A 72,089-nucleotide genomic window follows, 5' to 3' on the forward strand; every position below is an offset into this window, starting at 1 on the left:
CTCTTTTTCCACTGCTACTGCCAATATCTAACGCATTAGCAACTCCTTTTGTTCCCGCTCCACATACAATAGTGCCATCCGCATACAATCCTACCACCAATCCGTGCTAAAAATGGACATCCTTTCCCATGCACCTACATATTGAGATGCTAGCTCAAGAGAGTGTAGAGACAAAGGCAAGGAGAATTAGGTGAACTAGTGCCAACCACCATAGCAATGCTTGCCATGTCTTAGCATCATCATTGAAAACAACATCTTGTCCACATGGTGAGTGATAAAGAGCTGCAACAAAGTATCTAGATACGTACTACTCACACCAAGCACTCACAACCATGCATGGATTCCCGGTATGAAGCTCATCAAGAACTTGTTGTGCGAGGGTGATGAGGGCTAAAGAGAGAGAGAAGGGACCACTTACCTGTACAATACGTGTGAGAGAGAGAGTCAACTTCCAAGGAAATGGGAAATGTGTGTGTCTATGAGAGAGAGACACACTTCATGAGTTGAATGAGCAATGGAGGTCATAACCCCAACACTATGTGTAGGCTACATACCTGGTTCAATTTGGCATCTCCTACTATTCTTCCACCATTGTTCGTTGGCATAGATAGAAATTTCTAAGTTGTATGGAATCTCTCTCTCTCTCTCTCTCTCTCTCTCTCTCTCTCTCTCTCTCTCTCTTTGTGTGTGTTCATGTGCACACGTGCACACGGATGCTCCCAATAGCCCCAAAGAGATTCTACTTGTAGCCCCTGACCACTACCTCTTTCCTATCCCACCGCTCTTCAAGTGCCACACACCCAAGAGACCACAACTCTTCAACTTGTTGCAGGTAGTGCAGATAGGCCTTTGACTGATGGCCACTTTCACCTACACAAATTGCATTGCTTAATTACTATTTTATTTGCTTCATTTTTTGTTTAGTGCTCTGTAAGTACTTGACCACCCCTCTGCCTACTTCGTTCAAATTTGGCCTCGGTAGTCCCTTTCACCACTGTCATTGACACTGCAGGTCGCGTGTTTTTCAAGAAGAGGTGTGAGACTATTTTTTTTTACTAAGCAGATGGAAGTTGTTGAGGTACCATCTCAGCTTGGTACTCCCGTTGATACCTTGATGAGATATGTAAGTATTTTTTATGCTAAAACAAGTAGCTACCAACAAACGGCACCTGATTTTTTGATTTTTTTGCGAATGCATAACTAGGTAATTAAAAGATGGCCTAAAATACATGATGATCATATTGTGTATTATATGGTTTCTTAACCATGGAAGGGGATTTAGTTTCTGCCGTTGTATAAGCGCCTGTAGATCATTTTTTTGATAAGGGTCTTTGTTTAAACCATATAAATGCTACTTTATATGGCAATTTTTGGATACAGAAATGAGGTACCTTATACGAGATACTATCATATCGAGGCTATTTGTCACTTTATCAGATTTATGCAAATTTGCAATATTATTGCGCAGTAAGAAAGGGCTTGGTTCCTTTTGAGCAAAAAGTTGGTTTTTTCTGCTTAATCAAACACCAATAACTCTTTTTAGATGGTATGGTAACCAATGACCTACCAATATAGTGGTGCTTTAATGTGGCAGTACTCAGGCATTAAAAAATGGGGGACCTTATACTTGAAACTATTTTTTTGGCCTAGAGTCGGGGCTAGTAAAGACTTTCTATCAAATACATGGAAAGTTCTGCATACTACTGGGTAGTGCGAAGGGGTTTGGTTTATTTTGAGCAAAAGGATGGTGTTGATTCAGCTTCAACAACACTTGTAACTCGTCTTAGATGATATGGTAACCAATGCACAACCAGTATAGTGGTGCTTCAATGTGGTAGTACTCGAACAATGAAAAATGGGGGATCTTCTACTTGATACTATTTGTTTTTTGGCCTGAAGTTAGGACTGTTGAGACTTTGTATCAGATACATGGAAATTTTTGCATACTATTACAAAGTGTAAAGGGGTTTCTTTCCCTTAGGCCACGTTTGGGTCTGCTACACTTACAAAGGATCCCATGTAGTAAGTTATATCGCTTAAAGTTGACTGTAATTGTAACATATATGGGTTTTTTCTCCTTGGGCTACACTTACACAGGATCTCGTATAGTAAGTTATATAGCATGAAGTTGACAATAGTGGTAACATATATGGGTTTTTTCTCCTTACTAATCCTTTTAACTTGGGTTCTTTTAGTGGGGTTATTTATGATAAAAACTCTGGTAGGTTGACAATCTAAAATGAATATGTGATTGTTAAGAAGGCTTGACAAAAGCTAAAAGGTTTTTTTGAAGATATCCAAAGTTGGTTTTAAGAAACACTTTATGGCTTCATGGTAATTAGCTAAGCCAGTATAATCAAAACCTGATAGAATTGGCAAAGGATGTTTTGGAATTGGTACATATCTAAAGTTGATAATTAGGTTACTTTATGCTTTATGATACATGGGAATTTTGGGCCTAAAAACAAACTGGCATAACAATTTTCTAAAAACAAACTAACTTATGGGGTCGTTTTTGAAACATTGGGATATAAAGAGAACATACAATTACTGAAAATTGTTTCTGAAAATAACTAAAAAAACATGAACATTTTTTAATAGTGGTTCTATGTTAAAAAGGGTTGTAAGTTGGACATGGATAATAATTGATATAGTCCATTGACACTTGTAATACACATCCAAGGCTAACAAATCTGTTGTCTTGTTTGGATGAATGAGGAGTCTATCCTTTCTTGGATCTTTTTTGGCTTAAAGCTATTGGCAGTCAAGATAATACACCTGCTCTTACCACTTGGGAAAAGTAATTCTAGATTAGATCACTATCATTGTATACCAGAATGAGGCTTCATTCTCATATGCCATGTACAAAGATAATTCTAAGACTGAGTTATTTTTGTACTATTTTTTTCTTTTTCTCTAAAGCCAACTGTTTTTTGAATGTAAAAGTTCAATTATGTCTTATTATATAAGTTAAAACAGCTACACACACGTCCTATATATAAGTTTTTTTTTTCAAAAACCGGGATGCTGGCTTTAGAGACTATCTTGAATCTTGGTTCTCTGCTTGGACCCACTGCTGTTAATCCTTGATTGGTTGGATGGTGTTAGGTGGTCCTACATAAGCTAAGATTTTGGTTTCCTGCTCACCACTTTCATGGTCTCTGACCTTGCCAGTTTACAGATTGAAGGCCCAAAATACTAGACTAATCATATATATACTTTCTTTCAGGATCACAAACACTTTAAGCTGACAGCTCGTATGAGGGTAAACCACAACCCGGAGGAGTTTAGAACAAACTAGATTTTACCTAGAGAACCAGACTCCTAAAATGCCCTAGCTGTTAAAACTAGACCTTTTTTGGCTAGACGGGCCAAACATTGTATTAGATACTACCACAAGTAATCCATGACTTACTAACTAATTTTGTCTATTGTTGCAGACCTTGCTCTCTCGCAAGGCTTGGAACTTTCTTCTGAACCCCTTTCTGTGGCCACTTCTCTTGTCCTTAGATGTATTGATATCTTGGATGCTTCTCAATTAATATATGACTCAACTCTATCTTCTGGCAAAAAATTGTCTATCTTACACATGCTGTCCTTTAATGATTGGGTCAAAATTCTAGCTACCTTGGACAAGGACTCCAGAGATGGGGTGAATATGATTGCTCCATACATAGCCCAATTGCCTATTCTTTCTTTGCAATATCAGCAAGAGCTCGCCTTATTTTTTTCTTCTAGAGTTGATTTATCTAACTTTTTGAAAAAACTTATGTGGGCTAAATCCATCTTTTATTAGTGCCCCTGCTACCCCTTCTATTCCTCAAACCGGTGGAATATTTTGCATAGATAGCACATCTCTTGAGGATGTCAAGAATTTCCAAAACAATCTTTGTTCCCTAAGTGACTCTAACCTTTTAGAGATGGTTCCCAAGGTTTCCAAGGTTTCCAAGGTTTTTCCTTTCCTCCCTGTTAGTCAGATTGAAATTGAATCCTTTGGTGTGGATCATCAGCTTTGGGTTCTTACTAAAAATGCTTTTTTGGCACCTATTCTTAGCGAGACTTGGGTTTATTTGGCTAACCTTCCAGCTGCCACCATTGAGGACTATAGAATCAAAATTCTGAATGGTGGCTTGTACTTAGACATAGGAGAAATCATTAAAGCCCCCTTCAACCTCAACCTGATAGACCACTCCAAGTGCTCTTCTAATACAAGTCTTTACATAATACAAACAAAAGGGAACATGGAGTTTGCTAAAAGTAATCTTGATTTCTACACAAAATCCATTTGGAATGTCTTTTGATCTTATATCAAATGTGCTTGTAAATTTCTAGATCCTAAAACCCCATGTGAATCAAGCATTATGTGGTTTGACCATGCTATTTGGTTTATCCTCAATCTTTTGGACCAGCTCTTTTTAAAAAACCAGTGGATTTTCATTTGTCTCTCATCTGCTCTTGGCTTGGTGGCCAAGCCAAACAATTGGTTATTGCTCAAATTGCTTTCAACATTTTTTGTGGGCTTATGCTTGATATCCTCAAGGAATTGAAGGCTGAGAAACCTGGGACCTATCTAACTACCTATGCAAATTACAAGGGTGTTAAGTTTATCACGAGTCTTCTTAAACCTTGTATCAATGATGATGATTCTCCCTCACTGAAAATACCCAACTCTCTTGCCACTCCCAATTCTTTCACTTCATTCCTGGCTCCCAGCTCTTCCTCTAATCTTACAAGAGGAAAATCTCATAGCTTTACTAGGGGAAGATGAAGGAATACCCCCATGATCAGACACCTTCTTGAATTATGATCACTTATGATTGTGCAGGTTGCCGTTGGCCCTTGTGGAAGGTTATCCCTCACAAAAAAGGCATTTGACAAAAAGTTTATCTACAAACATTGTCTTTTTCAAAATGTACTTCTGGATTGGGTACACCCTAAAACACTTTTTTGTGAATGTTTTGACTTATTATTTGGAAACCATGAGTTACTTGATGATGTTCTTATTGGCTGGAAGTATCAACAACCTATTAAGAATGTGGTCTACATTAATGATTTCTTAAGACATAACATTATGCCTGTTTGTGATTGCGCTAAGCAAAGATTTTGAAACTTATGGCCTACATGTTTACACTTATAATATGGATCTCATTGAAAATACCAAAATCAAGAAAGTCCTTTCAAAAGGACTTAACCACATACCCACTTTTCCGAAAAACCCATATCTTGCTCTAGCAACTTTACTTAGCTGTTTAACAGACCTTGTTAGTGTTATCGAGTTGATATTTTGATATTTTATGCAGCTGACAGGTGGAAAAGGCCAAGGGTTATGCAAAAGGATAATATAATTTATCCTTTTAGTGCTCTTTATGAGCCATGGACAATTATTGCCTGGCCTGTCAATATGTTATTATTTGAGCATTCACTAATTTATAAATAAATACGTGCAAAAGGAAAATGCTCACTCTTGCACGGGGGGAGATTACACCCAGTGTTTGCGTTGCTCTTCTCTCCTCTTCTCTCTTCTCTCTGGCCGTGCCAGGCGTAGCACTCCGCTCTCGGAGGTGCACTTGCGCATGTTCTCTTCCTCTCTCTCGCACTCTGTCTCTCTCTGTTTGTGTATCTCACGATTATGCGTCTATGTGGTTGCCAGGTATGTCGATTAGTCTGTTCTATGGTTTGTAGTATGCTATTTCAGGTATTTTGCAGGGAACTCCATGCCTTTGGCTGTAGCAGTGGTATCAGAGCCCAACGCTACGCTCTTGGTAACAAACAATGAGAGAGGTCTACAACTTGGCATCCGAGAAAGATTAGATCTTTACAATTCTGCACTAAGATAAGTGCAACTACAAAATTCTTTTCTAGTTCATATAATTTTCTCTCTCTTTCTAGAACTCTTTGTTGAGACCTCAATATTATTTTTCATTAATTTGTGATTAGTATAAGAGATTTTTAATAGAGTACAAATCACAATATTTAATAGAGTACAAATCACAATATTCTATATTGTAATATTAACAGTGCTAATATAATAGTTAGCACTCTTAATAATAATAATCATAATAATATCACTCTCCCCTACGGCTGCTATCGGCTGAAAACAAATCAACCACATGATGTTGGCCATCTCTTGCTGCCATTGTGCTTTAGTGGATGCAGCGAGGGATCCTCTACACACAATCATCAAGAATGAGAAACAAGCAGCGATATTAGACAGCTCACAACTGCGTGCAGCAGATCAAAGCTAGAAATTAAGAATGAAAAAAAAGAAACATTTTTGCTGCGTGCATGAGACTAGGTTACAATTTGCCTGTCTATGGAGCTTCCATGTAGTTAGGGTGAGGCTTTCGAAAGGGAAAAATGAAGGATTTCCGCAAAACAGCCTTAAAAGATTTTACAACTAGATCTCTCCCTCTCTCTCTAGCCAACAAACGCCCAACACACTCTCTCCCCCTCTACACTTCGCATGTAGCTGGAGTCCTCCAGCACTACATGCACAGGCCAACTAACCCTACTCCACACCTGGTAGGTCCTCGCATGCAGCCTACCTTCTTGTTTGCTTCCCCTCACGCCCACCCTTTTTTTGTGTGGTGTGCATGGCGTCGCCAACCACCCAACCTCATCTCTCTTTCTATCTAAACCAATGACTTGAATTCTCTCTCTTTCCCTCTCTCTCTCTCTCTCTACCTATTCATCAACCCCAACAATCTTCTCCTTCTCTCACACTCTCTTTCTTGAATAGAAAGCCGCCATGCAAAACTGCACAAGGGACGGCCTCATCTGCAGTCTGACTAGCGATTTTCCTCTCGCAATTGCACACACACACACACCCAGTCTCAAGTTGTCAACCATGTAGACTCGCTCTCTGCCACTACTGTTTACCAGTGTTGAACTATTTCTCTCTCTTTCTATCTCTCTCTCTCAACCTCTCCCTCATAAAATCTCTCTCTCTCTCTCAAAAAACACAGCCGTTTTTTTGACCTAGTAGATAGCAGTCCACTCTTTTGATCATAACTTCTTCATCCGAACTCCGATTTGGGTGATCTATAGCCTCAATCGAAGAGCATGAAGCCCTCTACGCATTGATGTAAAGGAAAAATAATTTCAGAGTTATGTAAAGTGTTTTTGTAGCAGCATTTCCGAAGTGAACAGGTTCAAAAAAATTGACTCTCATCTCTTATTTTACATACAATGTCTTCCGGCACTCGCAAGGGTTCTTCTTCTTCAACAAGGTCCACAACCATTGTGGAAAATTATCCAAAATCTCCTAAGTGTGGAGATAACAACACAACCACCCAACCAACGACATCGAAAACCATGATCATGACGTACTTGGTATCATTGCAAGAGACTGTAAAGAAACAAGGCGAAGACTTACGAGCACTTGCAATGGAGAATGGCACACTAAGGGTACTTGTGGTTGAGAATGAGAATCTCAAGAGGAAACTTGAGATGCAAACAACACGTTTGATGCAACTTGAAGAGGAAGTCAAGGAATGTAAACGCTCTCTTGTGGACTTGAATGCTTTGAAGGAGCGGATGAGCAAAGTAGAGCATGACCATGTATTGAAAGAGGAGAAATTTCAGACTATGAGCCGGGATGTATGCGACATGAAAAATGTATGCACAAACAAGTCTTGGGATGATGTATGTGGTAGCAATGTGGTTTCTAATTCCTCACTCATGCAAGCTATGGTTCAAACAAAGAATGTTGAGGATGTGGATGTGGAGGAGTTGAAGGAACGGGAGCAACGTTCCAAGAACATTGTTATTCGTGGAATTCCCGAAGAGAAGTTAGAGACACCTCCTTCTCTTGCCATTGTTATTGAATATTCTTCAAAACCCACTTTGGCATGTCCGGAGTTATGGTCTATGGAGCACATAGAGTGGGGAAGCAAGGAGCTCCTCGCTCGGGAGAACGGCCAATTGTATGCACCATGCCGGATGAGACCAAGTGAAAGATTATCCTTGATAATAGTTGGATCTATTTGAGGGATACAAAATGTTTTGTATGTAAAGATTGCACTATTAAGCAACAAAATATGTGTCGCAAGGCATATGAGGAAAAGAATAATAAAAACAAGGAGATCTCTCATGAAGAAAATGTGCCCAAGGAGGAGGAAAGTCCCTCAAGCAAATAGGGATGCGTGACCTATGAGACCGAGTTACAATTGAAAATATGCTTTTGAAATTGTAATGGATACCCATGGAATGCGGGGGTTGGCATTGATGAACTAACAAGCAAAGCCGATGTTGTACTTCTTGTTGAAACTTGGGAGCATGATACACAAAGGATTAACGGCTTGGAGGATTACAATGTACATTCATTGATGTGGTCAAAGAATCTCAAGCAACGAAGAGGACAAGGAGGGGTAGCATGTATGGTTAAGAAAGGATTGGAAGATTTTGTATCAACTGTGAAAGATGACAAGTACAAACGTTATGTATGGCTGAAAATTATGACACCAAAAAGAGCACCCATTTTTGTAGCCGGTTGCTACATTCCTCATCATGATTCTCCCTTTTATGCTTGCATGGATAGAGATCAGCCATTTTTTGATTTAGAAGAGGACATTGCTTATTTTAAAGGTGAAGGTGATGTTATTGTATTTGGGGATATGAATGCTCGCACAAAAACATTGCAACATGATACTCAACAATTTGATATGCCATACATTTCAAGGGAGTTGGAGGAAGTTCACTTGTATGATCGTACTTAAATGGATGAGAAAGAGCCGGATCACTATGGAAAGTTACTTTTACACATGTGTAATAGCACGGGTATGCTCATTGCCAATGGTGTATCTTTGTGGAGTGGAACCAATGGATTTGCATGTAGGAGACATAATGGGGATAGTGTGATTGACTATATGCTACTCTCTGAAGCCATCATGTATTGCATAAAGAGTTTTATGTTTGGTCAATGGACCCCAGAATCGGACCATCGCACCTTATGTATTGACCTTTCATGTGGAGAAGCAACTAAGCATGATAATCTCAGCCAAAGGAAAGAGAAGTTATCACTATGTATGGATTTCAAACGCGCACCAATGTACATTGAAATGGTTGAGAAAACATTATGGATGACAAAGATTCAATGTGATGCACCATTGGAAACTAAATGGGAATCTTTCAAGAAAGCTATTTGTTCTTGTGCGGAAGAATGCTTTGCCATAAAGCATCTCCATGGTATCAACAAAGATATATCATGCAAAAGGTGGTTTGATAAAGATTGTCAAGATGCTTGAAAGTCCGTGATAAAGCTTGATGCAAGTATGGACAAAGACAATTATCAAAGTCATTTGCATACATACAAGGCATTGATTCAAAAGAAGAGAAGAAGATGGGAAGTAAAGCAACAAGAATTTCAAGTCCAAGAAAAGGCACATGCATGTGGAAGATTTTGGAGAAACTTGAGGGGCAAGCGGGTTGAGAATTTTGGAAACTTGAGTCTCGTGGATATGTACACACATTGTAGGCAATTATATGAGCAAGCAAATGCTGAAAAAATATCATTTTATGGTTCACTCCCATGTATGCCCTCTTTTTTTACTATTGAGGATGTATGCGGTGGGCTTGAAAGGTTGGCCACTCGCAAAGCGGGAGATCTTCAAGGTATCAAGCCGGAGATGATCAAATGGACGGGAGATTTTACCCATGAGTGGATGTGTGATATGTTCAACCTTGCACTTCAACATGGTATGCCTTATGATTGGAGTACTAATTGGGTTAAGCCTTTGCATAAAGGAGGGGATGTAAAGAATGTAAGAAACTACCGGACTATAATGATTGGGTCTCTTATGGCAAAGTTGTTTGGGTGCATAATGGAGATGAAATTGAGTGATTGGGCTAAAGAGAATGACAAACGTGCAAAGGGACAAGCGGGTTTTCGTCGATGCCATAGCACCATTGATCATCTTGTCACTCTTCGTGTTCTCATGGAGGAAAGTCGGTTGAAAGGCAAGCGATTGTATTGTTGTTTTGTGGACTTTAAGAAAGCCTTTGATATGATTCCACGTAACAATTTGTGGAGAAGGATGGAAGAACTCCAAGTGCCAAGTGAGTTTATGCTTGCGGTTTCTCGAATCTATGAGAAGGTGATTTGTCAATTGCGCATGGGAAGAGAAATTTCAGAAATTTTTGTAAGCACTATTGGGGTTAAACAAGGATGTCCATTGTCACCAACTCTCTTTGGTCTATGCATCAATCAATTGGAACAAATGGTACTTGACTTTATGCAAGAAGAAGGCATTGAAGAGGTCACTATTTGCAATGCGGTAATCATGCTTTTGTTGTATGCGGATGATGTAGTGCTTCTAGCACACACTTTAGAAGATGCACAAAAGCTTATGGTTGTCCTTGAGAATTTTTGCTTGCATAGTGGGCTGATTGTAAATGAATCCAAAAAAAAGGTTATGCTTGTGAAAACCAACCATAAGGAGAAGCCATGCATTGTGTACAACAATGAGACACTTGAAGTTGTTGAGAGCTTTAAGTACCTTGGCCTTGAAGTTCCATCCAATCACAAGTGGCATGAATGTGCTATGCATCGTTTGGAAGCGGGAAAGAGAGCATATTATGCATTTGAGAACATGTCTAATGCAGGAAACATCAAGTGTTGGGTTCTCAAGAAGTATCTTTTTGATGCATTGGTGACACCGGTTCTTCTTTATGGAGTTGAAGTGTGGGGCGGGAGCATCTCAAAGTCTACTTGGAAAGAGTTTGAGAATGTCCAAAAGTGCTTTCTTACAAACTTTCTCCAAGTTAAGACACAAACACCATATATGCTCCTACTTCTTGAGTCAGGATCTCTTCCAATTGAGGTTATGGGCATGGAAAGGGTTGTGGAGTACATGATAAAGATGCGTCAAAACCCCTCACATCGACTTCCTACAATTGCATGGGAAGCAATCAAAAAAGTTCAAAAGACACATAAAAGCAAGATCTTGAGCACAAGATGGATGCAAGACACAAAGAAGTGGTTTGGGAGATGGGATGCATTACACTTGCTACATGATGCTTCAATTGACTCTCAAGTGAATGAAGCTTTTCTACAACGTCAATGTATTACGGCTTGGGAGAAATCCGGTGGGTCAAGCTTCATACATTACACCACCCATATTGCCCCCAACTACAAAACCATGTTCTTCGCTGAGAGAGGAAACCGTACTCACACTTACATGCTTGAGCATATTCCTTTGTCCGCGATACGCACTATTGCAGCGATTCGGCTTAGCTCCCATTTCCTTCGATGCGAGATAGGGCGTTGGGGCAATGGAGAAGAGTCAAATCGACTGTGCACACTATGCTCACTACAAGTTCGAGAGTTTGAGTACCACACACTACTAGAGTGCTCAGTTTTTGGTCACATCCGAACTTGCTTCTCTCACATTTTCAGCCATAACTTAGACCTACACACTTTTCTCTCCTAGCCAAAGTGTGGGCTCTCCATTGTGACTCTCATCACTACAATTTTCGAGCATCGAGAGTCACTCATCAGCCATACACATACTACATCACATGTAACTTTGGTCCCATAGGTCATATTTGACCTCCGAGGACGATAATAAAATCTATCTCTCTCTCTCTCTCTCTCTCTCTCTCTCTCTCTCTCTCTCTCTCTCTCTCTCTCTCTCTCTCTCTCTCTCCGTCCTAAGGTAGCTCAAAGTGCACCCACCCGAGAGATGGCGTCTGACATCCTGACCATGATGCCTGCGGGAGTGGGGAGGTACCTAGCATCGCCCGCCATGTCCAACACAACACCTATCTGTAGCGCCTCCTTTTGCAGCCTCTTCTCAGACCCTGATGAAGCCGGGTTGAATGCGATGAAGCCCAGCTCAATAAATCTCACGAGCTTGTTGCCCTCATCATTGGCGCATCCCGTGGACTTGGTCTTGAGTTTGGACAATATGTACTCTTCAACTCATAAGATTTAGCAGCCCACCAACTCACTACAATCGGCATCATACTCCTTGGTGTATGCCACAAGCTGCAACCTCTCATGCAGATGACCTTCCTCATCACCTGCCTCCACTAGCTCCCTGCCAATGGCTACCCCATCCTCGGCTTCGGGTGATCTCGCCATGGCCAACAACCAGCCCTATTTGCAGGAACCATCAGCCCTCTCTCTCTCTTTCTCTCTCTCCCCCTCCCAGTACACCTACTTACAGAGGCGGGCATTGACGATGGTGACAACGATTTTTTTATTTAAAAACTTTACTTCATTTTCATTTGTACCAAGGCATTGGAATAGATTATTAGATTCACATGGATTGTAGCAGTTTGGCCTCATCTTTAATTTTGGCCTTTTGAAGATGTTCAATACAACATTTCATTTCATTTCTCTATCTGTCTTCCCCCTTCCAAATGACTCCTTCGCAATGGACATTGCGGAAGCTCTTCAGTCGACCCTTGCAATACTTTCTCAGACAACGCCCGATGCCAGGCATCCATGTACACTAACGATAATCATGATAGTTTTAATGCGGCACTTTCAAGCTTTTAGTTTTAATCTTTCAGTCCTTTATTGTACTTCATTTTATTTTATTTATACGCAGTCATTGGCCAAATAGATACACAAGGATTGTATTAGTTTGCTTTTATACGTATTTTGGTATCTTGCAGACGGTTAATATAACATTTTATTTCATTTTCTCTCCCTCTTTTCCCCCTCAACCGAACTGTGGGCCTTACCTTTGTATTTGATTACCCCCACCCTCGCAAGTCGATGACCTCTTGCCCTCCACACACACTCACTAATTTGATGATATACACATACACTCACACAAACACACACACACACACACACACACACACACACACACACACACACACACACACACACACACACACACACACACACACACACACACACTGTAAGTGTTTTATATGGTATTTCATAGCTTGAAGTTAATGTTTGTGGCTACACGGTGTGAGATTTGTGTGTCTATATTTAAGGTGGCGATAAGCGCTATTATGTCTCTTGGTATTTTAGTGTTTATTGTCTCCATTCAAAGAGGACCATCGAGAGTAGTTCCTATGAAATTTTTCACGAGAAATTCTCTTTGGATCAGAGTACTCATAGCAATGTTTGTTGATCAAGTTAGGGCTTACCAAAAACAATTTTCCTAACTGAAGACAATGAGGGCACACTTAAAGCTCTTTTGTTTTCAAGTCAAAATTCAAAGATTTTTGGGTATTCACACTAAAACATGTAAAAATTTACCGATTTACTTGAAGGAAATCATGGAATCTAGCCGATGTTTTGCTATTTTAGCTAGTTTCAATAACACGGGTGAAATTTTACTAGCTTCTAATTTTCTTGTGACAACAATCAATGGTTTCAAAACGTACTCACATATACAATCCACCTCACCGATATCTGACACCCATCTGTATAACTTGAACTTTATGGCCTCTGTACTTTGCTTTGTTCTAACTTGCATAACATTACTCAAATGATGAATTTTGCTGTTGACCTTTGTTTTCAAGAAATTGTTTAGCATTTGACGATTTGGATACTAGTCACTTCCTCAAACCACCTCCAATTACGTAATTTATCGTTGTTTTTCACGGTATTTTAATTCTTCTTAATGAATCCATTCCTATATATATCTATGTCTATCATATTTCTTAAGATCTCATCAATTATGCAACCTATATTGTCTGCCTATACTGCACTGACATCCCTTATCATACTCCTACAATAATACTCACTTTCTCTACTTGCTTGGAAGTTTATTTTGGTTGTGCATATATTTAAGGACACAAAGTCAAGGAGTTTGTAATAGGGATAATACCATTGGACAATTTGAAAGTAAAAAGATCTTTTAGTTCTTTGCATTTTCTTATGGCATATGAAATTAAGAATCCCTAAAGTTCTGGCTTGTGCTTGCACTGCATGTAATTTCTATTGAGAGGATTTGACATTAAGCTATGCAACTACTCATATGAGCTGTGGTGCTTTGAGTTAGTGAACAAAATAAATAAAGTTTGTAAGTACTTTGCTACTCAACTATACTCCAACGTGGTGTCACACAGGTAGTAAATGTTTTGTCCTTTTATGTCTTGTTTAGTCCATTGGTCACATGCACACAGATCCGCCGACTTAGGCAGTGTGTAAATGCTCACCTTGGTGCAGATTCACCGATTTAGGCAACACCAGTTATCTGTGCACATCCGCCAATTTAGGCAGCACACTGAAAAATTGCAAAGTCACAATGGTAAATGCAGATCCATCGATATAAGCAACAATAATGCAGATTTGCCGATCTAGGCAACACATATTATTAGTGTAGATTCGCCAGTTGAGGCAACACCGATCACGAAATCATGTTGCAGTCCCTGGCCACCACTGTAACTGGTATGATTTTGTTACCCGGGTACATAATGAAAGTGATTTGGATTTGAACTTATATTGTGGAATTGGAATTGGATTGGGATTTGGTATCTGGTGATTATTATGACAATGTTTATGTGATGAGACTTGACATTATGAGAATTAATTCTGATGAGTGTGACCAATGATATCTTGATTCATCAAGATATGAAATATATTGCTTATTCTAGTGCAGTATGGGACACTAGAATAGGTAGTATGTGGATGACGATAGGCATAAACAATAATGTCTAATTTTTTGAATTTTTTCTTTGTGATAATTTGAATATAGATTTCTAATCACTATTTTTGACAAGTATTGTTTGCAGATTTTTTCGCAACTAAGGACAATTGCTTTCCAACAAAGAGGTTTGTTATGGAATTGATATTTTGATATTTTTGCAGCTGACAAGCGGAAAAGGCCAAGGGTTATGCAAAAGGATAATATAATTTATCATTTAAGTTCTCTTTATGAGCCATGGCCAAATATTTCCCGGCCGGTCTATATGTATTCATTTGAGCATTCACTAATCTATAAATAAATAAGTGCAAGAGGAAAATGCTCACTCTTGCACGGGGGGAGATTGCACCCAGTGTTTGTGTTTCTCTTCTCTCCTCTTCTCTCTTCTCTCTGGCCGTGGTAGGCGTAGCACTTCGCTCTTGGAGGTGCACCTGCGCATGTTCTCTTCCTCTCTCTCTGTTCCTGTATCTCGCGATTATGCGTCTATGTGGTTGCTAGGTATGTCGATTAGTTTGTTCTATGGTTTGTAGTATGCTATTTCGGGTATTTTGTAGGGAACTCCACGCCTTCGGATGTAGCAGTTAGTACTCTCCAAATGGAGAATACAGTCCTATTGGACTTAATAAAACTGGTAAAAAAATGCCTCTTTCAAAAGATCTCAAATATACCTTTTCAAAGGCTTTCTACTAACAACACTTGGATCACACCACAACTAGTCGTGGATTTTCAAAACCTTTCACAAAATTGATTATTGTTGGACTGCATAAAAGCTCCAATTGTTCCACTCTTATTTGCAAAAATTTGGAATGGAATGAAGCACACTGTAGGATTTCTGGGGAATTCACACCACTTAAAGCTTCCCCCTATAAAGTCACTTGTGATATCTCAAAACATCTTGAAAGTATAGGATATGTTGATCTTAATACCAGACTTCCTGTACTATTTCCTACCTATAAGATACACAAACATAAGTTTAGCTGGATATCAGATGCCTTCAATAGTATTTTTCCTAATATTACTAAAGATATTACCCTTTGCCTTGATCTAGTTCTTTATGAATTTGAAAATATATGTGCCTCTAAATAGAAAATCTGCTCTAACTTTCTTCAAATTCACTACAACCCTTTTTGGTTAGTCAAAAATTTCACTGAGATTACTCTTAACCTACCCAAAAATCTTTCATCTCTTCGTAGCTGATATTACTCAATGCTATGAGAACATTCCCTTAGAAGGGGATTTAGGATTGAATTACCTGGCTTACATTTCAACCAACTCAAAATTATTTCTCTGATTAGGTAGTAGGTCCATTCAAAATGGGCCTACTATCGACCCATTGTGTATGGTTCTTGGGACAAGGTGGATACACACACACACACACACACACACACACACACACACACACACACACACACACACACACACACACACACACACACACACACACACACACACACACACACACACACATGTTTACCTATACAATAATTTGGTTATATAGAAACAAAAAAAGCATGTATTCTTTCCCTTATTGTAATAATTGTTAAAAAAGGAATTAAATAAAAAATGGGGGGTTAGCCTTCTTCCTCCCTAACACAACATGGGAACCCACCCCTTGGGGGATATTTTGAGATAGCGTCTTTCAATACCTTAAACCTCACACCTACTAGCTCTGTTTGTCTCACTTAACTACACTACAATGTATATGATACCCCCTACACAAGGTCTCTCTCTCCCTCTCAACTCACCAAATATAAGCAGGAGTGGCCACATAGGCGGCTTGGAAAGCAATAGCTACTGAGTACATGATCGTGGGCATCTTCACCTTAAACTTTCCCGAAGGCTCTATATAAGGTGAGGGTGCTCTGGCCCCTCACTTAGTCTATGGGTTTATTCTCCTCTGTGTGTGTTTTCCAAGAAGAGGTGTGAGGGTGTTCTTTTTACTAAGCAGATATGGAAGCTGTTGAGCTACCATCTCAGGTTGGTACTTGCCTTGATACCTTGATGAGATACGTTAATGTTTTTTCCGCTAAAACACATAGTTACCAACTAATGGCACCTGTTTTTTTTATTTTTTTAACGATTACGTAACTAGGTAATTAAAAGATGGCCTAAAATACATGATGATCATACTGTGTATTATTTGGTTTCTAGACCATGGAAGGGGATTTAGTTTTTGCCTTTGTATAAGCGCTTGTGAATCATTTTTTTGATAAGGGTATTTGTTTAAACCGTATAAATGGTGCTTGATATGGTATTTTTTGGATAAGGAAATGGGGTATCTTATACGAGATGCTATCAGTATTGAGGCTATTTGTCACTTTATTAGATTTATGAAAGCAACTGCACTATTATTGCGCAGTAAGAAAGGGCTTGGTTACTTTTGAGCAAAAGGATGGTTTTTTCTGCTCAATCAAACACCAGTAACTCTTTTTAGATGGTATGGTAACCAATGTAGTACCAGTATAGTGGTGCTTTAATGTGGCAGTACCCTGGCATTAAAAAATGGGGGACCTTATACTTGAAACTATTTTTTTGGCCTAGATCGGGGCTAATAAAGACTCTGTATCAGATACATAGAAAGTTCTGCATACTACTGGGTAGTGTGAAGGGGTTTTGTTTATTTTGAGCAAAAGGTTGGTGTTTTTTAGCTTGAACAACACCTGTAACTCATCTTATGTGTTGAGACTTTGTATCAAACACATGGAAATTTTTGCATACTACTACGTAGTGTGAAGGGGTTTCTTTCCCTCGGGTCACGTTTGGGTCTGCTACACTTACAAAGGATCCCGCGTAGTAAGTTATATCGCTTAAAGTTGACAGTATTGGTAACATATATGGGTTTTTTCTTCTTGGGATACGCTTACAAAGGATCCTGCATAGTAAGTTATATAGCATGAAGTTGACAATACTGGTAACATCTATGGGTTTTTCCTCCTTACTAATCCTCTTAACTTGGGCTCTTTTAGTGGGGTTTTTATGATAAAAACTGTGGTAGGTTGACAGTAAAAAATGAATATGTGATTGTTAAGAAGGCTTGACAAAAGCTAAAAGGCTTTGAAGATATCCAGAGTTGGTTTTAAGAAACACTTTATGCCTTCATGGTAATTAGTTAAGCCAGTATAATCGGAGCCTGGAAAAATTGGCAAAGGATGTTCTGGAATTAGTACATATCTCAAGTTGATAATTAGGTTACTTTATGCTTTATGATACTTGGGAATTTTGGGCCTAAAAACAAATTGGCATAACAATTATCTAAAAAAAAACTAACTTATGGGGTCTTTTTTGAAACATTAGGATATAAAGAGAACATACAATTACTGAAAATTGTTTCAAAAAAGAACTAGAAAAACATGAGCATTTTTTAACAGTGGTTTTAGGTTAAAAAGGGTTGTAAGTTGGACATGGGTAATAATTGATATAGTCCATTGACACCTGTAATACACATCCAAGGTTAACAAATCTATTGTCTTGTTTGGATGAATGTAGCTTAGGATTCTATCCTTTCTTGGAATTTTTTCTTGGCTTAAAGCTATTGTTAGTCAAGATATTACACCTGCTCTTATCACTTGGGAAGTAAGTCTAGATTTGATCACTATCATTGTATACTAGAATGAGGCTTCATTCTCATATGCCATGTACAAAGATAATTCTAAGACTGAGTTATTTTTGTACTAATTTTTGCCTTTTCTTTGAAGGCAACTGTCTTTTGAATGTAAAAGTTCAATTATGTCTTATTATATAAGTTAAAACAGCTACACACACACACACACACATTCCGCCTCTGTGCGTGCCTATCGACCCCAAACACCCACCCCCCGATCTCTCCCCTCGATCTACATGCCCATCGAGCTCTCCTTCTTCCTCGCGTTGACAGCCTGCCTACACACAAGTTGCCTTTTTGCTATGCTTAGTTCTATTTTAGTTTAATTTTTAATGTTCTTACATTTCATTTCATTTGTTATTTCATTTATATTTTAGATCATTTGATTTTATTTGATTTTATTTCTAGTTTCTTTTGTCTTTAATTTTATTTTAATTTCATTTTTGTATTTATAATTTTTTTAAAAGGAAATCAAAATCAAACTTTTAAAAAGAATTTTAAAAAACAATTTTAAAAAAGAAGAAAAGAACATAAAAAACCAAAAAATCTAGAATAATCAATTTTTTAAAAAAAACCTAAGAAAAGAGAATTCAAATTTTAAAGAAAAACAAAAAGGTCACAAAAATTGACAAGAAACATATATAAAACTAGAAAAAATTGCAAAAATATAAAGATAACTCAAATAAAATAAAAAAACGAGAATGAATCACAAAAGTTTCTTATAAGAATTAAAAAAGTTGAGAAAAATTCGAAAGCAAAGATATAAAAACTCATAAAAAACTCAAAAACACAGAAAAACATGTAGAAACCAAAATACAATTTGCATTTTCTTTTTCATTTTCCTCTTGGGCATTTTTACCCTTTTCTTTTTATTTGTTATTTTATTTATTTCTTTCTCTCTATTGATTTGTTTGTTTTTTTTCCTTGTTTCCCTCCTCCCAAAAAGAAAAACCAAAAATCCAAAAAACAAAAAAAATTTGCATTTCTCTTCTTTGATTTTTCTCCTTGCTTCACACACGTATCCCATACCTTGTAGACACCTTGTTCAGGCGCTCTTAGGAATTTTTTGGAAGAAGTGATTGGGCATATGTACATACACATGCATGATGCATCAAATAAAGGATTGCCCATTTTCTAGAGCCAGGTGGTTACGTGGGGCCCACATGTGTACAGGTAGGACAACATGTACATAGTGCATCGATTTTCACTATCACCAGTACCAATGTGTTTTTTCTATAATAATGAGGAGTTTGTAGTGATTAAAACTTCTCGAGGAAGCTATCCACGGGTCGGAGACATGAGGTAAGTAGGTGCGTTAGATGGCATCTAGTGGCGTCAGGAGGTCGAATGGGGTCAAGACTTGCACGTGAATAAGTACGGACACAACGTGGGTGTTTTCTTGTGATGAATTATGCAAAAGTTCATCATGAGGACCATATTTTAGAGATACTTCACATGATTGCGGGATGCATTATTGGAAAAAGTTGAGGGCGAGGTGTGCGGATGGATGCAACAGGGTAGCAACTATGCACTGCGAGGCCACTTTTTGGCCTGTTTGAGGTCCGTTTGAGGTCAACTAAAAGGCCAAAGGTGCCCAAGTAATAAAGCTAAGTGTGGGAAGTGGAAAACCAGAGAGAAGACCAGAAAAAACGTGGAGAGAAGAGGAGGAACAGCCGTAACTGAGTTTTTGCTGTTTTTGGAGCTTGTTTTGGCCATAAACTGCTCATCCGGGGTCGGATTTGAGCATTTTGACATTGTAGACTTGGGTTTTGGGCCGTTTCGAACGCGATGGCGCTGTCTGTTTTGCCAAATTTCTCACTGTTTTTTTGTTGTTTTGGCTGTGTAAGTTTCTCCTGTGAGCAAAATCTCTGCTCGATTTTGTGATTATATATGGCATATTTTACCTGTATTGTGCGAGCTATTTGCCCCATTGGTATTGGCCCAAGCTCAATTGTATCTAAACGTAAAAAATTCTCCTCTTTTGAGCTGAGTTTTTTGGGTGTGTGTGTCTGTGTGTGTCTCTCTGTGTGGAGTGGCAAATGTATAGTCTCTCTCCTCTCACTCCATCGGTGTGTTCCATGTCTCAGCCAGGTGGGTTGTGTAAGCTGAGTGGTACCCCATAGCATGTGTGTGTATCATCCCAAGAGTGTATTTTGGGTCATTATAGAGGCGTTATGTGTGTTTTTATCCCGCTCACATTCTTTTGGCATGCCCATGGAGGATCTTCTTCGAGTACCTTCTGCTTCGAGCTTCAAGCTTCGAGATTCGGGATTACAGGTTACAAAATACAGGTTACAGGTTATAGGGACATGTACAGGTACAAGTGATTCACACAGGTACATGTAGTTGGAGTAGAGTGATACATTGATAGTGAAAGTCACTTGCAGTTGCCATGGGTATGCATCATTTGGCGCCCGTTTGAGCGCATTGTCTGTTATTGTACGTTACTTGTGGATACTTCCATTGTATGCCTTTGTGGATCCATACTTGGTTTTATTGGGCAGTCCCAACCATTTCTAAGACTTGGTCTGAAAGATAGTCATTTCTGAGAGCATGAGGTTTTATTGAGTTGGGGGATTCTCAAATGTGAGATCCTTTCGGTGATACAGGTGGATGGAGCACCCTTTTTGTGAACTCGCCATAGGCTATGTACTAGTTATTCTTACTTGATGCTCGGGTTCTATTGTTGGTAGATTATGCATACACATACAGTCTATATTTTGGGTTCTTAGTGCTCTACTTCTAGGGAAACTCTGCCAAATTTTTTCCAAGTTGTGATGGGTGATTTTTTGGTCTTTTGAGCCATTTATAATGTTATGCTATTGAAATTCTGGCAAAATCAGAGGATAAGTCAGGTGTGCCTTCTTGGGAGCTGCATGGTTGGATTTAATGGATGATCAAAATGGACCTCAATTCACTTCTTTTCATTTAACACAAAGAATCCAGATAAATGTTCATGTGTCCAGGAAGATTTTTTTCCAGCAGCACATAGTCTTTATGTTTGGGCCAAGGAGATTAAGAGAGATACTAGAATGCCCTTTTCCTGTTGTAATTTTGATGATTAACTATGAAAACTCATTTGATGTGCATGTGTTTGTCCTTATCTAAAGACGAGATCCATTGAAGTTTCTCGGAATTGAGTCAGTAAAAAGTTTGGGTTCTTGCACGTGTGTTAGAAGGGGTTCTTAAAGCATCAAAACTTGGTTAGCCATGGCTTTCTCTTATCCAGAATTTCATGGAAGAAGTGATGAAGATGTGGAAGAATTTTTGGAAAAGATGGAGGTTACCTGCATTAGCAATTAGATTCACAATCCTGCACAGATGTTACGTCTTCTCCAAATCCGTTTAAAGAGTGATGCACGAGTTTGGTTCAAAGAATTTGAAGAACAGTTGCGTGTGGCTGATCCACCTGTAGCATTGAGTTGGGACAATCTAAGGCATGGATTGGAAGTGGAGTTTGTGAAGACAGAAGATCCTGACAAAGTGTGGCAAGAAGTACAAGGTTTGGTGCAAAAGGAAGGTGAGCTAGTAGATTCGTACATACATAAGTTTTCATTGGCATGGGAGCGGATGTGCAAGGCCTTAGCACCACAAGTACCCCCAACTGATATGATGAAGAAGGATAAGTTCTTGGCTGGTCTTTGGGAGAATATACGCTGGAGAGTGGAGCTAAAGAAGCCTAGAACATATGAAGATGCATTGGAGGTGGCAAGGAACAAAGTGTGGAGGTTGAGAAGAATGAGTTAGCTAGGAGTAGAGTCTATGTCCATGAGGTCTAAATTTCAGCCTATGGACTCGCTGCAAGGTTGCATGCCAGGGGTTCATCATGAACTAGTGTTTTTTGTTAGTCCTTAGGTTATGCCAGCAGTGGTCACTACAACAGTGCAAGATGATGGGCTAAGACAAGACATGAGGTAAGTGGTAGATTTAATGAAGAATCACAGCCTCAACCTGCTAGGTAATGTGGGAAATAATCGAGGTCGAGGGAGGTTTGCAAATCAGCCAGGAGGAGAAGAAAGACCCAAGAATGGGGTTGGACAAAGCAATGGTAGCTAGAGGCAGACGCCCACATGTTATAATTGTGAAGAGTTGGGACACATCAGCCCACAATGTGATATTCCACCAAGGATGGGGGGAGACATGTATCCATTGCGAAGACAGGTGCTAACTAGGTCAAATGATTATGGCATCGAAACTAAGGGAGAAGAAGGAGCCAGTGGATTAAACCAAGAGGAAAAGGGAAAGGCAAAAGTGATAAGTGTGGTCACCTCGGAGAAGACAGCAAAGCTAGAGGATACATTAGTGATGCCTATTGGGAAGAGGACCACAAAGGACAAGGAAGGAAGAAGTGCCCCAGGTCCTAGTAAGAAGAAGGGAAAGAGCCATGAAGGCGAGGATGTCAAGGCCAAGAGGAAAAGAAGGGCTCGTTGCAAGTTTCATGTTTCAGATTTTCCACCAAGGGATGGGCAATTAAGCTATGACTTGAAGGAGGATCTGACGAGCAGGAAAGCTGATGTTACTTTTGGGCAGCTTATAGAGATGGTGCCTAAGCTAAAGAGACAATGGAAGAGGATGGTTAACCCAATGGAGAAAGATCCAGAGAGAGGTTCAGTAAAGGTGTTGGCAATGGACGAGCTACCAGACATTTGCCCAATAGTAGATGTGTGGCACAAAAGAAAAAATCTAGGACAAGGTTATGTGGATGGTGGAACCCAAATATGTGTCATAACACACTCATGCATTGAGAAGATGGGTCTTACAATGACTGGGGTGTTAGGCTTGCTGATCAAATTGGCAAACCATCAGAAAGTAAAATGTTTGGGTGTTGTAAAGAGCTTAGAAGTGGAGGTATATGATGCAAAGGTGGTGGTTGATATTCATGTGATGCCAGCGGGGTTGTGAGCATATCCTATTATACTGGGCAGACCATGGTTACCTGTAGTGGGAGTTGTTCAAGATTGGAGACGTGGTACGATTAGCCTTTATGGAAAGACAAGTTCCAAGAAGCTATATAATATGCACATAAGGAAAGTATTGGAAGATCTTTATGAAGATGTGGATGAGTCTAGCGATGAAGACTATTCCATAGTGACTTATGAGGACAGTGATAGTGCTACCAGCAGTGATGAGGATGTTGATGTTGCATTTCTTTTGATGGACAAAGAAATCCAGGAGTCTGGTTTAGTTGCATTTGCAAATGAGATTGAAGATGAAAGTGAAGGGCCTTATGAAGTGATTGAAGGTCTGATGCAAACCAAGGTTGAATTGTCAAAGAAGTAGGAATTGATAACACAAATGATCAGTGGAGACCTCTCAACTATGGAGAAGGAGATATATTTGCACATGCTGGCTAGTTTTCCTGATTTGTTCATTACTTCATATGAAGAGATCAGAGGGTTCAAGGGGAAAGAGATGCATATAGATCTAAAAGAGGGTGCTAAGCCAGTGTGGCAAAGGCTAAGAAAGATGGATCAAGAGCAGATGGAAGCCTTGAGGGAAGAGGTGGACAAGTTATTGAAGGCAGGGTTCATAGTCCCTGTGGAGACCACAAAATGGGTGAGTCCAGTAGTAGTCAGTTCAAAGAAGGATGGAAAGTGGAGGATCTGTGTAGATTTTAAACCCTTAAATGCAGCCACTAAGAAGAACCCATATCCTCTTCTATTCATTGATCAAATCTTGGATTCAGTGGAAGGTTATGAGAGGTATAGTGAGTGTGATGGTTTTTCAAGCTATTTTCAACTGAAGATTGCTCTTAAAGACCGAACAAAGACAATTTTCATTACACCATGGGGCTGCTATTGCCACATGGTATTGCCATTTGGGTTGACAAATGGACCTTTCTTCTATCAAGAGAGAGAAAATTGGGTATTGGCACCATTCATTGGTAGTTGTGTTAAAGCTTTTATGGATGACTTCTGTGTCTACAATAGTAGGGATGAACACCATGAGAAGCTACAAATGGTATTGGCTCGATGTGATGAATGTGGAGGACAACTAAATCCAAAGAAATGTCATTTAGCACAACCAAGGGTGAAGTTATTGGGCCACATGGTGTCAGAAAATGGCATTGAGGCTGATCTAGACAAGGTTAAGTCTATTATTCTTCTTCCATCACCTACGAGTACAAAGCAATTGGCAACCTTTATACACAAAGTGAAGTACATGGCACGGTTTATTCCATTGTCTTCACAACTCCTTTATCCATTACAACAAGTGGCGAAGCATGATCCATTGCAATGGGATGACAAGTGTGAAGAAGTGCCATTCAAGAGGTGAAAGAGGTGTTAGTGTGGTTGTCAGCCATGCAGGCTCCTAATTGGGAGCAAGTGTTTTATGTAAATCCATCATTAGGGGATGATGCCATTAGAGCCATGCTATTGCAAAAGGGGAAGGGTAGCCATTATATGAGGCCAATGTATTGTGCAAGCCGAGTGAAATTGGTGGCAGAGAGAAAATTCTCGAAAGTAGAGCTAGTGATGGCCAATGTAATATTTTCTTGTCGACGATTTTGTCATTACTTGCTACCACGACCTTTTGTTTTCTTATTACACTATGGGTAATAAAGAGTGGTATGCTGGTGCCTAATCTTCATCTTTGCGCATAAAAAGTCTAGCAGTTTAGCTCTAAATCCTGGCCCCTTATCCGAAAGAAGCTCTAGTGGCACCCCAAACTTGTAACATATTTCATCATACATAGATTTTGCCACATCCTTTGCAGTGATTTGTTTTATTGCTATAGCCTCTGTCCATCTAGAGAGATCGTGCACTACAATCAAAATATAGCTTTTGCCCCTGCTTGTGATAGGTAACGGGCCGACTGCATCAACCCCCACTTTTCAAGCACATCAAATGCCATAATGGTTTTTCGTAGCTCTGGCTTCAACACTCTCTTCCCAAATGCTTGACACCTATTGCAAGACCTACACCAATGGTGAACATCCTTGTGAAAACTAGGCCATACATACCCTTCTTGCAAGATCTTATGCAAGGTGACCTTTAGAGCAAAATGGCCGCCAGATGCGCCTTCATGATTCTCTTCCAACACTCTATAAATCTCCTCCCGCCAAGGTACACGTCTCAACACAAGATCAGTCTATTTCATGTATAAGACATCACCAATCAATTCATACTTGTATGCTCTATGCACAAAACCATATTTCTTAGACTTCTGAATGTCTTTCAAAATGATTCATGTTAGCAAAAAATCCTCTTCCTGAGCCAAACTTTCCCGGCCATGATAAAGAGGTAAATTGGTCCTCAACACAAATGGATCCCCAGTCATGCTTTGAGCTTCTTCATGTGCCTCTCCATTTAGAGCACGTTCAATGTGTCTGATGCTCCATGCTTCAAAATTTTTAAACAGGCCTTTAATTCTAAACACATTTCCTTCAATGAGGTGTTCTTGCTCTTCCACACACCCAACACTTGCTTCACAACAAACAAGGCATCACCTTTTATGCTCAACATTCTAATCCCATGCTTCAAACAAATCTCTAATCCAGTTTCCATTTCTTTCTTTTTGTATTCCGCCAGTCTTTGGTTGAGTGTAGCCGCCACTCTTCTGCTAACACTCCCCCCCTCCTAGTTCGTGTTGTCCCCGAAATGACAGTAGAGTTGCTGCTTCAGTGGAGGCTTTCTTGCATCTTTAGAACAGACTCTTCATAATAGACTCATACCATGCATGCTGGGCCGGTAATGTAGGGCCAAATATATCTATATCGATGGTGAAGAAGCCGATGTAGAAGGCTTCTTCAAAGGCTTGGAGTTGGTACGAGGGCAAGAACATTATTTACTGGTAGAGGGGCATGTATCACCTCATGGGAAGGTTGTGCAGACAGTTCATAAGCACATCTATATGTATCTTGGAAGAAAAATATGTTTTCTATTGCCTATCCAGGTAAAGACCTCAAAGACAGCCAAAAGGGTTTTACATATTTTTCTGAGCATAATGCAAGAGAGGCCAGGCGAGCCAGTGAACAATTTAATGGCGCCCGTTAGGGTTTTCACCATATATTGCTCACTTATTCTCTCGCCTACCTTCAAGCCTGGCAGCTTTGGGTAGTTGAGCCACGTAGGGTGGCTTCTCTTCAGTAATTCATGCTCCTTCCATGTCTGCATCCATGGTAGAGGGAAAAAGCAGGTTATCTCTGATCATTTTAGGAGCCTCTACCAAATGTACTAAATATTGAGGGTATTTAGTGAGCCATGCCTTCCTCCATCTTGGTTGGGAGTCTACAATGAGTTTAACCCCTTTTGGTTTGGTGACATCTTCATTGTACAGTGGCACTGTGGGCTCCTCTTTGATCCTCTTGTTGATTGTAGTAGCCTCATATTTGAGAAGAGGATAGGGAAGAGAGGGTTGTAGCCATTCATGTCGAACAACATTTGCATCTAATTTTTGAATTATCATCGACTTTAATATCCTCTGCTCCCACTGCATTGCTTCTTTTGCGGTGTCCTTTATAGCTGCTTCTATGGCTTTCTGTAGATTACCTTCCTCTTCTTGTGTCAGATCCCGGGGCTCTTGTAGCGATCCCTCAGGAATGTCCTCTTGTATGATAGTGTCCACCAGATCTGACACATTCTCTATATCAATTCCTTCCGTTGCAGCTAGCCCCTGACTTTGTTGACTTTCTTCACTTGTTTGGCCCTGAAGTTCATTCGGCTGCTTCTGTAAACTCTCTTTTTCTATCTGAGCTTGTTCTGTCATAGATACTACTAGGTCATTGAGTTCTGCGTTGACCCTATCAGCTTCTTCTAGCTTCTGTTTTATCTCAGCATTCTCTGTTTGCAGCTTTTGTGAATTATCTTCTAATCTTTCCTGAAGCTTCAACAATTTTGCTTTCAATAATTTTTTCTCCTCTTCCAATCGGCTTTGTATCACCATTGATCCTTCTGCCATCATCACTCTCTGCTTCTTCTCAAGCATCAACTCTTTTTGGAGTTCTATTATTTGTTCTTCAAATGCATCTTTTTCTTGGCTCGTGCTAGTTGCAACTGCAACTCTTGCCCTGCCTGGTGATGCTCTCAACCTCTGAATTGTTTGCTCTTTTACTTTGAGTTGATCCTTGAGCTCAATTGCTTCATCTTGGCTAGCTTCATATGAGATTTCAGCTCTGTCCTTAGCCTTTTTCAAGCTCTCTACTTGCTTCGACTCTTCCGCTAACTGTAGGGTTAGCTCATCTTTTTCCTTCTCTACTTCAGAAAGAGCCTTGCTGACTTTCTAGTACTCCTCTTCCGAGTTTAGCAACTTCTGTTTGTTTTCTCGGCTTTGATTTTCTAGCTCTTGACATTTCTGTAGTGCTGCTTCCAATTGAGCTTGCATCTATGCTTGGCCATGTAGTTGCTCCTGGTTTTTCCTCTGAAGTGTTTCTACCTCTGATTTAACCTTTTCTTCACTCAACCTCAGCTCTTCGTACTCTATTTCTTTGGCCATTGATCTGGCTCTCAATCTTTGCAGCCTTTGTATAACTTCTTCCCAGTCGTTCTCTTGTGGTTGCAAATCCATTGTGTCTATTGCATTCTCCTTTAGTTCCACCAAACCAGGGCTCAATGTGTATTTTTTTGGTTTAGGTGTTGATAATTGAAATGTTGTCTGAGCTGCCTCCTCTTGGGTGTATCCAACAGCTAGCAGATCCAGGACTATTCCATAATTCCTTGCTTCCGGATCTTGCTCATCAGGCCTGGGTTCAAAATCGGCCTTCTGCTCTTTCTCTTTGTTCTCCTCTTCCTTGGAATCTTGTTGCTTTTCAGATTTGCTGAACTCTTCAGTTTGTCGAGGGTGAGGAGGACTAAGGGGAGGTGGTGATGGTGTTGGGCTTGTCTCACGGCTTGATGGTGGGGTTGATGGCTTCTTTTTGAAATCTCGGTCAGCTTTTGTTTTCCTCTCTCTTTCTTCCCCTTCTTGCTCTTCTAGCAACTGCCGCCTCACATCATCAACCTCTTCGTCAGTAAAAGGTATGACTGGAATGTTCTCAGCCGCCGCATCTAGGATCTCAAAATTCTTTATGTAGTCTTCGAAGCGATCCCTATTTGTCCTTCGAGAAGATCCAGAAATTGCCTCAAGTGAGGGATTCCATAATTCATTTAGATCTCCTTTTAGCATTCGTTGGGCTTTGAAACTTTCCATCAACTTTTCTAGCTAGGCACCCTTCTGGGATTTGTTCTCCTTGACTGGCATCTGAAGAGTATCTTTCTTTCCTTTCTTTGGCTGAGTTGACTCTTCTTCCACGGTCTCTAGTCTTCTCTTCAGTCTGGTGTTTATCCTGGGAGCTGTAGGTTGCTCCTCTTCCTTGTCCTCTGTCATCTTCAACCAGTCATTCTATGATGGAGGAAGAGGCCACTGGCCCTTAGCATGTAAAGCTTCATATATCACCTTTGTGAGCATCTCCCGTGGTGCAATGTATGTAGGATTCGGGGTTCCCATCCTCACAATGTTGTACTGTAGGTACACCACATAATCTATCTCTCCTGGCCTGCTTGTCTTCATTGCCCATGTAAATGTCATGCCAATTGCTGCCGGTGGTGCAGTGTACTTTTGAGGCCTCTTTGTGCACATATGGAAATATTGGTTGTAAAGTTGGCACATGGTTGCGACCATTGGATCAGAAATATCCTTGAAGGTTTAGTTCTTTTTTATTTCCTTGTATACCTTTATCTGTTCTCGCCTCTTGTTGACACTATCTCCTGCATTCGAGAGGTTCAATGCATTTGCAACCACTTCTGGAGTGCTTACAATCAATCTGGTCTTTCCTTGCAGATCTGTCACTTTGGCTATGCCGTTTTCTTTGATTGTGGTGACGAATTCCCAGACTCTCTGGATGTCAATTCCTGCTGGCAACGCCTCAAAATAATTGTGTAAGTCCAAATTTTCCAAGAGAGACAGTATTTATGGCCTTCTTGTGAGCTCATTGAGTTCCTGCGGTATCATTGGCAGCTCTATGGCATTGCCATCTGGGTCCTTGAACAGAACTTGGCATATCCTGAGGTTGTTTGCTTCCAGTAAGTTTCTTTATAACCAAGTGGTAATGGGCTTTATGGTTCCTGCTGGTATTACAAATGGCTCCACTTCATCTAGGTAATCTTTGTTGGTCATTCTTTTCTTCTTTGCTGGTGACTTTGCGGCTGCCATGGATCCTGTTGCACTCATTAGTCCAAAGTTAGCGTTCTTTATAGATTAGCTGATAAACTGAGTTTTAACTATCCAATTGACTTGAAAATTGAAACATGAGCTCAAGAGGGACTAAGGGTGTCCTGCAAATGAAAATAATAAGAATTGTGCTTCAAATTAAGCCTGAAGACATACTACGTGTAGGATGTCTTTATCCTCAAAATGACTTGAAACTTGTCATGATGATAGCCTATGACCTGTACATCACAATTACGTGCTTGGATTTTGATTTGGACACTAAAAAGTGAAATTTTGGACTATTTTAGGCTTTTGGTTTACAAATGAGTAGGATGTCCTGTAATGATGAGCAAATGTTTTCCAAATGGCTTGAAAATTGATATGTAGGCTCCTTGTAGCATGATGGTCCCATTTATGATGTCAAACTTTGCTCAGTAGGTCAATATGACTCTGGAGACATACTACACGTAGTATGTTCTTTTTGCTCAGAATTGCATGAAATTTGTCAGTATGATAGGGCATAGCTTGTAGATCATCACCATGGTCTTAGATTTGAATTTGGATAAGTTTTGAGGGTAGGAAGACCATTTCTGGTGTTTGGGACTCTGAAATGTACATCTATGGAGCTATGAGGCCAAAAAGTGATTTGTTTGGCTGGAAACTTGGTGGGTGGGCTTGTATGAATGTGATAAACATGTATGAAGGCCAAAAAATCCATCTGGAGGTCATTTCAAGCTTAGAGAAATACTACGTGTAGTATGTCTTTTTTCATGATTTTGTAGATATGACCTCACAGTTGGCTTTGACATGCTATGAAGAGTGTGTGGTTCAAGTTTCACTAGATTTGGGTCATTTTTGATAGGTCTGTGACCATTTCTTGCCTCTATGCTCCGACTTTGGGTTATTTGATGCATAAGAGGTCAACTTTTGTTCAAATGGGGTGAAACTTGAGGGATAAGCTGTAAATGACATGTAGAAGCTGTGTGTATGGCTGAATGATCAGTTGGGTGCCCAAACATGGCCTTGAGACATCCTACAAGTAGGATGTCTCCTGTGCATTTTTTTGTAACCAATCCTACTAACATGTGCATATGACCTCCTTAAGTCCCTTTGTGCCTTATTTTAATTCAAAAAATCAAATCGTTAGTTAGAAACTCCCTTCTTGGCTTTCAGAGACTCAGAGGTGATTTCTGACTCTTGGAGCGCTTTTCCGAGATGAAATTTCTTGATGATGACCAACATAGCTCTATTATCCCTTGGGGAACCTTGCCATGTGATTCTTGTTGGTTTTGTCTTCACTTGAGCTTCGTTTGGAAATTTGTCGCTCTGGAAGCGCCCATGATTGCGTTTGCATGCCTTTGATGATTTGTGGTGGTCTACCACCATAGGACTTGGTTGTTGAAGTCCTTGGTAAGCCGCTCATGAAGTTTGGTGGCAAACGAACGTCTTGCTTGGCCATGAGAGCCAAGTGACGCTTTGCGTTTCCGATGTCGTTTCTGAAGCTTAAGCCTACTTTGGGTCACCTTTTGGCCATGTGGCCCATGTAGCCTTGTAGAGCTCGTCGAGAAGCTCCTACCCATGAGTTTTGGTATGATTCGGGTTACTTTCGCCGGATTTCCTCTTTGTGGCTTCTTGCAGGGCTCGAGAAGTTAGGGTTTTTCCCGTTGCTTTCTTGCCTCCTTTGGGCATCCAAGATTGGTCTCCTATGCTAGAGAAAACCCCCTATGAAGTCTTGTTGGTATTGGGTTAGCTGTTAGGTGTTTATCTATGCTCACAGGTCTCTACCCTGCAAACCTCGTTGGAGTTCTATGCTAGTTTTGGCGACAAAACATCACATATACATGAAGAGCATAAGGTGTTGAGTCTGGTAGTCGTCGGATGACTGTGCGTGGCGTATCGGTTGCTGAAGGTCCTATGCGCTCTAGGTGGCTAGAGCTCTCTCTCACAAGTGAATAGTAGAAATGAGCTTTAAGTATAGTGAAAAAATCTTATAATGGGGGTCCCAGAACCATTTTTCATGAAATTTGACATGTTCTCCTAGCTTTTCGCAAAACGCGGTTTAGACTCAAAAAGTTCTCCATTTGGACTCCGTTTGCCCAGTTTTTGAGAATTTTGACGATTCGATCAAAATCTGGCCACAACACGCCTCCCGCTTCATTCTCCTAATTGCACCCCCACTGCACCCTAGGTTTTTTTCTAGTCACTGATCATCCCCATTTTTTTGTTTTTCATTACGATTGCATTTCGCCTGCTTTTTGTATTTTTGAAGTTTTTTTGCCAATAATTAGTAAATTTAAAAGAAAAATACAAAATCAATCCAAAAGAACCCCAAAAATAAAAATAAATCAAAAACTTCATCCCGACACATTATGTACACTCACATGTAATGTTTATGGCCGGATTTCTCCTTTTTACCAATATTTTGCTCAAAAAATGGCTATGTTTACATATATACACACACTTATCGGCTTCAATTTGGCGTTTGGCCTCATATCTCTGTAGATTAATGTTGTATAAGGGTATATGCACTTTGGTTAGTCCATAAAATTTCACAATCAAATGTAAACCCCTCAAAAATAGTCAAAACATGCCCTTTTTGCTACTTTTTCCTGTCATTGGGTTCGCATTGAGAATGCCTCCCCCCCTCCTAAACGGAGTCCTCCCAAATGACAAGGTATCACCTCGGGGTATGTGCGATGCATGGGTTAAAAACGTGCTATTGCTTGGCCTTGTAATGTGGCCCTACTTGATGCATACGCGGTCAATGCATGTTAAAATTAATGTTGTGCGAGAGGAGGAGATAAGCAAGATGCTTATTGGCATTCGACGGCGAGGTTTCCTGTTTGTTGTTGGTTTGGTTGGCAGATTTTCTTTGCAATTAAAAGGTGTAATTCTGCCGCTCTTTGTTTGATCGTCTTCTTTGCAAAGGTGCCCTAGTTTTCCGCTATTGTAGGTATGACCGTTGTGGTCTCCATGGAGAGAATTGTCGTTTCTGATGTGGTCATCATCTTTGTCTCTTTTGCTTGCCATTTGTAGCTTTGTTTTGGAGGCGTTTGTAGGTTTATGGCCTCTTGTTTGGTGGTTATGGCGGTTCTTTTGATCGGCATCCACACAGATTGATTTTCCCTTGTTTGTCTTGCGGCTGGTTTTGCTTGTACTGAAGGGAGTTCCTGTAGCATCTCCTGGGGATCCAAATGCATTTCTCATGTAGTTGGCGATTGAGCATGTTTTTCGGTATCCATATCTATTTCATGACCCTGTTTGGTGTTTGTTTAACCTGGTTTTTCGGAGGCTGTCTGCTATTGCACTGTGGTTTGTAGGCTCGTTCATGTAGATCTTTCCGTACCCATACTTGTTGTTTTCTTATTGCTGACTTTGATCTATTCTTTGTCGCCTGTGGTATCTCATTTTTCAATTGAAGATGGTTGGTTGTTTCTTGTTTATCCTTCATAGGTATCTTTTGTTGGTTAAGTGACACCCATCTATTTTTCTCTTGATCAAGTGATTGTAGCACCATTGTCGGGCTCTGCATGGTTTTCTGAGCAGAGGCTACCACTTGGTGTTCTTGTGCTTATTGAATTCTGACTGTATTCGAACTCCAATCTATCTGCACATTCTATGCTTTCTACTATGATTGTTCCAACAACATTAGGTGTAGTGTGCTTGCATCCTCAACCACATAAAACTTGTGGGGATAAAAATTCTGATGTACTTGTATATGCACTATCGTCCAACCCAATGTGCTTAATGAATTTGAGGTACTGCTTTCCAGCGCTTGTTGAGTGGGATGGAGTTGATCTTCGAGCTGGAGCTGATTATATACTTTGCAAGAAATCAAATTTTCTTGAGCTCCAGAATCAAGCAATGCCGTCGATTCAACTTGATTGCTACCCACTTTGATTGCAATTATTGGTTTCACTGAGTCTTCACCAAATTTTGTTAAATCGAATAGCATTTATTCACAACGGTGATCCACTTTGTTGTTGTTGTCGTAGAAGCCTTCTTTTTTCAATGCGTTCTTTTGCTTCTGCTTGTGCTTCTTCTCGTACCCTCTGTTTCTCCTTCATCCGTTGTTTTTCTTGATGGATTAGTTGAAGCATATCCTGTGTTAGTGGTAAATGATACTTTTTTAACCGACACCCACTAATCCAATTTGGCATTTCTTCTCCTGTCAATGTAGCAAGTTTGACATTTCCACTTTGTGATAAGTCACTAATCACAAAGGGTCCCATCCCTCGCTTTTTAAGTTTCTTGGCATGTTACTTCAAAGTGTAAAAAAGTACATAATCACCTATTTTGAAATCTTTCATACGCACATGCTTGTCGAAAAATTCCTTTTGTCTTCTCTTCTGAACGTAGATCAAAGCTACAACTCTCAGTTGAAGTTCATCTAGCTTTTCAAGATCATCTATTCTTGAAGAGAGTTCATGGACAGTCCATTCTAAGCGTTTCGCTACTAGTAGAGTTGCAATTAAAAACTCTATGGGTAATATAGCATTTAGTCCAAACACCATGTTGTATGGTGTGGTTCCGATTGATATTTTGTAAGCTACCATGTATGCCCATAGTGTTGAGTGTAATTGTTGATCCCAATCTGTCCTTGATTCTGATACAATTTTAGTCAAAATAGTGCATAGGGTTTTATTTGTGGCCTCAGCTTGTCCATTTGTCTGTGGATGATATGGAGCAGATTTCTTATGTATGACCATGAATTCCTCTAGCAGGTATTCAATGACTTCATTAAGAAAATGTGTTCCTCGATCACTGACAATTTCTATTGGTAATTTGTATAGTACAAATACATTCTCATACAAAAATTGTGCAGTGGTCTTGCGTCTGCTTTTTGTGTTTCTTTGGCTTCAACCCATTTTGTGAGATAGTCTGTAGCCACAATGATATATTGGGTATGGGTGCGATACGCAGGGGTTGAAAAAGGTCCCACAAAATCAATTCCCCATTTTTCAAATGCCCGTGCTCCCATCATTGGCCGTAGTGGCATCTCATCTCTCTTTATCGGCACCTTAGTGCGCTGCCATGCATCACAACGCTTTACAAATTCCTCAGCATCCATGTACAATGTAGGTCACCATATTCCTGCAATTAAGAAAATTATTGTCGTCTTATCGCTTGAAAAATGGCCTCCACTTATTCCTCCATGTGTGTGTTCTAGAATCAGCAGGTATTCACTTTCACTTGCACAGATTCTAAGTTGATTGTCCTTTCCTCGATTGTAGAGTTGATTTTCAATTAAATTAAAAACTTGAGCCTCCAACTCTATAGCCCTTTTTCGCGTTCTTGTTATGTTTTCGGGAAATGTCCTTGTTGTTAAGAAATCAATGATATAATGACTCCATGCAGGGGCAATGGTTACCTGAAACAATGTCGCATTGATGCATGGTTTTTAGGACCCCTTCTGAAGATGCAATAAAGGCACAGTCAGTTGTTGGGGAGATGAGGATACTCTAATCCAAGGATCTCGAAAGAGAAGAAAAATCTACTTCACAAGCACCAAAGAGTAAAAAGTGCCATGGACAGAAGATACGTGGGAACGAGCTCTTATGCATGCCTACAACCTATATCTTACAGAATAGCCCATTCTAAGTGTGAATTTCTAGTGAAATTTACACGAGGATGTTCGTGTGGACTCACAGCACAGCATACTCCGTTTTCACTTTTTTACCGACAGTAAATATTTTTTACCTACAGTAAATAGTTTTCACCTACATGGTAAATACAAATCACTTTTTACCTACACTAACTTTTTTTACCCATGGTAAATATTTTTTCTGCACCATAAGTATTTGGTAGGTAACAGTTCACTGTTACTAGAAGCAGTGATTGGGCATCAACAATGCAGTTACAGGAGGAGAAAAAGGGAAAATCTTATGGTAAAGGTGAGTCAACAGGGATAAAGACATTAGAGTTGAAAAGAGACATGCTGATTTTTTCAAAGAGCACATGTCAAAAGAAGCCATGGTTGAGGATTTTTTGAGAGTTTGATATTCAGGAGGACCCAGCAGGTCCCCCCCTGACATGTGCAGAACCTCCAGTTTCAACAGCCACCTTACCTGCTCTTAAATGCTGGTCAAGGCCTTATCCCCATGTGTCACAATCAGAAAAATCAACATTTACCCTCCCCTCTCACATCACTCTAGAGAATATCTTGATGGTGACATATCAGGTGACCTCAATCTGTCGACCACCCTAAGCAAAAAGTAACCCCAATCAGCGGATTTAAGCATGTTTATCCCTAATCCTAAACCCTCTCAGAAACCTATATAAGGAGGCCTTCTCTCACTCAAAACCAACACTTGACCCCCTTCACCAAGCAATGAAGCTATGAAGACATTGCTCACAACGAGGAGCTATGGATGGAGCTCTACTCTCTCTCCCTCTCTCTCTCTCCCTCTAGTATGCTACATTACTAGCCCTAAAACCTAAATAAGGAGTCTTCTCTCATGCTCCATGGCCACCATCCTCGCCATCATTCTCTAAGGTATTGATGTGTTGCTAGTAGGATCATACCTACTTGCTGGGTTGATTGTTTTTGACAAGGGATTATGCCATCCTTGGCTTGCTTCTCTATATCTTTGTTATGTATGATTAGATGCCGTTGTATAGTTAAGCTGATGTCTTGTGTATATATATGCTACATAAGGTCCCTAAGCTTCATTTCTATGTGTTTGGCCATATGTTTTGATGCCATCATAATGCCAGAAGTCTCACTTGCCTATGTGCACTATGTGTGAGGTCCCTAAACCTCTTAATTTAGGGTGGTGCCCCCTTTGTTTTGTTCTTTGCTTGTTTGCATGAGGCGTGGTTTGTGGAGTGTGCACGAGTACAGAGGCCACCCGATTGCACTGCTCTTTTTCCCACCATCATTTTGGTGCCCCCACGGAGGAGGGCTACACAGACCTTCAGTCCACAAGCAATGAAGATGTGCAATCTACAACATGGACGAATGGCGTGAGGAGTTTGCAAATTGGAGAACAGAAGAGGAGGAGGCTTTAGAGGACTTAAAAGCTTTCATCGAGGTCTTGTTACCAGGTTGCAGTGTCATTGAAATTCAAGAAGTAAGTTCTTCTACATGCCTTGTTCGTGATCGTCGCCAACGAAGGAGAGTGAGAAGAAGAGCTTGATATACCTCTCCTCTCAACCTATGAGTGCTCCAGAAACCTCCAACGCACACGAGCTTGAAATATTCTACATCAACATACACGAAGGTACTGTGACAGACATTAAGGGAAGAGAAAGCATCACCAGACCTCTCTTTCCTGAGGAGCCGACTAAGAGGAGGAAGATCACCTCTACACCTAAGTGGCGCAAGGCCGCAGCGCGTGGTCAAGCGTAAGGTAACATTTGGCTTAATCTCATTAATAAGGGATTACATGACCACTACATGCAAGAAAAAGGCTAGTGAGCAACCAGCTTCAACCTCCAACTTGCAACCACGACTCTCACCCCTAAATCCTCCTGAAGCAAAGAGGCTAAGGCTTGCCTACAAGATTGCTGCCCGTCTGCGAGTGCTCCCAGTGCACTTTGTGAATACAGACACCACCAATACCAAGCCAACCTCTTGTCCGCGTGAAGATCACTTTGGATATTGTCCAAAGTGCTTTGGAGACCGGGTGAAAAGCCTCCATGCCCTACCTTTGCTGCTAATTTTCAAGAAGTTATCTCAATCTAAGGAAACTATCTTAGTTGATGATGTGCTGCACATTAATGGTGTCACTTTCATTCGTCATGATGATTATGGTAATAGCATCCAATTGTTGCTTGCTAAAAGGCTTAGCATTGTACAAAGTGTTGCCATCACGCCTTACGTCTTCACAGATGCATCAGGAAGAGTCGAAGTGATCCGAGGTGCTGACCTTCTGTGGCTAATCAGGCTCATTGGTTCCAAGGTGGTGCAACTAACCTAGGCTCTTGTGTGTAAGTATGGATGCCAATAATGAGAATGATGATCCCCGCATGTTTCCTTTCCATTTTGTGCGTCATATCAACAAAGAATAACCCTGTTGTTTGGAGCCGAGAGACTTGGGGAAATCTTGCGCTCTCCTCATCCTGTCATTCTACCCTTACTAGACTATTACCATTCCTTTGATGTGTCGATCTTCATCCTATTTTGAGCTAAGTTGTGCTAAAGCTCCAAATTGTAATTACCATAATTTATTTTAAAATAAATTGGAGCTGTTTGTGTAATTGTTTACTCTCTCACTTATGGCCTTCCCTAATTTTTATGGTAAGCCTGGGGAGGTTTCTCCAGACTTTTTGGATAATTTGGAAATGGCCTTTTTGGTACCGGGAAGGGATGACAAAGCTACTAAGTTAAGGGCCTTTCCTTTGGTCTTGAGGGAAGGTGCAAAATTATGGTATCAAACTTTGGCACCTGAAGAAAGAAGAGACTGGGAGTCCTTAAAGATGGCGTTCATCGAAGAATTTCGCCGCCATGAGCCTCCAGAGGAGATATGGAGACAACTCTTAGAGCTACGCCAAACATCACCCAATGACTATAGAATCTATGAAGGAAAGTTTTCCAACCTGTGGGAGAAATGGTGTGCATCACTAGGTGAAGGAGAAAGGGCGCCAGAATGCCTAAAGAAGGACTGTTTCCTGGCAGGGCTTTACCCCATCCTTCGAGAAAAGGTAAAAGGTAAATTCCCAGATACCTTTGATAAAGCTATGACTTATGCAAGGGAGAAGGATAGGAAGTTAAAATTCCAAGCTCAACTACAAGGGGGAATGGAGCCTCCACCGCTAGCTCAACCTACGGCAAGGGTAGTAGCAGGGACAGGAGCAACAGACCAAGAGTCCTCTCAACAAGAATTACTTCAACAAATCACCAATTAACTAGAGAGCCTGTCCATCAATCTGGTTCAAGGTGTAAGGGCTCCCCAGCCAGGAAATGAGCGAAATAGACAAGAAGGACAAAGGCAAGCACATGAGTACATTTGCTACAACTGTGGAGAGGTAGGTCACGGCATGTATTATTGCCCCCATCCACGACACTATCAAGGAAATGGTAATCAAAGACGGCCTTCTCGCCAGCAAGTCACTCCTCCTTGAGCTAGGCCACTAAATGGACAAAATGCACACGTGGCTCCACCAATCCAAATATTGAGACCCCCTCCTCCACCACCACAAGCACCAGCAGAGATCCCTCCACTACCATCGGGAGGGGAGGACAGGGCTGTCTCTGTCATAAGTCTTGACAATGGTAGGGATAAAGGGAAAGAAAAAATGGAGGAAGCTGTTGCCATGCCAATAAAGAGAGTTAGGAGACAAAGAACTGATGAAATGGAAGCTTCAGAGCCGGATAAAGGGAATGAGGGTTCCTCCCAAGTGATAGGAGACAAGAAAAGGAAGAGTAGGTCAAGGAGGCACATAGGAGTAGAAGACTTTCCACTTGGGGTAGGATCCATACCTTACGACCTGGTAGCAGATGTGAGTAAGCAAGGACCAAAGATTTCATGGCAGCAACTCCTCCACCTCTCCCCAAAGATGCGTAGAACCTGGTCTAAGATGGTCAGCACCAGGAGGGCTAAGGCAAAGTCAGTTGGGTCTATTAGTGCAAGAGGCATGAAGGATATCGTGCCAGTCATTGATGAAGAGATTAAGAGTCAGCGAGTCTCCAATGTGTACGTAGATGGTGGAGCCGAGATTTGTGTTATGACAGAGAAATTAATGCACAGGTTGGGTTTGGAAGTAAACGAGCAAACTTCCTTACAAGCTAAGATGGCAAATAATGTAAGGGTGGCTTTTGTGGGAAAGGTTAATGGAGTGAAGGTTTCAACTTTTGGTGTGGCAATCTCAATTGATGCTTATGTGATCCCAACTAAGGGGGAGGGCTATCCGCTAATCCTTGGAAGACCTTGGCTTATGGCTATGAAAGCTAGGCAAGATTGGGAGACAGGTTCCCTTGAGTTGTGACCAAATCATAAGGTAGGTGGCAAGCAACAAAAAATTGTGTATGACATGAAGCAGGGTAGACAACAAGACCTAGAGATGGAGACTTCTATGGATGAATGGAGCACAAGCAGCTGCTCTTCATCTGAGGATGAGTCATCTGAGGAGGATGCTAGCTCTTTGGAAGTCATGGGTATAATACTGCGAAACCCAGAAGGAGAAGGTGGTCAAGACTCTCTAAACAAGGAAGAAGCCACATGCTTAGAGGAGATGCTAGCTAAGGACCTACTAGAAGAAGAGAGAGAACCCTATTTGCAGGTACTAAAGAAGCATGCTGGCCTCTTTATAACTGATTACGAGCACATTAAAGGAGTGACGGTAACCCAACACCATATCCAATTAAAGGAAGGTGCCGTCAACCTTGTTGGTGATGAGGTATTTGCACAGGTTGAAGCTCTAGTAGGTCATGTTTCTGAGTATAAAGAGATGGTTGTGGAGACGTTTACAGAGGGTTTGGATACAGGTTTGAAAAGTGATCAGGTTTGCTTGGCTATGCAGCAAGTGGAGGCAAATGGCAGGGTCTTGCTATGTTATGTGATGCTATGGATACATGTGTTATTGGAGGTTGCTTTACATATATTTTTGTGTCAATGGCGAGGTTTTTTTGAAGTGGACTATACCATGGAGGGTTCTGTAGTAGATGGTAGGATAGCTGCTTATGATTTAGGTTTCTCAAGTGATGGCAAGTATGCTTATAGTGGACACGAAGGATTATGGATGCAGGGTGACGAAGCTCCATGCTATAAAGAGCTGGAAGGGTGGCCTGTCTATTGGCCAACAAGTGCAAAGGAAGGCATGGATATACATGTTTTACAGGTTGATGGCAATGAGCAATGCTTTACTTTTGATCCAGGTGGATTCTACACCATGCGTGGGGGAGCTTTGAGCTTTCCATTTGACCCTGGAGGGTGATGCAGTAGCAGATGCTTTTTTCTCTATCTCTATCCTATCTATATAGCCACTATACTATCATTTTTCTTATACAGTCTATAGCTCTATGTTATATAATTCTCTCTATACAGTCATCTTTTACCTAAATAATACAAAAAAAAGGAAAAAAAGAGAAGAAAAAAAGAAAAAAAGAGAATGCTACCAGTGAAAGCGGATATTGACAATGGATGGGGTATGGCTTTCAAGGGTCTAGGAGACCAGTTGTTAGTCATGGATGGATACAATTATTCATCAGAAAGGACTAAACAGGGTGCATCAGCCAAGAAAGCAGTAACATGGCAAATTCAATTGGTACCAGGTGGGTAAGTATTCAAGAGAACCCTATTGTAGCACAACCTACAGCTAGAGGCATCAAATACCTCTAGCTTAAGGGGGAGGGCTATATGATGCATGGTTTTTAGGACCCCTTCTGAAGATGCAATAAAGGCACAGTCGGTTGTTGGGGAGATGAGGATACTCTAGTCCAAGGGATCTCGAAAGAGAAGAAAAATCTACTTCACAAGCACCAAAGAGTAAAAAGTGCCATGGACAGAAGATACGTGGGAACGAGCTCTTATGCATGCCTACAACCTATATCTTACAGAATAGCCCATTCTAAGTGTGAATTTCTAGTGAAATTTACACGAGGATGTTCGTGTGGACTCACAGCACAGCATACTCCGTTTTCACTTTTTTACCGACAGTAAATATTTTTTACCTACAGTAAATAGTTTTCACCTACATGGTAAATACAAATCACTTTTTACCTACACTAACTTTTTTTACCCATGGTAAATATTTTTTTTTGCACCATAAGTATTTGGTAGGTAACAGTTCACTGTTACTAGAAGCAGTGATTGGGCATCAACAATGCAGTTACAGGAGGAGAAAAAGGGAAAATCTTATGGTAAAGGTGAGTCAACAGGGATAAAGACTTGAGAGTTGAAAAGAGACATGTTGATTTTTTCAAAGAGCACATGTCAAAAGAAGCCATGGTTGAGGATTTTTTGAGAGTTTGATATTCAGGAGGACCCAGCAGGTCCCCCCCTGACATGTGCAGAACCTCCAGTTTCAACAGCCACCTTACCTGCTCTTAAATGCTGGTCAAGGCCTTATCCCCATGTGTCACAATCAGAAAAATCAACATTTACCCTCCCCTCTCACATCACTCTAGAGAATATCTTGATGGTGACATATCAGGTGACCTCAATCTGTCGACCACCCTAAGCAAAAAGTAACCCCAATCAGCGGATTTAAGCATGTTTATCCCTAATCCTAAACCCTCTCAGAAACCTATATAAGGAGGCCTTCTCTCACTCAAAACCAACACTTGACCCCCTTCACCAAGCAATGAAGCTATGAAGACATTGCTCACAACGAGGAGCTATGGATGGAGCTCTACTCTCTCTCCCTCTCTCTCTCTCCCTCTAGTATGCTACATTACTAGCCCTAAAACCTAAATAAGGAGTCTTCTCTCATGCTCCATGGCCACCATCCTCGCCATCATTCTCTAAGGTATTGATGTGTTGCTAGTAGGATCATACCTACTTGCTGGGTTGATTGTTTTTGACAAGGGATTATGCCATCCTTGGCTTGCTTCTCTATATCTTTGTTATGTATGATCAGATGCCGTTGTATTGTTAAGCTGATGTCTTGTGTATATATATGCTACATAAGGTCCCTAAGCTTCATTTCTATGTGTTTGGCCATATGTTTTGATGCCATCATAATGCCAGAAGTCTCACTTGCCTATGTACACTATGTGTGAGGTCCCTAAACCTCTTAATTTAGGGTGGTGCCCCCTTTGTTTTGTTCTTTGCTTGTTTGCATGAGGCGTGGTTTGTGGAGTGTGCACGAGTACAGAGGCCACCCGATTGCACTGCTCTTTTTCCCACCATCATTTTGGTGCCCCCACGGAGGAGGGCTACACAGACCTTCAGTCCACAAGCAATGAATATGTGCAATCTACAACATCGACGAATGGCGTGAGGAGTTTGCAACTTGGAGAACAGAAGAGGAGGAGGCTTTAGAGGCCTTAAAAGCTTTCATCGAGGTCTTGTTACCAGGTTGCAGTGTCATTGAAATTCAAGAAGTAAGTTCTTCTACATGCCTTGTTCGTGATCGTCGCCAACGAAGGAGAGTGAGAAGAAGAGCTTGATATACCTCTCCTCTCAACCTATGAGTGCTCCAGAAACCTCCAACGCACACGATCTTGAAATATTCTACATCAACATACACGAAGGTACTGTGACAGACATTAAGGGAAGAGAAAGCATCACCAGGCCTCTCTTTCCTGAGGAGCCGACTAAGAGGAGGAAGATCACCTCTACACCTAAGTGGCCCAAGGCCGCAACGCGTGGTCAAGCGTAAGGTAACATTTGGCTTAATCTCATTAATAAGGGATTGCATGACCACTACAGGCAAGAAAAAGGCTAGTGAGCAACCAACTTCAACCTCCAACTTGCAACCACGACTCTCACCCCTAAATCCTCCTGAAGCAAAGAGGCGAAGGCTTGCCTACAAGATTGCCGCCCGTCTGCGAGTGCTCCCAGTGCACTTTGTGAATCCAGACACCACCAATACCAAGCCAACCTCTTGTCCGCGTGAAGATCACTTTGGATATTGTCCAAAGTGCTTTGGAGACCGGGTGAAAAGCCTCCCTGCCCTACCTTTGCTGCCAATTTTCAAGAAGTTATCTCAATCTAAGGAAACTATCTGAGTTGATGATGTGCTACATATTAATGGTGTCACTTTCATTCGTCATGCTGATTATGGTAATAGCATCCAATTGTTTCTTGCTAAAAGGCTCAGCATTGTACAAAGTGTTGCCATCACGCGTTACGTCTTCACAGATGCATCAGGAAGAGTCGAAGTGATCCAAGGTGCTGACCTTCTGTGGCTGATCAGGCTCATTGGTCTCAAGGTGGTGCAACTAAGCTAGGCTCTTGTGTGTAAGTATGGATGCCAATAATGAGAATGATGATCCCCGCATGTTTCCTTTCCATTTTGTGCGTCATATCCGTGTGAATATTTGTATTGATAGAAAAATCTTTTATCAGCAAAGAATAGCCCTGTGTCAGCATACATAGTTGGCCAATAAACTCCTAAGTGTTTCAATCTTTGGTGTGTCTTCATTGTTGAGCAATGAAATGCACAGTCTTGGATGTGTGCTTCTTCAAGATAACACTCGAATTACTCTGGACTTATACATAATCGTAGAATTTGGTATGAGCCTACATGGTATAGTCGTCCTGCAATCAACTGAAAATTTTTTGTTTGTCGAAATGTTTGTTGTTTGGATCTGTCTTCCTTGTTATCAAATCTACCTCCAAAGGAAAGAATGCTAACAATTTCCTGAGACCATTTGGGTGTCATTTCAATATTGAAAAGATAAGCATCAGGTATGTCATCATCTACTCCTTCAGGAGCTTCCTCGTTTTGTAGCCTTGAAAGATGATCCACTCGTAGATGAGTTTTACCTTTTTTTACTAACACTGTGAAGTCAAACTTTAGCAATATAATAAACCAACGTACAATTCTCCCAGTATTGCATGGTTTATTTACTAGATACAAAAGAGCTTGATGATCGATGAAGAACACAAATTTGTTTGCAAGCAAGTAATGCCGAAATTTCTTTACAGCATAAATCATTCCTAATCCCTCTCTTCCAGTGGTGGTGTAGTTCTTTTCTGCACTATTTAGCTGTCGGCTTGCATAACAAACTGGGAAATCCATTGTTCCATCTCTAGGTTGAGCTAGAATACTCCCAATTGCGTATGCAGAGGCACCAATGTGAACATGGAATATCTTTTTTCAATCTGGTGCTTTAAGTACAGGTGCTGATACAAGGTTTTCCTTAAGCTTTTGGAATGAAGTTTCACACTCTTTAGTCCAGTCAAAATTGACTAATAAGCGATATAGTGGTTGTGCAATGACCGCATACATATATATAAATCTTCGATAGTATCCGCAGTGTCCCATGAAAGATTGTACTTGTTTGGCATTAGTAGGCCTGGGCAAGTCTGCTATGACTAGTTTTTTCTAGGTTAGTGGTTATGCCATTTTTTGAGACAATATGTCCTAAGATGCGTCCTTGCCTTACCATAAAAATTCATTTTTTCGGGTTGAGATAGATTCGATATGTTCTGCACTTCTCAAATACCTTTCGTAAATGGTCAATGTGTTCTTCTCGAATAAGAGAGTGGACACAGAGATCATCCATATATATTTTCAAGAATATTCTTAGGTATGCTTTGAATACATGAGTATTTAATCTTTGGAAGGTGGCTGGGGCATTAATTAGGCCAAAAGGCATAACTCTATACGCACATATACTCCACTCTGTGGAAAATACTGTTTTGTGTTGATCCTCTGTTGCAATTGCCAATTGGTTATACCCCGAAAACCCATCTAAAAAGGAATAGGCCCGTTTTTCTGCTACCCTCTCAAGCACATGTTCTGTGATCGGCAAGGGATAATTATCCCTTATTGTGGTTGCGCTCACCTTTTTGAGGTTCACACATACACACAGCTTTCCGTTCTTTTTGGGGACAACCACAATGGGTGATACCCAATCTGTATGCTTGATTTCATAGTTGAATTCGGCATCCATCAGCTTGTCAATATCTTCTTTGATTTGTTTAGCGAATGTGTCATTATATGTGTAAGGACGTTGTTTGCTTGGTTTGGCATCTGATTTCAAAGGAATTGTATGTTGGAATATCGATGGGTCAACTCCTTTGAGGTCTTTGTAGGACCATGCAAACACATCTTTATACTTCTTGAGAAGTTTTGTTAGCCTTTCTTCTTCTTCAATCTCTAAATCAGTTGCTATATAGACAGGCTGAGGCTCTTCGCCTGGCGCAGTGAGGTCTATCCATTTTTCAATTTCCGGCCCATCGTAAGATTCCTAATTTATTCTTTCTCTTACTGGTGGTGTCATTACGATTTTTCTATCTTAGATGGTGAATTTTTTATAGTAGGATGGTACATTTATGTTTCCTTTTTCAGAATCCTCCTTACCTTCACTTTCTCCTTCAGTAGTCCATACCTCCCATAACGACTGTTTAAGTTCTTGGTATTTCTTTTTACGCTCCATTTTGGTCCACTCTGGATCTTTTGTCTTTTCCTATTTTGATTGTTGAGATTTTCTTGATTTTGTTTCCGCTTTAGTTTTTCGTGCTTATTTTATTTCCTCATGTCTCCTTTTCCTTCGAACTCTTGAGAATCTCCCAGATACTTCATCTTTTACACAATCCTCTGCCTTGACAAGCATTAGATAGTGATTTTTATCTTTTATCCTGAGCATCAGGTTTTCTCTAATCTTGTTGTTTTCTTTTTTTTTTCTATAGTGTTCCTATCGTCTAGGGTGTTGATTTGCAAAATCATAAAACTTGATATCTGCGGTTGTCTCCCCACACTCACTTGAGCTATCTGAACACTCGTTATCTGCATCGTTACTTAATTCCAAATGCTCAGAGGAGTTATAAAACTCTTCTTGTTCTGGTGAGTCTACATACTCATCTCCTGTTGGTATAAGGTTTACCATGTAATAGGGTAGCACATCATAGCCATCCTTATCGCAAAATTTTGTTGTTGGGCTATCTGTAATGGTACAGACATCCAATGTTTCTAGTATGTGTTCCCATTCCAGAGGTTCTAAGGCATCTTCGAGAAAAGGTTCCAGAATATAATCCTTGTTCTCAAAATCTCTTTCTAAGTTGCATTCCTCTCTTTTTAAGCTTCCACAATGTGAAGCTCCGCACATCCATAGCTCTTTTTTCTACCCTAACTATGTTGGGAGTTCGGACCTGCCAATGTAGCCAAATCAAACTCTTCCACTGGTGTCTGGTTCACATCCTTGTAACAATGGTTTTTTAGGTATATTTTGGTTGTAGTCTCCCCACGTATGAGGTATATGTGGTCGTAACCCCAATCCTGGACCATCTTTAATTGCCTCATGAATGGTCTTCCCAAGATGATCTCATAATTGTTCTTTTTGTCGAAATCAACTATTGCAAATGTATGCTCATACTCTATTCCGCAAGAGGTGACAATTAATTTTTCTAAAAGTCCTAGAGGCTTTTCCATGAACCCATGTGCCGGTTGCAATTTCATTTTGGTAGATCTCAAAGCCGGTTTTTCCCATTTTTTCTAGACTTCTTTAGTGGCGATAGTGATTCCCGCTCCACTGTCAAGAATAGCTTTGGATACTAATCCCTGAAATTCTACTGGTAGTGTGGTGTCTCCATCTTCTCCCTCGCAATATTCTCCAACCTTGTTTAAAGGTACAGGCCTAGTGTTTAGTTGAGGCTTGTCCAATTCTCTGATCCCTTCTTGAAGCTTCGAGGTAGGGTCTTTTACCCCAAATGTTTCTAAGCATTTGCCTGCAGTTGTCCACATATTGGTCGTAACCTCAGGAGTTTGGCTAACGTGATTGTGCATGCCACAAGTGTGGACAATAACTCAATCAACCCTTGTGAATCCATTACTCTGTTAGGAGAAAGTCTTTGAGATGGGATTGCTCTCACCTCAAACTTAGCTTCATACTCCCCTAGGTAAGAGGGTAGATTTTTTAGCGAGTCTGGTTGGCTGTGCCCCGAACTAATTGAACCCTGGTCTCCCCTTTGTGAATGCATATCAAAGTTCATTTGTGATCTTGCCTTAAACTCTTCAATGGGAGGTAAGATCTCATTTTTCTCCTTTCTAGTACTATTTATTTGGTGGTTCACCCTATTAGCTTCATTTGCTTCCCGGATTTGCTTCCATAGGTCATCTAGACTGTCACAATCCTTACCCATCTCTACGAATGTTTTAGTTTGGAAACCATCAATTGCCTCATCTGTTGTATTTGGCACTATGATAGGTTCTCTCCTAGACTCAGAGGCTGTCGTGAATCCCTCCTTCGTGTCTGCTTGTTTCTCTAGAGTTGGTTTGATAGGGGTTGGAGTTGGCACCTCGTGCCAACTTGCAGGTTTACCAAGCAGAGTTTCTATCAAGGATTGGGTTTTTTTTAATCATATTTCGACACATCTCCAACCTCTATTTTTCTATTTCCGCATATGGATAAGTCATCCATCTTTGTTGTTGGTTTTGGTTGTTTTTGAGTTTGGCTTCGTATGCTTTTAAAAGTGCGTCCAGCTGCTCATTTACTTTTTCTACCAGCACTGATCCTCTCGATCCTACACTTTTGGATTCTACTATTTCCTTGGCTCCTTTGGCTGTAGCAACTTGTGAACTTAAACTAGTTAGATCCTCTAACCGCTCCAATCTATCCTTTGTGTGTTTTAACTCCTCGGATAGAGCCGTTTGCTCTCGTTCTCTCCTGGCTTTCATACGAACCTTTCTAGATTTCAAAGTGCTTCTTTGATCTTTCATTTCTGCACTTGGGGCATCGGTCTTTGGCTCTTCAATTATGGGTTCGTTTGTCATTCTTTGAGCTTGTGCCCGCGTCACTGCCTGAATAGGTATTACTGTCTCGTTTTCTGACCCTCCACTGGAAGACACTGCTTCCAGCATGTTCAAAGTAGTTTTTGCTCCTTTGCTCGGGTTCTTTGGGCAATCAAGAATCAAGTGAGTAATTTTGCACTCGGTGCAATACGCATTGACTCTAATGATTTCATCGTGAGGACAATCCCATAGCCAATGATCTCCGCCACACTTGTAGCAGGGTCCCTTAGGCTGTTGAGGTGCTCCTTGAGCTCCTCTCTATTGGTACGCATGCCTCTGCCCTCCCATGCCTCCATTGGCTATGAACAACAGTGTTCATTCATCCAAGCTGTATCTTCCTTCTCCTGCGGCGTGTGCAGCTATTGGTGGTCCTATACTTCCAATCATGCTCCAAGGTTCTTGCGTTTTAGGTTCTTCCAATGGATAATAGATAGGATTTTTTGCATATCCATTGGAATCTTCGTAATATGCATGCATAGGTACCAAAGCCTTCTCTTTTTGCTCGTTTACCGTTGGTGCGTATCTTATGCCGACCGGTCGTAATCCTGGTAGGGGTGGTTGTTTCCACAATACTGGTTGTGGTCTTTCAACTCCTACAGGTCCTGGTTGGTTACCTGCTTGATACCTAGACATAGGTGGAATTTGAGGAGATGTTACCTAAGCTTGGGGAGCATAAGGTCGCTCTCTCACATATCCCTTGTTATAGTAACATTCCTCCGTCACATGGTTTGTCCATTTTTGTTCAATTACACACCACTTCGGCAGCTTAGCCTGCGGCTTGGCATACATATTAATTTTTTTTAGCACTTCCTCCACAAGCTGCTCCTGGCTTACAGCTACTTCTCCTTTCGGTGTTTTCTTAGCGGACTTGCTTCCACTTTGTTGTGAGGATGAATCATCATCAAGATCCTTGAATTCACCCTCCTTGTAGACCGCACAATTTTCTACAAGGTAAAGAGCCTCCTTAGTTAACTCATTTAACGTTCTACTCCTCTTCATATGTAAGTCCTTCTGGAGATCTACGTTCCTTAGTCCTTGAATAAATATAAGCATAAGTCTAGATTGGGTTGGTAGTTCTTCCATAGGGCAGAACTTCACATATCTTTTTAGTCGTTGGGCTACCTTTCGCACAGATTCCCCTTCTTTCTGTTTGAATTTATAGATTTGTGAGAGTGTATTATGAGCTATCCCCCTTTGTGAGAATTCCTCGATAAACTCATCAAAAACCTCCTCCATAGACTCAAAATCTCTACGTTCCACAAAGTCAAACCAATGAGCAGCATCCTCTTCTAGGGTAAGTCCAAACCCTGCAAATTGAGTAGGGAAGTCCAAAACTTCTTCAGATCTAATTACACACACAAAGGCCGCTACATGATCCCTAGGATCTCTGTTTCCCATGTATTTCTTGTTTACCCATTTTTGCACCTGAGAAGGTCTAATTCTACAATGGTCTATAAATCTCATCATTGGTTCTCCTCATCCTACTCGATATACCTCCTCTAGCCTTCGGTAGTGGGAGGGTTCCTCTCCCAAAGGTGCTCCTAAACCATAATTTTTGACGGTTCTTGCAAGAGGTGGTTCATCTCTTCGAACTCCTTCTATGGGTTTTCTTCCGGGCTCTGTCGACTCTTGAGTTTTTGGCTTACTCTTGCCTTGATACTGTGAATAGAGTGGTGGTTCTTATAAATCTCTCAGCCCTCGTGCATCTAGATAACCATCTCTATTTCAGTCTTGTTCTAATGTTGCACTTCGTTGAATCCATGCCTGCAATGATGGTTGGGTTGCCTGTTGATTCTGGTAGTTGGACGTCTGTTGTTGGTTAGAACGTTTGTTGTCGGTTAGAATGTGATGTTGCGTTGTACTCCTCTGAAAATGGATTTGTTGACTTGCTAGGGGTATAGGTGGACCTTGGTACTTCTTCGGGGGCATATGTTGATGTTTTTGGAACTGTTGCCTTTTCTACCTCCTCTGGGAGAATTCGTTTGTATTCTCGCCCGTACCTGTCAACAAAAATGATATCCTTCCCCATAGAAATTTCATAAGAGAACAAGTAAAGAACCTTGTCTTTGCTTAATTCATTTGGGTAGGGTTCTTTACATCAAAAATAAGAGACTACTCCCTCGCTCTCATGCTTGTAAATTCCCACATTCTCATTATAGGTAGAGACCCTGGTTGTTTTTTTATCATACATAAAAAGAGCTCCCGGTCGATCAATTTTTGGAGGCGGCTCTTGAGTCTCTGAGACCATTTTTCCTTTTGCCACATTATCTCCATATCTGTTGTAATCCTCAGGGTTGCTAACTATCAGACAGTGGTTCCCCTTTTCATCTCGGAATCTATCTCCGTCATCATAGACTTAAATTATCTCTAGTCTTTGAGAAGGCAGTTCCTCTATACAAATACACTTGCGTCCCCTATAGTCAAAATAAACTAGGTCTCCCCGAGAGTTTGTTCCTTCTAAGAAGATTATAGTGAACTTGGCATTGTTCATAGGGTTTTGGGAGGTACTTCCTCCTAGCATTAGTCCTTCACCGTAGAAACCTCCTGGCTGTTGACTACCCATCATGAAAAAGGACTTATCTGATGAAGTGTTAGTATCACTACCTTCCTCAATGATTGGGGCTAATGGATCTAGCTTTGCGTGAGTTACACTCTCCTCAGTGGATACCCTGATCACCTACCACTTTTTGGTCTCTAGGAATGTGTCTTCCTGATCTTAAATTCATCAAACTTAGCAATGCAATTTATCACCAATCCAACCACTCACCTGGCAAGGGATCAGTTTCCGCACAACTTCTTGCCTTGCCGTTGAATATACCTGTACACAAGTGTTTAATTTCGGCAATCGAATCAAAGAATTTAACTGCGAGAGGTGGTCTTAGTAATGATTGGTATAACTGGAGGGTTAACCTCAACCACTACTGTACTCTATACACTTTGGGTGTTCTTGATTAGGTTTGCTAATCTGGAATTGTACTTTATCCAAGTGTTTGTCAGTCTAGAGGTAAAGTCTTAATTCCGTCTTTGCTTCATCAAAAGGTCAAACAAAGTCCAATTTCACTTCTCAAAGAAGTTCAATCTGGAACTCTTAAGTCAATTAGAACCCTGTTTTAATTTTGTCCAAGAAATGACCCTGTAGACATCCTACATGTAGGATGTCTTTTTGCTCTGTTTCAGCCAAAAAAATTAATGCAGCTTTCCCTTGATGTGCTGAGCTCACAGTTGTTCTTACTTTTTGGTTTGGACACCTATAAGCTGGTCAACTAATCAGAAATCTATTTCAAAAGCCTAATGTCAGTTCTGATGATTTCACCAGTCCAATCAGCTCCAAATTGGACCCAACTTGACTAGGAGGTTTGCCTAAGGCTATATGAGAGCTTGGTATATCTCAAATAGGATTTAGGACTTTTCTTCATGCATTAGGCATACTACGCGTAGAATGTCTTCTGCAACAGAATTTGACCAAACTTAGCCCACAGCCTTTCCTTGGTTTGTTGAGCTCCCTAGTGTTTTTACTTTTTGGTATGAATGTCAAAAGACCCCAAATTTAGCTATTCTAGCCTTTTTCAGTAAAAAATGCTAAAGTCTGCTCAAACCCCAATTTTCTCACCCAATTGATATGAAATCTTTCACATGCACTCAATAAATCATGTAGATCATGCACATGAAGACATCCTATGGTTTTGGTCTTAAAATTATGCCTTGGCACAATTTGGGTAGGATGTCTGGCAATTCCTTTCTTTTGGCCACCACCTATCAAGATATGGTCAATCTTCCACTTTCCAGGGGAAAATAGGGTAAAACCTACCTTCTAAACACTTTGGTCAACTTAGATTCTCCAAATTCTTGCCAGATCACCTTGTAGACATCCTACGCGTAGGATGTCTCTTGCCTTAAAATTTAATTTTTCTCTGTCAGTGGGTTTCCTTATGCTCTGCAGATCTCTCAGCAATACTCACAAAAACTTTTGGACTTCAATTCAGCTTCTAAACACAATTTACCATCTTTTACAGCTCTTTGATGAGCCTAACAACAAATATAACATGCATGAAGTGCTCCAGATCATAAATTATGATGTCCTACTTACCCTACTCCTACTCTTCATTTGAGATGGTGATTTTGGTGTCTCCGTTGCTTCCTGGCCTCTCACGGACTCTCAAGCTATCCTTTCACCGCTTCTACCACTCCATTCTACTCTTCCACCTAAGTCTACCTAAGTCAAAGGATCTAGGCCAGACACGCGCTCCCTATACTCCTCCTAAGACCTACAGAGTCCATCACCCTCTGATTCTATCTAAATGTAAAATAAGACTATGGCAAGCCAGAGAATCCCTATCCTCAAGGACTAGTCTTGGTCACCTACCTAGGGTTTTTGTCCCCGGCAGCGGTGCCAATGTTGGCGAATACGCCGCGACGGACGTCAGCACAGCGAGAACTCACCTAACAAGATATGTCAGCTAAGGACGAAGCTCGACCCATAGGAGCATGGAAGTAAACATAGGGTGTCAACCTACACTTGACCGAATATTGACTACTTCTTACAGAGGTCTCTACCCAATGTCTAAGTTATAGCCTTCAAAAGTACACAGGAGGAGATTTCCTATAATGCTTCCAAGAGCCAAATACCCATCAAACGTTCTCAAAACTCTATGAAACTTGAGGGAAATCCTATTAACACCAATAGGTCACTCTCCCTAAGGTCCGTGACCCAGAACCCTACCCAAAAACACCCGATGCAAAATCACGTAGTATGTCTGATAGGTTTTTGCAGGTCATCGTTTCTGAAAACTAAAGTGCCTAATGTGTAGCTCTACTCATTGCGAATGCGTGGATATGTTGAAGTGCAAAAACAGACACTGTATGCTCACCGAATCACCAAAAATAAGTCGCAGGTCAATCTCACGAAGCCGGTCCGTACGCCTGCAATGTAGGTGGGTGTAGGCAACACGCTACACTTCTTCGCACTCGATTCCAACCACCAGTGTGCGTGTAGCATCCAGATAAACTCTCACTCTCTCTCGTACACAGAACACGCTTCTCACAGACACTTCTTTAAAACTGAACAAAGGGGTTTTTTCATTAAGGTCAAAATTTGGTATAAATACCTTCCAGTTACAATATCTCATGTTCCAAATTAAAATCTTGCTCAGTCTAATAGCAAAAATAATATACAAAATTGGAAACTTCTACAAGCCCCAAGTGTTTACAAATGAAATTACAGGTTTTTTTCTTAATCCGGGAATGACTACATAGGATTTCTTTCTTTTCGTATTCCGCCAGTCTTTGGTTGAGTGTAGCCACCAGTCTTCTGCTAACAAAGTGCAACCAACTCAGTTCACATGATCAATAGCATGAACAAGGTGCTATGGGATTTCATACATCAAACAACATGTAGAGTTTGAAATTTGCAATTCATTTTTTCGGTTCTCTTCACCTATGAAAATGGACCCATAACTTTGTGTTTCCATCTTTGCAAGCTTCAAAAGATTGCTTCTAAATTGACCAACAAGACATTAGATGATGATGGAAAGGGAAAATGGATAACATGCCTAGAACACACACAATTGCTTCTCATATGCATTGAGAAGGGTAAGAAATTAGAGTTCAGGTCAACAAATCTGAGGGCATCCAATGTTTTGAGTAATTCAAGAGGGAACTCTTAGTAAGAGAGAAAACTCAGAGTAAGTGTGTGTATTTCAAAGGGAATTCAGCAAGGAATCCCGAGAGGTATTGTAACCTCGAGCAAGCGGGAACTAATCACAATGTAAAAAGAAGGGAACAATGTTATATTGATTTTTTTATTTAATAAAAGAACAGTGTTTTGGGGTTTAAAATGGTGCTAGAGAAAAAACCTAGGTGTAGTGTAGTCCCACCTTGAAATTTTCCTTTTAAGATAAGGTTTGTAGGTGAGTAAACCTACAAATCTCAAAGGATTTTAGTGTATTTTTATGCATATGCCTTTAGATTTTGGGTAAAAACCTATAACCTTTCCCACTTAAAAGGGTTTTCAAGCTTTTAGAGAGAAAAAACGTCAAACCCTAGTTTAAAAGTGGAGAGATCTTTATCAAAGTGTGATTTTTGGTCAATTTCTCTCTCTCTCTCTCTCTCTCTCTCTCTCTCTCTCTCTCTCTCTTCCTCACATAGAGAGAGGCCCGATGCCTCTCAAGCTAATGTAACAGATTATTCGCATGCAAGATTATCTCAACCCAATGTCAATCCATTTCATCACATTCACCCTTCATGCTTTTTTTGAATTCATTTGCTCTCATCACGTAGGAGGAACCATTGTCAAAGTTTAGGGTGTGTAAGCAATGAAAAATGGGGAGGATGAGAGAGAGAGAGAGAGAGAGAGAGAGAGAGAGAGAGAGAGAGAGAGAGAGAGAGAGATGTACTATTGAACCAACCAATTGGGCAAGTATTTAGTGATTATCAAATTAAAATGCTCACTCTAGCACTAGATAAGCTAGGAAGATTATCTAAATGCATGATTCCCTTATTGTGTCTTTCATCTTTGATTAGCTAACTAACTCTCACAACTCTAAAGAAAATCTTGAATTTTTCTCTTGAAGCTTAATGGAAGTCTTTTCATTTCATTTTTCTTGCTTTTCCTTTTTCTTTTTTTCACATTGATTCAAAGGCATTTGCTGTGTGGGCTTATTTTGCATACCCGAGGCTTTTTGCTTCTCAGGGCTCTAGTACCAAAGATTAAGATTCTTCATTTGTGGCAGTGTTTTTTGCTTCCATTTCCTTTGTATTCTCTCTGGTGCTCTTTGTTGTATCATAGGCAATACATGTGCGTGAAGTACTTCTCCAACTTAGGATTTTAAATTTGTGGTAGATTTGTTTTTTTCTTCCATGTGCTCTTTGTTGTATCATAGGCAATACATGTGAGTGAAGTACTCTTCCAACTTAAGATTTTAAATTTTTGATAGTTTTGTTTTTTGCTTCCATTTCCTTTTTATTCTCTCTAATGCTCTTTGTTTTTTTAAATTGAGCAAGCATCCCTATGCCTAAAACACTCCTAAGCTCTCAAACATTCAAATTATTTTACTAACTAGGACTAGCACTCAAGTAAATGAGAGTTAACCTAAAGTCATGGTCTCCTAACCTTAAGGCTCATTAGTAAGACTAAACTCAAAGTCAATTAATCAAAGAAAACACAAATTTATACATCTTTAATGACGTCAGATATCAAAACATAACTAAATGCACTCAATCAAACCATGGAAAACCACAATCAGTAAATAGAAATGTCTACAAACATGAATCATAGGAAGAAGTACACCTGAGAACTCTCCCCAAACAATAAAACATGTCATCTCGTAGCTCTCTATCTAGTCATTGTTTGGCTAGCACCTAGCTCCATGTGGAGGGTAGAACTTGTAGCATAAATAATGGGTCTAGAGATTACATCAACATGTGATTGTGTGGTCAATATACTCTGTAGCTTGAGATCCCTCGCTAGGTAACCCTGACCTAGCTCTAAGTCAATAGCATGGTCAATGGAAATCTCTAGTGAGCTATGGCTCGTGTCAACATGTGGTGTGATAGGTGGTTGGCACTTCAGTAGCCAAATATTCAATGTCCACAATATCTCATTGAATGTAGGTCGAGCTCCTCACAAGTGGTCATCGTGAATACCTAGCTCGTGTCGGCACTTGTCATTGGGTAGGCCTCTCTATAGGTCATGAACAGGGTCTAGATCTTTGTAGCATGGGTGTGGTCAAATAAATTGTAGGAGATCTATGATCTCATGAAGGTAACCTGGGTAGGGGCCTGACATGTGTACCTGCTGCCTCTTCAAGCTTGGGCTTCCCTTGTGTGTGTGAGTGTGTGTTCTCTCTCTAGTCCCTGGGAAAAGGGCTCGCCCCCCCTCTTGTAGGGATACTTTTGACTTTGGATGCTCAAGCACCTTAGTCATCAAGCATGACCAAGCACTTGGACTAGGGGGTGTTCCCACAAGCATCTCAGGCAAGCATGTCAAAGCACTTCAAGCACCTTAAGCAAGTAGCAAGTCAAGCACCTCAAGCATGTAGCAGATCAAGCACCTCAAGCACCTTAATCAAGCACCTCAAGCATGACAAGCACCTCAAGCACGTCAAGCACCTCAAGCACGACAAGCACCTCAAGCACGACAAGCACCTCGAGCTTAGGCCGGGTTCCCACCTCAAGCTCAGCCCTAGCTTAACTAAGGTCAAAGGACTTTTACACACATTATTGGAGGTCTTCAATGAAGCTAACCCTAAGGTCTTATGCTCCATTGGATAGCCTTGCTCTTTGATAGACCATCTCTCATTTGGGCCCCTTTACCATTGGCCCCGTGTTGAGATAGATCCATAAGCACATATCTATATCTTAACACTTGTTCCCGTTTATTCTCCCACATTAAGTGATCAATTTAATATGAGAAAATCATTTGGGTTGGTTAGATATTAGCTTTTATGACAATTAAAATCCACTGACAATGAAGAAGAAGAGGAGAAGGTTGGTTGGAGAGTCTCAATCCCTCATCCGTACTTTAAGGCCACACACACACATACGCACACACATAGAGGGAGATACTCGAGACTAAGTCACACTATGCATTTAATAAGGGGCAATGAGGGGATCAATAGTCAAGGTTCACGAACAGCATCTCAAGGAAAACTAAACCTGTACATCACCAAAAACAAAATAGTACTATGAAGACTCCTCCGCCCCCTTGACCAGAATTTGCACATATGACCTTATGCCCTAGGTTTTGTGTCTCATGGGCTAACCACCTCACCCATGTGTATCATGTACCCTCCCTTGTTTTTATTGTACTATATTGTGCACGAACTTACACTACCCAAGTTTCTGGGGTTTAGCTTAATTATTCTATATTATGTGCCAACATACACTGCCAGGTTTTTGGGGTTTAATTTGTGTCCGGGTTTAGTTTATAATTGACCCCGACGACCACGATTGCCTGGTTTTCATGCGTGGAATTTTGGGCCATGGATCCCTGCACCCCTCTTTAATAAATAGTAGGTGCTACTCAGTCCAAAGGGAGGAGGCAACACTCACAGGTATGAGTACTATCATGGGGTGCTTCTATACACAACCGTGCAAGAGGGAGGTTGTGGAAGGCATAAAACTATGCCAATTGTCTAAGGAGAGCAAGCTATGGAGGAGGTGCAAGGACGACAACTTCCCAAGGAGGGTGGCGTATGAGAAATAGGACAGCAAGCGAGAGAGTAGAGATTGATGGGAATGTGATCGTGCTAGCTAGGGTGAATGAAAGAGAAATACTTTGCACACAAGTGAGTGTGTGTTGGCTAGATTATCACTCAAGAGAATTAGGTTCCAAGATCAATTAACGTGGACTCATACACACGATCTTGAGTATTTGCTAAGCCATCACAAGCTCACCATAAACAAGGGAGATGTAATGCAAAATAGATTTGTGTTTATTCATTCATGAAATGAGCTTTAAGTAGCTCTACAGTTTTTCACCTTTGCATGTAGGATAAATCCACCTTTCTTCTCCTTGACTCATACTCTTGTACTATAGGACAAATCTCACACTTTACAATCCTCCCCTTGAGGTTTGGACTAGGAAGAAACTGATGTCTCTGGCACACTCCAATCCAAGAGAAAAAGAACATCTCCAATCTAGGAGATAATGCCCAATCTAGGAGAAAAACTATCTCTAATCCAAGAGACACTTAACACATCCCATCAAACAAATGTATAAAACTGAGACCAAGCTAGTCCAAGCTATCTCCAAACAAATACAACTGAAGGGGAAAGGGAAAAAAATCTAGAGAACGTTGTCGTAGATGAGAAGGCTTCTTCTTCATCTTCATCTTTGTCTATACTTTGAGCCTTGGATTTTTTATGGTGCTGTCTCTATCTCTTTTGAAACACTTGGGAGGTGACCCTTCTCCCAACACATGCTGTAAGTTTTTGATGCTAGACAGTCCTTTGCTATATGCCTTCTTTGCCACACTTGAAACAAGTGTTGTTACTACAGCCAACTGCAAAAGCTCCTCCCCGTGAAGTAGCCTTCCTTGCTTGCTTCTTCTCCTCGGGCATTAAAGAGTTGATGACATCTTGAAAATATGCTAATGGATCCTTCTCTTCAGTGATGTTCATGATCTATTCAAAGCTAGGTGGTAGGGCTAGGCTGGTAGAAGAACTTCAATTTTTTCCTCATCGAGTACTGCACTATTTACATAATCTAGTTGTGTGGTCATGCTTTTGAGGAGATTGGCCAAGCTTGCAATATCTTCGTTATGTTCCATTTGTAATTTGTATAGATATTTCTTTAATCTCACTTTGCTCTTCTTTTTCCTAGATCCAAAGTTTTTTTCTAGTCCTTCCCATGCAGCTGATGAGGTTTCACAATCATCAGTGAAGTTTATATAATTGTCATGTAGTGCAATTATAATGATTCCTAATGCCTACTCATCCTTAACTTGATTTTGTGCGCTCATAGCTCGTGTCTATATGTATGATCCATCAATGGATGACGAATCAAATGATGGTTAGCTTGATGATTCCCCATAGCCCCTTTATCATTAAGTAGCCTTTCAACTTGGTCTTCCAAGTGTGAGATACCTCCCCTATTAATTTCCTAAGCCCTTTCTCTTCCATTACGCTCATAGAGGGGTCTTAGCTTAGAAGACTCTCCTAGCCAGTGTCTACCTCTTTACACAAGCACAAGTATGCCAAAAAATGAAATCTCTTTCAAGTTATTGTGCTTGGATGGATTTATTTCATTGAAAGTTTAGAGAGAGAGAGAGAGAGAGAGAGAGAGAGAGAGAGAGAGAGAGAGAGAGAGAGAGAGAGAGAGAGAGAGATTTTTCCTTGTTGAAGTGAAGCACATCTTCACAGGAGTGAAGCCCCTCTTCACGACTTTGAACTTTTCTTTGGGGAAATCTTTGTAGCCTTTGGAGTGTTTGATGAAGCTTAAGAAGATTTGAATGGCCTTTGATGAAGCTTTGCGGTTCCCTTAGATTGCTTGGGGAGCAGGGTTGGGCAGGCGGGGTCAAGGCGGGGCAACGCGGGCTGAAGATCGGGCAGGCACAGACAACGTGCAGGGTTTTGGGCAGGCATGGTCAATTTTGGCATCTAATTGGGCAATGGACGGTCGTGTGTGAGCACCCCTTTTTTTGAGGGTTTGACCTATGCTTGCATGGGTTCCCACCAAAGTGGAGGCCAACCTTTTGGAGATATTTGAAGACTTTGTTTTTTCCACATGGGGATGGTGAGCATTGAATGCTTCTCTAGGAAAACACACACACAAACTTTTGAGCAAGGCGTTCTTTTGCTGCATAAATTAGATTGGCTTCCAAAAAAAATGTCGATTTTAATTGGATAATTAGTAACCCCCCTTGAGGTACTTGATTTGAACACGAGAGGGTTCAATAGAAGGCATGTGACAATGGCTATGCACACACACTAATTGCAACTGCAATTTTGATAAAATGAGGAGCCGCTATTGAATGCAAAATGCAAGTTCCTAATGGAAAATAAATGAACTCTAATGCTAATTAAGCTTCCAATTAGCTAGTGAGTAGAGGCTCAAGAGTCTTTAACTCAACAACATGCTCATGCTAGCCAATGGAATACTACTTAGGAATGCGATATTCAATAGAAGAGAAAACATAATGGATCTAGCTAATGATGATTAAAGAACATTAATTGTACAAACACACAAATGCCTAATAGAAAACCTAGCTAGCATACCCATGGTTTTGATACCACTTGATGGGAATGAGATCATGCTAGCGACGGTGGATGAAAGAGAAACATACTGCATACAAGTGAGTGTGTGATGGCTTGATTATCACTCAAGCGAATTAGGTTCCAAGATCAATTAACTTGGACTCATAAACACAATCTTGAGTATTTTCTAAGCCATCACAAGATCACCATAAACAAGGGATATGTAATGCAAAATAGACTTGTGTTTATTTATTCACAAAATGAGCTTTAAGTAGCTCTACAGTTTTGCACCACTGCATGTGGGATAAATCCACCTTTCTTCTCCTTGACTCATACTCTTGTACTCTATGACAAAGCTCACACTTTTTAGAGACAGCGATGTTGGTGATTGGAGTCAAGTGCAATGGAGCAAGGAAGCCCCTCTAACAGCTTGTCCCTCCTCCTATGCAAGCAGCTCAAAGAGCCTCTCTCTCTCTCTCTCTCTCTCTCTCTCTCTCTCTCTCTCAACCGTTTTTTGACCTAATAGACAACAGTTCACTCTGTTGATCATAGATTCTTGATCCAAACTATGATTTGGGTGATCTATAGCCTCAATAGAAGAGCATGATGCCCTCTACGCATTGATGTAAAAACATAAATTCTACAAAGTTATGGAAGATGTTTCTTTAGCAGCATTTCTGAAGTGAACATTTTCAAGAAAGTTGACTCTCATCTCTTATTTTACATACAATGTCTTTTGGCACTCGTAAGGGTTCTTCTTCTTCAACAAGGTCTAGGACCATTGTAGAAAATGATCCAAAATCTCCTAAGTGTGGAGATAGCAACACAACCACTCCACCAAGGATATTGAAAACCATGTTCATGGCATACTTGGTATCGTTTCAAGAGACCATAAACAAATAAGGTGAAGATGTACGGGCACTTGCAATGGAGAATGGAACGCTAAGGTTTTTTGTGGTTGAGAATGAGATTCAAACAACACGTTTGATGCAACTTGTAGAGGAAGTCAATGAATGTAAACACTCTCTTGTGGACTTGAATGCTTTGAGGGAGCACACAAGCAAAGTAGAGCAAGACCATGTATTGAAAGATGAGAAATTTGACACCATGAGCTGGATGTATGCCACATGAAAAATGTATACACAAACAAGTTTTGGACTGATGTATGTGGTAGCAATGTGGTTCCTAATTCCTCCATCATGCAAGCTATGGCTCAAACAAAGAATGTTGAGAATGTGGATGTGAAGCAGTTGAAGGAACGGAAGCGACGTTTGAAGAACATTTTTATTCGTGGAATTCTTGAAGAGAAGTTAAAAACGCCTCCTTCTCTTGCCATTTTTATTAAATATTTATTCAAAACCCACTTTGGCATGTCCGGAGTTAGGGTTTATGGAGCACATAGAGTGGGAAAGTAAGGAGATCCTCGATCGAGAGAACAACCAATTGTATGCACAAACAAAGAATGTTGAGAATGTGGATATGCAGGAGTTGAAGGAACGGAAGCGACGTTGCAAGAACATTTTTATTCGTGGAATTCTTGAAGAGAAGTTAGAAATGCCTCCTTCTCTTGCCATTGTTATTGAATATTTATTCAAAACCCACTTTAGCATGTCCGGAATTAGGGTGTATGGAGCACATAGAGTGGGTAAGTAAGGAGATCCTCGCTCTAGAGAACAGCCAATTGTATGCACCATTCCAAATGATACCAAACAAAATATTATCCTTGATAATAGCTGGATATATTTAAGGGATACAAAATGTTTTGTATGTGAAAATCGCACTATTAACCAACAAAATATGTGTCGCAAGGCATATGAGAAACAGAATAAATAAAACAAGGAGATCTCTCATGAAGAAAATGTGCCCAAGAAGGAGGCAAGTCCCTTGAGCAAATAGGGATGCACAACCTATGAAGCCAAGTTACAATTGAAAATATGCTTCTGGAATTGCAATGGATATCCATGGAATGCGGGGGTTGACATTGATGAACTAGCAAGCAAAGCTGATGTTATACTTCTTGTTGAAACTTGGGAGCATGATACACAAAGGATTAACGGCTTGGAGGATTACAATGTTCATTCATTGATGTGTTTAAAGAATCTCAAACTATGAAGAGGGTAAGGAGGGGTAGCATGTATTGTTAAGAAAGGATTGGAAGATTTTGTATCAATTTTAAAAGATGACAAGTATAAACGTTATGTATGGCTAAAAATTATGACACCAAAAAGAGCACCCATTTTTGTAACCGGTTGCTACATTCCTCATCATGATTCCCCCTTTTATGCTTCCATGGATAGAGATCAACAAATTTTTGATTTAGAAGAGGACATTGCTTATTTTAAAGACGAAGGTAATGTTATTGTATTTGAGAATATGAATGCTCACACAAAAACATTGCAAGATGATACTCAACAAATTGATATGCCATACATTTCAAGGAGTTGGAGGAAGTTCACTTGTATGAGTGTACTTCAATGGATGAGAAAGAACCTGATCACTATGGAAAGTTACTTTTATAGATGTGTGATAGCACGGGTATGCTCATTGCCAATGGTGTATCTTTGTGGAGTGGAACCAATGGATTTACATGTAGAAAACATAATGGGATAGTGTGATTGACTATATGCTACTCTCGGAAGCGATCATGTATAGCATAAAGAGATTTATGTTTATCCAATGGACCCCAAAATCAAACCATTGAGCCTTATGTATTAACCTTGCATATGGAGAAGCAACTAAGCATGATAATCTCAGCCAAAGGGAAAAGAAGTTATCACTATGTATGGATTTCAAACGGGCACTAATGTACGTTGAAATGATTGAACAAAAGTTTTGGATGACAAAGCTTCAATATGACGCACCATTGGGAACTAAATGGAAATCTTTCAAGAAAGTTATATATTCTTGTGCCGAAGAATGCTTTGCCATAAGGAATCTCCATGGTACCAACAAAGATAGATCATGCAAAAGGTGGTTCGATAAAGAATATCAAGATGCTCGAAAGTCCTTGATAAAGCTTAATGAAACTATGGACAAAGACAATTATCAAAGTCATTTGCATACATGCACGGCATTGATTCAGAAGAATAGAAGAAGATGGGAAGTAAAGAAACAAATTTTTTGAGTCCAAGAAAAGGCACATGCATGTGGAAGATTTTGGAGAAACTTGAGGGGAAAACGGATTGAAAATTTTTGGTGACCTGAGTCTTGTGGATATGTACAAACATTATAGGAAATTATATGACCAACCAAATGCTGAAAAAATGTCATTTTATAGTTCACTTCCATGTATGCCCTCTTTTTTTACTATTGAGGATGTATGCGGTGGGCTTGAAGAGAGAGAGAGAGAGAGAGAGAGAGAGAGAGATAGAGAGAGAGAGAGTACAAGCATCTACAATTGTTTATGGAGCTGTGTATTTTTGTAGGTACATGGTTTCTTCCTTTGAATCTAGTAAACAATATTTCGCTTCATTGTTGTGAAGGTATAACTCTCTCTCTCTCTCTCCCTCTCTCTCACTCACTCACTCTCTCTCTCTCTCTCTCTCTCTCTCTCTCTCTCTCTCTCTCTCTCTCTTCATGCCCACTTTATATTTTCGTGTGTGTGTGTGTGTGTGTGTGTTGCATTTAAATGTGAATTTATAAAGCTTGAGTATTGGGAATCATTTGAATGCTTTGAGGATTGCTACTTTGTGCATGCAAGGCGAGAGGGTGCTCTGTGGAAAGATGGTCCAAAAGATGGAGAGAATTTGATTTTACATAAGTGAATGGAGCCCGTGTGTGCACATGCACAATAGTTAGTTAGGGAACTGTATGTAAATCTAGAAACATGTCAATGGCTGAAAGGGTTATCTAAAATCTCCAAAGGTTAATTGGGGTGATAGTGGAAGAAAACCTTTTGTGGTAGGAAAAGTATATTGCATTGAATGATGGAAAATCACTTGGTTAGTTTTGCCGTTAGGGTTTGCTCCCTGGCTGCAATCTTGAAGGGAAGGTTAAGTGGGTGGAACATTAAATGCCCAGAGTAGTCACAAGAAGTTTTGAACAAATTCTCACAATAATTCCCACATTGTGATTTACGTGAACATCATGAGCTTCTGTGAGGGAGGCACCGCATACCTAGCTAGGTACGATCGGGGGCAGGGGACCGCCGGCTCGGTGGGGGTGCCAGTGGTCCCCTGCCCCCAATCGTACCTAGCTAGGTATGTGGTGCCTCTCGAACAGAAGCTGATGATGTTATGCATTGTATGAAAAACACTGGAAAAGACTCCATTTTCCTACACGAAATTTTTTTTAAATCTTCTTGTGAGTGCGACCAAGGGTTCCTACACTTAGTTATTGAGCACGGATCCCTACAGCTTTCCACTATTGTTGGTACTTTCTTCTGTGGAGAAGGCGGTGCTCAAGTGGATCACAATCCTTAATAAGGATCGTGATCCATGATGGTCAGAGTCTTTTGATTTGCTACATGGACAGGTAGCTAGCTCTTTGGCGACCTTGACTAAGCATACAAGTTGCAATCAATCCACCAATCGCAATAAAAGAAAACACACTTACAAATCGTGATCGATTCACGGATCAGATTTAAATAAAAAAACTTTCTACTATGTACAAAGTGTTTTAAGCCATCCTTGGTCTATTTTTGTACCTTTTTCTCAAATTTTTTGACCAAGGTTGACTGTATTATTAGCAAAAAAGTTTTCAAACACTTTTGTATGAAGTATATACAAGAGTACGGGGTTATTTTGGCCTTGAATTGTCCTTATCTCCCTTTACTTACATTTTAGGCATTACTTAGCATTTTTTAGAAAACATTCAACCACAATAAATCACAACAAGTTCTAAGCCAATTGTAAAACAATGCCTGGTAATATATATAAACTATTTTTGTAAGATACAAGGGACTGCCAGACCCAGTCCATCCGCCCAACCTCTCTTTTATAGGCTTCCAGCCTGTTTGAACCCGTTCCCACTGGCAACCGGCCCCTGTCGAGTCCGTGACCCCATTGGTTTGGCCCTTGGCCTGACACTACTCCCCCCTTGGAGAAGCGTTTTCGTCCTCAAAAACAAAAGTGGGGAATTTCTTCTTAAGAACACTAATGTTTTCCCAAGTGGCACCTTCCTCAGGTCGATCTTTCCACTTGACTACGTACATGCTGACGAGTACGTAGTACATGAAAATCTAAAATGCGTTCAGGTTCATGCGGTTGAATGGGAGGTTCTGTGAAATCAACCAATATCTGCTGGCCGATAACATTGTCGTCCCCATGCAAGCGTTTACGTAAACGACTTACATGAAATACCGGATGGACACGAGAGTGCGCAGGTAACTCAAGTTTGTAGGCCCTATCACCAACTCGCTTGAGTATCTTGAATGGCCCACAATAACGTGGAGATAATTTGGGTGTAGGCCCAGTCTTCAGACTTTCTGAATGCTCTGGCACACGCAAAAATACCTCTTCCCCTTCCGTGAAGGTAACTTGACGATGTTTCTCATCAGCATATTTCTTATACCGATCCTGTGCTTGTTGAACATTTTGACGAGAAAGTCTCAACATTTCCACATGATCTTGGAGAAACTCCTTGACATGTTGGAGCTTCTCAATTGCCAACCCCACCATCACTGGTGCTCTAGGTTGAAAACCATACATAAGCATGAATGGACTAAAACCAATTGTAGCATGCTTAGCACTATTATATGCTAACTCAAGAATAGGAAGATAAGCTTCTCAATCTGATTTCTTCTTGCTAATGTATGCTCATAGCATATCCTCTAGCACTTGGTTGACTCGTTCAGTCTGACCATTTGTTTCAGGGTGATCAGCCGTACTTAAATTAAGTTGTGTACCCAATCGTTTAAAAACAGCCCTCCAAAAATGACTGTTAAACTTGGGATCACGATCACTCACAATGTTACTGGCAATCCATACAACCTGTAAAGATTGTCCACAAATAACTTAGCTAATTCTGGAGTCTTAATGGTTGACTTGGTTGGAATAAACCGGCAAAGTTTAGTCAACCGGTCTACGGCCACCCATACCGAGTCATGTCCTTGAATAGTGGTTCGTAAACCCACAATAAAATCCATAGAGATACTTTCCCATTTATCATTGGGAATCTCTAAAGAATGTAAGAGTCCTCGTGCTTTCAGGCGTTGTGCTTTATTAACTTGACATTTTTGGCAATGCAAGACGTAGTCTTGAACATACCCATGCAAACCTGGCCAGTAAAACTGTCATCTTACGAGTGCATAAGTTTTCTTAATTCCCGGGTGCCCTGTACTTGGACTATCGCGACATTCATAAAGAATTTGCCGCCAAATGTCCGCGTCCGTCGGTACACACACTCTCCCCTTGTGGAGTAGGTACCCATTATCTATGGAAAAATTATTCCATCTTTGCAGTTCATCACTCGAAAGAGGAGAACTGGGTGTGGAGGAAACAAAACCACTACCAGCATTGGAGTGAGAAGGATCCCTCTTTCTAACATAGCTCCACACCTTGGAGTATGCAGTATCATGCTCGCACTTACCTTTGAGAGATTCCAAAAACTCACTCTGCAATTCCGTGAAAAGGAGAGAGTTGATCTCTAGCATTCGGTTGAGAGCATCAGCCACTACATTGTACCGCCCCTTGCCATATCGTAGCTTGGTATCATACTCCTGAAGAATCTCAGCCCACTTGGTCTTTCGACCCTTCAAATCACTCTGTTGTGAGAACCACTTGATGCTTTCATGGTCAAACACAATCTCAAATTGTACACAATACAAGTAATGTCACCATGTCTTTAAAGCAGACACTATTGCATAGAGTTCTCATTCATAAACAGAGTAATTCTGATGTGCTCAATCAAGCTTTTTGCTTTGAAATGCAATTGGCCTTCCCTCCTACATAAGGACAACTCCAATTGCATGATTACTAGCATCTATTTCAAAAACCAATGGCTTTAAGGGATCCACAATAGCCAAAACAGGACCTGTGGCTAATGTGTCCTTAAGTTTGTCAAAACTTTGTTGTTGTTCTAATCCCCATTGAAAGGTTTTTCCCTTGGCTTTCAGCTGATGTATCATGGGAACAGCAATATGGGCATAGTTTTTAACGAATCTATGATAAAAACCTGCAAAATCCAAAAAAATATGGAGCTCTTTCAAATTTTTGGGAGAGGGCCACCTCCAAATGAAGAGAATCATGAAGGTGCATGTGACGGCCATTTTTCTCTAAAGATCACCTTGCATAAGATCTTGCAAGAGGGGTATGTATGGCCTAGTTTGCACAAGGATGTTCACCATTGGTGTAGGTCTTGCAATAGGTGTCAAGCATTTGGGAAGAGAGTGTTGAAGACAGAGCTAAGAAAAACCATTATGGCATTTGATGTGTTTGAAAAGTGGGGGATTGATGCAATAGACCTATTACCTATCACAAGTAGGGGCAAAATCTATATTTTGATTGCAGTGGACTATCTCTCTAGATGGGCAGAGGCTATAGAAGTAAAACAGATCACTGCAAAGGATGTGGCAAAATTTGTGTATGATGAAATATGTTGCAAGTTTGGGGTGTCATTGGAGATACTTTCAGATAAGGGGCTAGGATTTAGAGCTAAACTATTAGATTTTTTATGCGCGAAGATGAAGATTAGGCACCAACATACCACTCCTTATTACCCACAGTGCAATGGCTTAAACGAAAGATTCAGTGGTGAGTTGGTACAAATTCTTTCGAATGTGACAGACCACCAAGGAAAGAATTGGGATTTGGAATTACCTAGACTTTCCTGGCCATGATAAAGAGGTAAATTGGTCCTCAGCACAAATAACTCCCCAATCATTCTTTGAGCTGCTTCATGTGCCTCTCCATTTAGAGTACGTTCAATGTGTCTGATGCTCCATGCTTCAAACTTTTTTAACAGGCCTTTAATTCTGAAACACATTTCCTTCAATGAGGTGTTCTTGCTCTTCCACACACCCAGCACTTGCTTCACAACTAACAAGGCATCACCTTTTATGCTCAACCTTCTAATCCCATGCTTCAAACAAATGTGTAATCCGGCCTCCAAAGTAGCATATTCAGCCTCATTGTTACTATGAGCATCCAATTTGAACCCTCTCTTGCATACTAGCTTACCCTCTGGATCATAGAGTGCTATACCCCCTGAAGCCGCATCATGGCTCTTTCTATATGAGCCATCAAAGAACAAAACATGTGCATTGCTGATCTATGGCAGTTCTTCGACTACCCTTCTCACCACCTCTTCCTTAACAAGAACGGGATTCTCCTTGTAAGTCAACAAATCAGCTAGGGTAGCTCTTGTACTGTCTTCCACTAAAAAAGAGAACTCAAACTCTTGCAGCTCGATTACCCATTTCTTGACCACATTTGACATGTTATTGCCATTACTTAGCTATCGAACAAAGGCATAACTTGTCAAGAAAACAAAAGGTCGTGGTAGCAAGTAATGACAAAATCGTTGACAAGAAAATACTACACTGGCCATCACTAGCTCTACTTCCGACAATTTTCTTTCTGGTACCAACTTCACTCGGCTTGCACAATACACTGGACTCATATAATGGCTTCCCTTCCCCTTTTGCAATAGCATGGCTCCAATGGAATCATCCCGTACTGATGGATTTACATAAAAAACTTTCTCCCAATCAGGAGCCTGCATGGCTGACAACCCCCCTAACACCTCTTTCACCCCTTGAAACACTTCTTCACACTTGTCATCCCATTGCAATGGATCATGCTTTGGCACTATTTATAATGGATAAAGGATCCGTGAAGACAATGGAATAAACCGCGCCATGTACTTCACTTTGTGTATAAAGGTTTCCAATTGCTTCGTACTCGTAGGTGATGGAAGAAGAATGATAGACTTAAACTTGTCTGGATCAGCCTCAATGCCATTTTCTGACATCATGTGGCCCAATAACTTCACCGTTGGCTGTGCTAGATGACATTTCTTTGGATTTAGTTGTCCTCCACATTCATCATATCGAGCCAATACCATCTGCAGCTTCTCATGGTGTTCAACTCTATTGCTGTAGACACAGAAGTCATCCATAAAAGCTTTAACACAACTACCAATGAATGGTTCCAATACCCAATTTGCTCTCTCTTGATAGAAAGATGGTCCATTTGATAACCCAAATAGCAATACTATGTAGCAATAGCAGCCCCATGGCGTAATGAGAGTTGTCTTTGTTCGGTCTTTAAGAGCAATCTTCAATTGAAAATAGCCTGAAAAACCATCACACACACTGTACCTCTCATAACCTGCCACTGAATCCAAATCTGATCAATGAATGGAAGAGGGTATGGGTTCTTCTTAGTGGCTGCATTTAAGGGTTTGAAATCTACACAAATCCTCCACTTTCCATCCTTCTTTGGACTGACTACTACTGGACTCACCCATTCTGTGGTTTCCACTAGGACTATGAACCTTGCCTTCAATCACTTGTCCACCTCTTCCCGCAAGGCTTCCATTTTCTCTTGGCCCATCCTTCTTAGACTTTGCCGCACTAGCTTAGCACCTTCTTTCAACTCTATATGCATCTCTTTGCCCTTGAACCCTCCAATCTCTTCATAGGAAGTAATGAACAAATCAGGAAAACTAGCCAGCATGTGCAAATATATCTCCTTCTCCATAGTTGAGAGGTCTCCACTGATCATTTGTGTCATCAATTCCAGCTTCTTTGACAATGCAACCTTGGCTTGCATCAGCCCTTCAATCACTTCATAAGGCCCTTCACTGTCATCTTCAACCTCATTTGAAAATGCAACTAAACTAGACTCCTGGATTTCTTTGTCCATCAAAAGAAATGCAACATCAAAATCCTCATCACTGCTAGTAGTACTATCATTGTCCTCGTCAGACACTGTGGAATAGTCTTCATCACTAGACTCATCCTCATCTTCATAAAGCTCTTCCAATCGTTTCCTTGTGTCCATGTTATATAGCTTCTTGGCACCTGTCTTTCCATAGAGGCTAATCTCACCACGTTGCCAATCTTGAACAGCTCCCACTACACGTAACCATGGTTTGCCCAGTATAATAGGATATGCTCTCAACCCTACTGGCATCACATGAAAATCAACCACTGCCTTTGCATCATACGCCTCCACTTCTAAGCTCTTTACAACACCCAAACATTTCATTTTTTGATGGTTTGCCAATCTGATCCGAAAGCCTGACACCCCACTCACTGTAAGACCCATCTTCTCAACGCATGAGTGTGTTATGACACATATTTGGGCTCCACCATCCACATAAACTTGTCACACATCTACATAAACTTGTCCACCATCCACATAAACTTCTTTTGTGCCACACATCTACTATTGGACAAATGTCTGGTAGCTCATCCATTGCCAACACCTTTACTGAACCTCTCTCTGGCTCTTTCTCCATTGGGTTAACCATCCTCTTCCACTGTCGCTTTAGCTTAGGCACCATCTCTATAAGCTGCCCAAAAGTAACATCGGCATTACTTCTTGTCAGATCCTCCTTCAAGTCATAGCTTAATTGCCCATCCCCTAGTGGAAAATCTGAAACATGAAACTTGCGACGAGCTCTTCTTTTTCTTTTGGCCTTGACATCCTCGCCTTCATGGCTCTTTCCCTTCTTCTTGCTAGGACCTGGGGCACTTCTTCCTTCCTTTTCCTCTGTAGTCGTCTTCCCAACAGGCATCACTAATGTATCCTCTAGCTTTGATGCCTTCTCGAAGGTGACCACACTTAACACTTTTGTCTTTCCTTTTTCCTCTTGGGTTAATCCACTGGTTCCTTCTTCTCCCTTAATTTCGATGCCATAATCATTTGACCTAGTTAGCACCTGTCTTGGCAATGGAAACATGTCTCCCCCCATCCTTGGTGGCTTATCATATTGCAGGCTGATGTGTCCCAACTCTCCACAATTATAACATGTGGGCGTCTGCCTCCAAAATCTACCATTGCTTTGTCCAACACCATTCCTGGGTTTTTCTTCACCTCCTGGCTGATTTGCAAACCTCCCTCGACTTTGATTATTTCCCACATTACCTAGCATGTTTAGGCTAAGATTCTTCATTAAATCTACCACTTGCCTTAGCCCTTTATCTTGCACTATTGTAGTGACCACTGCTGGCATAACTTGAGGAGTAATAGAAACCACTGGTTCATGATAAACCCCTGGCATGCGACCTGGCAAAGAATCCATAGGTTGAAACTCAGACCTCCTGGGCAAAGACTCCACCCCTAGCTGGCTCATTTTCCTCAGCTTCCACTCTTTGTTCCTTGCCACCTACAATGCATCTTCATATGTTCTAGGATTCTTTAGCTTCACTCTCCAACGTATATTCTCCCAAAGACCAGCCAAGAATCTGTCCTTCTTCATCATGTCAGGTGGGGGTACATGTGGTGCTAAGGCCTTGCACATCTGATCCCATGCCAATGAAAACCTAAGTATTTATACATCTACTGGATCACCTTCCTTTTGCACCAAACTTTGTACTTATTACCACACTTTGTCAGGATCTTCTGTCTTTACAAACTCCACTTCCAATCCATGCCTTAGATTGTACCAACTCAATCTAACAGGTGGATGAGCCACACGCAACTCCTCTTCAAATGCCTTGGACCAAACTCGTGCATCACTCTTCAAACAATTTTCGAGAAGATGTTGTTAGGAGTTTTTTGGAGCAAGGGATTGCGCATATGTACATACACATGCATGGTGCATCGAATAAAGGTTTGCCCATTTTCCAGAGCCAGGTGGCTGCTTGGGGCCCACATGTATACAGGTAGGACAGCATGTACATAGTGCATCGATTTTCACTATTGCCAGTACTAGTGTGTTTTTTCTATAATAAGAGGAGATTGCGGCGCGTAAAACTTCTCGAGGAAGCTATCGGCGGGCCGACGACATGAGGTAAGCAGGTGCGTTAGATGACGTTCAGTGGTGTCAGGAGGTCGAATGGGGCCAATACTACAATGTGGCTATTTTCTTGTGCTAATTATGCAAAAAGGTCATCATGAGGACCATCTCTTGGGGCCACTTCACGTGGTTGCGGGATGCATTATTGGAAAAAGTTGAGTGCCAGGTGTGCGGATGGCTGCAGGAGGGTGACAACTATGCACTGCGGGGTCAATTTTTGGCCTGTTCCGAGTCCGTTTGAGGTCAACTAAAAGTCCAAGGGTGCCCAAGTAATAAATCAATGTGTGGGAACTGAAAAAACTGAGAGAAGACCAGAAAAAACGTGGAGAAGAGAGGAGGAACAGCCGCAACTGTGTTTTTGCTCATTTTGGAGCATTTTTTGGCCCTAAACTGCTCATCCGAGGTCGGATTTGAGCGTTGTAACATTGTAGACTGTGGTTTTGGGCCGTCCCGGACGCGATGGCGCTATCCATTTTTCTAAATTCCTCATAGATTTTCTGCTGTTTTTCTGTGTACTCTTCTCCGGTGAGTGAAGCCTCTGCTTAACTTTGTGGTTGTATCTGGTGTATTTCCTCAATTCTGTGTAAACTATTTGCCCCATTGGTGTTGGGCTGAAATTCATTGAGCCTAAACAATAGCAATTTTCCTCCTTTGAGCTGAATTGATAGTGTGTGTGTGAGTGTGTATATGAGAGTGTTGAGTGGGTAAGTGGAAAATTCTCTCTTCTCACTCCATTTGTGTGTTTCCTGTCTCGGCCAGGCGGGTTGTGTAAGCCGAGTGGTGCCCCATAGTGTGTGTGT

Source organism: Adiantum capillus-veneris, chromosome 17 (assembly GCF_014529385.1).
Source record: "Adiantum capillus-veneris isolate H3 chromosome 17, ASM1452938v2, whole genome shotgun sequence".
Lineage (NCBI taxonomy): Eukaryota > Viridiplantae > Streptophyta > Polypodiopsida > Polypodiales > Pteridaceae > Adiantum > Adiantum capillus-veneris.